Consider the following 72,089-nt stretch of genomic DNA (forward strand, 5'->3'; position numbering starts at 1 on the left):
TTTTTTAAAAATTTTATTCATTTATTTTAATTGCAGTAACATTGGATTATAATTCAAGCAAATTCAATTACATAGTCAAAATAATGTAAATGTTGAATACTCCTCTAGCCACAATTATAAGAAAAAAAGATAAATATTTGGGAACTGTGAAATCTGGAATGGGGAAAGGAAAAAAGGGCTAAATTCTTACTTTCTATAATGGGAAACCTATAAACAATGCCTAAAACTTAAAAAGGAAAAAATACCCATGGAAGCATGTTTTTTAGAGGCCTGGAACTAAATCTCAAAATAATCCATTAAAGCAGTTGGGAATAATTGTTACTAGGAAAGCATCAATGCAGGATAAGGAATGGGGCTGGGGACTGCCCTTTGTCTTAAAGATCATAAAACTAATAGACTCCTTAAACCACTCAATGTGTTAATTCAATTAAAGAGAAAATTAAAAATAATATGATAAGCAAATTTACAAGGGCTAGACATTGACATAGGAAAAAAAGCTAGAGTTGGGACAAAACAGGTACATGAAGACAAAACAGGTCATTGACTTTTATTTTGATCTTTGAATGATGACATTCTTCAGTGGAAAAGCAAATATCAAGGATCATGAACCTCATGGTTCATCTCTCAGAGAAAATAATTGTGAATTTCAATCGTTTATTCTTTTGAGAACATACAGCTATTTTATTCAGAAGTAAAACCAAAGTAAGTGTAGCAGAAGAAAGAAATACATGAAATGGAATGAAAGGACAAGAAAATGCCTGCCAGCTTTGAAGGAGGAAAGTTAGATTCTACTTATGCTTAGCGCTTTTTATACTTAACACAAATATTTAAGATTCCTGAGATTATTTTGAGGAAAAATTGAGCTATATTATGGATAATTGCATTTTTATAACTGCCAGTTTAGATGAATTAAATTATTACAGAAAATATTCTAACATTTGTGTGTATATTTCTGAGGAAATAATTCTATGGGAAGGCACCATCTCAAACTACTGTTAACCTGAAAGAAGCCATCATCATCTCTTACCAGATGTATTTCAAAAATCTCCTAACAAGTGTCCCCATTGTGGCGCTGGCTCAGTTTCAGTTTAATCTCAACAGTGTAGCCAGTTAGAAGGCAAATCACCAAATAAAGACTTCGCTGATATAAACCTCCAGGCCTCCACCAATGACCCTTTACAGGATTGCATATATGACCCCATTGGACTCCCTTGCCCCTCTCCTACTCTAATTTTCCCCATAGCACGCTCATCACAATGTATATGAACATGAAACAAGAGAATGATTAGGATCTAATATTTGTCATATAAAACTAACTTAGTAAATGATGCCAGTGGTATTGTGATTTTCTGTTGTTTGGGCTTTTAGAATAAATTACTTCCTGGTTAGGCATGTATAGTTTTACCATAGGATTGCCCCTCAACATAAACCAGTCACTGAAGTATCATTCTAGTTGACTTTGTGTGTCTATTTCAATACACTGGAAACTAGATATGTATGTTTATATAAATTATTATTAAAATTAAAGAATGAGACAGAATGTGAAAGAATTGCTATGACACTTTATTTCCATTTTCAAAAAATCAAGTGGTTACATGGCATAGAGTAATATTAAGAATCATTCTGAGGGACTGGCCCTGTGGCTGAGTGGTTAAGTTCACGTGCTCTACTTTGGCAGCGCAGGGTTCACTGGTTCGGATCTTGGGTGTGGACCTACACATGGCTCATCGAGCCATACTGTGGTGGCATCCCACATAGAAGAACTAGAATGACTTGCAACTAGGATATACAACTATGTACTGTGGCTTTGGGGAGAAAAAAGATCATTCTGAAAATGATCACAGGCAGCTGTCATACATGTAAAAATAACTAATGATGGCTCTCCCAAAATGATTCATATGAGATTTCACTAATATCCCATGAGACTTCTGTGATTTAGTTTTTTCTTCTCTAAAATATGAGCATTGAAAGTCATTTTCATTTTTATTTTTTTATTTTTTTATAAAGATTGGCACCTGGGCTAACAACTGTTGCCAATCTTTTTTTTTTTTTTCTGCTTTATCTCCCCAAACCCCCGCTGTACATAGTTGTATGTCTTAGTCGCAGGTTCTTCCAGTTGTGGGATGTGAGACACCACCACAATGTGGCCTGATGAGCGGCGGTGCCATGTCCGCGCCCAGGATCCGAACCCAGGGCCGCTGCAGCGGACGACGCGAACTTAACCACTTGGCCACGGAGCCAGCCCTTTCATTTTTCTTTCTAATTAAGTCTGCTTCAAACTCTAATATTTTATACCACAATAAATCAATTGCACTTCATTTGATGAAATTACTAAAATTTCTTCAAATGTCATTCCCCTCTTTGCCTACTTTCCAGACATACTAGACTTATTTTCTTTCATTACATGTTCCTCCCTCTCTCTTTTCCCACTGTGTCTGTGGCGGACACACATTTTCCCTTCTTCTCTTCTCCCAGGACCCCTTCCAGGCCAGGCCCATTCCAGGACCCCCTTCCCAATTGCCGACTTAACTTCCAGAAAAAGTTACATTCTTTTACCTCTTCTTCACTAGCCTATAAACTTCATAAGTTCAAGGAAAATGGCTCTCATGCCCTTCATTTAATTCTCTAATCTTGCACATAGTAGGGCTCAAAAGTTTTTGAATATTAAATAGCAGGAGTGAAAATTTTTCAAAGAAAGTATATTTTACTTGTGTAGCACAATAATATATAAAAGATTTTGCTCTGCTTTCCCCCCTGCAAGGAGACGGGGTTGAGTGGAAGACAAAAAGACCGAGTCCTTACAGCACACATTACATAGATGTCAAAACTAAAAACAGAGTTTATGACCTGCCTTGTGTCAGTCCTTTAATAAATAAAGGGAGACAGTGTAGATGTCTGGACACCCAGCTGGGAGCACTCACCGTTCAAACATACTTCTTTCCTTCTCGGCACTGGCAGGAGCCTCCCTGTCGACCACCGCCAACTCTGGTTCCCTTCCCAACTTCCTCATGTACAACATACCCACCAGATGGAAAAGGAAAGAGAATTGGGTGATAAGTTCCTCTGGGCCCCTGTCGATACTGAGAAATAGTATTTGGTCCTAAATTAGAACTAGATTACTAGGAATTAACCATTCACACCTTCATCATGGAATTGCAGCAGACTCTTGTTTCTATAGACACCAACCAACATGCTCTTGTGCTGAAATTTGCATGTCAAAGTGCTCAATCGAAACATTTTGGTTTTCTTTCCCCAAATTCTGTTAATTATCCTCAGAGGGGCTCTGTCCTCCAAACTCTTTAGACTATATTCTCTACTTAATTTCTTTGAACAGTCTCTTTGGAGACTGTAGTCTCTGCTCTGCATCAGCTAAAAGAAAGAAACTTTTAGTGCCTTCAGATCTCTTCCTTTATTTCAACAGACTTGAGTTAAAAATGGAACTTAGAGATTTTAAAATATTTTATAAATATTTATGTAAGCAAAGAAACATCTGATTTTATTTTTTATAAGAAAATGCTAGATCACTGCAGAGCAGCTGAATTGAGAAATTTCTTTTGCTTGAATTATCCATACAATTGACTCAACTCTTTGGTTTTCCCTTCAATTACCAAGTGGAGATGCAGACGCGTGCAATGTTTAATAATAAAAACATAACAAAAATTAATGTTATATTAAGTTTCACTGAGACTGCAATCATTTTGAAGTTAGAATGCAATTATTAACCTGAACATTTTATGGCAAGCAGAAGCAATAGCTCTTCCTTCCAAACCCTAGTGTACATTTTGTTTCCGTCAACTCTTTTGAAAGGTTAGATATTACTTTCAGGATTCATCCTTCTGTGCACAGAAATACACTTTTGATAAAAATTCTCTTTTAAGGCTATCTGGTTCTCTCTTCACTGATGGATATTTGATCACAAAGTCAGCCTTTAGGAATATCATTACCAGCTTCCTACTTTCCAACATATATTTTTAATTTGGGGGTTTGTGAAACTTGGACAAATATAATAATAATTATTATAATTTGTTTTCACAATTGACTATGAAAAGAGTTCCAAATCCATATGTAAAAATTTGAATAACATATTTTACACGTGTTAATATGTGGATTTCAGATCTGCATTTCCTTAAACTCTGTGAATATTTCAAAATAAGTTTTCAGGTTGAATTATCGAGGGGATTTAAGTATTTTTAAATGAAGAAAACATTTGGAAATGTAGTACATGTATTGTTCTTATATAAAGTCTATAAAGTCGCAAGGATGAAGCATATAGGCCATTTTCAGGTCAATAGAATGACTATTTTAGAAATTATTAGAATTTGGTTGATTACCCTTTTGGCCTTCGCTAAATCTTAAAATCTGCTACACAAGAGCCTGATGTTTATGTGGAAATAAATTGCTTAAAATATATGACATTTTAAATACTCACACTCTTTCTCTCCATGTATTGTTCCATTTTTAATTTAGCATATTGTTTTCTTTTTAGGTACTTTTACATGGAGATGTGTACAGCATATGATATATGTTCAAATTATTATGGTTTTAAAAGCAAAAAGAAAGTAAGGGGAAGATGAAAAATATCAGAGTAGTGTTTATCCCTGAGAGGAGACAGGGTAATGGGACAGTGGAGGAGCACAGAAATAGATTCAACAAAACTGGTTATAATTCATTCTTAAGGTTATTGGTAGGTTCATGTGTGTTGATTTTATTATTTTGCTTCATAACTTACATATATATTACATGCATTTTTGCATATCTAACATTATAAATACAAATATAAAATGAAGATAATCCTATAAATATTCACTTCTCCATTTAAGAAAAGATATAAATATGCAATTCTTTGCAATGCTAACTTAGTAATACTTTGAATTACAATGGTAATTAGTAATAATCAGTGAAATCAAACAAATCCAATGGTTAAATGTGTACAAACTTGCTAAATATGGTCTATGTTTGGCTGAATGGATTGATAGTGGCCCTATAGAATAAGTCAAAAAGAAAATCTAGAAAAACCTATAGGATATTATTAGAGCTATATAAATGATTATATTACAATTATAATATTATATGATTAGCACAATAAATGCTACTCTTGAAGTGTTCAAGTGGAAAGAATTTAGCATAATCGAGCACTAGTTAGGATAACATGTCATTGAAACATCTTGTTTATACTACTGCTAATTAGCACCAACATCCATTTTAAAAAGCTAGGATCTTTGCCCCGAGAATAACAGGGAAGAATGGATCTAGGAATAGGCTCAAAATTTTGAAAGGATTTTAAAAGCAATTTACCCCAGCTCACCACCAAGTATCTGACTCTCCCCACCCCCGAAACTGCACGTCTGTTGTGATGGGCAGCCGACCTCCCTGGCAAGGCCGTTCTATTGTGGATGGACCTATTCAAAGTTCTTTGATTTAAATTCTATGACTATCTTTCTGATTGAACCCTCTAAATTATTCTCCATTTTTGCAACCTTCATAAGATATACACTGCACTTCCTTCAGACTGAATAAAAATGAAATCGAGGCCCTACATATCTAATTATGAACTATTATTTTTTTAAAAAGTGGCTCCAAGTTTTGCTTTAAATCTGCTTCAGCTGTATAAAACTTCTCCATCTTTTCCTTCCACACTGGGCTTCTTGCCCTCTCACCAGACTGCTGCCTTGAGAACAAACATTACTCTGAAGAGCCGTATTTGCTGGCACACTGACCTACCACTCCTGAAGATGGGGATGTTTTCTCCCCTAATTCTGTATTGCCTCGAAGTTATCGTTCTTAACATTTCTGCAAGTTTGAGGAGAGAAGAGTATATAAGACATACTTTATAAGATATAAAGTGAGATTAGCAGGCTCATTTGACTGTAAAATCTGCAGCCTTAATGACTGGGCTACATTTCTCCTTGGTCATAGTTAGGAGAAATGGACAAGGATGAAGCTATGGTCCCATCTCAGAGACTTCGTCGAAAATGATCCAGAATCCATATTTAGCTATATAAAAAAAGACACACTCCTAGAATTTCTAAAATCCGTTTGTTTAATAATTTCCCTAGGTCATTTCATTACTAGGAAGTATAAGGGCCTTTCTGAAAAGAGCAAAAACCCCTTCAATAAGAACCTAAAGCATCAGCCTTATTGAAGGAGAGGGGATAAATTATGAGCCAATAGAGAGGAAATATAGGTTGTGGAATTCATCCTAGCACTGATGATATTATTTCTATCCCTGGTAGCAAAATATATGAAAATGAACAAATTCTATTTTTTAATAGCAGTATTGCTGATATTCTCTTTATCCAATTATATACATTTTTACACAAAGTGACTTAGAATCATGGGGGTTGTAAATGTTATGGTTGAAAATGCTCTTAGGCATCCTCTAAGCTACAACCTTTATGTGAAAAACAAGAAAATTGGGATCCAGAGAAATGTGTGTTTGCCAAAGCCACACAGCATCGTAGACTCTGGGCTCCCAGGCATTTGTTCTTTGCACTAGTAACTCACTTTTAATCCTTTATGTTTACAGTGCCCACAAGCTCACAAAGAACTTTCTCATTTTTGTGCTTAACTGTTTATGTATAGTACTTATTATAAGAATATTTGATGATTATACCTGTGCACAATGTTTATTTTATTTGTAGAAATTAGGAAAGATTGTCCCTACAATGTGTAACACATTTTGTCAAGACAAAACAATATTCCTGCTCATATTACTTTGTAATCAAGTGACAAGTGGTAATGTGACTTCAGAAATAAGCAAATCAATCTTTATATGATCATATCCATTTCATAAGCTGGAAAATTGTTTGGAAGTTTAGAACTCCCCTTTGAATAGTGATGATGCCTGGGCCAGTGAAGATTAACTTGCAGCACTGAAGATCGTCAGTGGTTTCCAGTCTTTGGAGGCTGTGCTATGGACTGCCTATCCATATCTGTAGATGAGTACAGCTATCTTTACTATATCTTTGCTATACCCTGAAGACCTTAATGGAAATGTAATGATTTGAAGAGTATTAAAGTATTTTTGTTATTTTAAATTAAAACCATCTAGCCCACTTTCTTATCCTATTTCCACCCCAACTCTTTTTCTTTCTGTAAGAATTATATGGACTGAAGTGGGAATAGACAAATACGACATACATACCTAGGATATTGTACAATGTTTTTTCAATCTCAAACTTTTCCTTTTCTAAAATATAAACTCTATCAAAAGGACACTTTTAAAGATAGTGAGCACATTTAGAAAAGGATATATTGTTCAATTTTTGCAGAGAGCTTCTATATTGAGTGAGGCATTATCTGTAAGTGCTGTAGTTAGCTCAGTAAATAGATTCTATCCTATCAATCTCTGTGCTGCCAGGAAGAATGCCACAGTACTGGAAGCACTCTTCAGCTGGTAAGCCTCTGCTTAGTGTGGGATCAAGTAGGGACAGGATTTACAAGTGGCTTATTTAATCTCTCTTTTCCTGCATAGATTAACTTTGAAACGCCCTAGGTATTATAGAGTGATGGTTACATATTTTATTTTCCTGTAGATATTTCAAGAGCCTACATTTTACATCTTGCACAATCATCATGAGAATACAACGATAGGATTTTGCTTTTATTAGACATCAGATAGGTTTTGCTGTCATTAACAACCCTTAAACCAATAGTGTGCCAAGTTGAATAATATCCTCTCTCTCTTTTTTTGGGGGGGGGATGAATTGGCCCTGAGCTAACATCTGTTGCCAATCTTGCTCTTTTTGCTTGAGGAAGATTGGCCCTGAACTAACATCCGTGCCTATCTTCCTCTATTTTGTATGTGGGTTGCTGCCACAGCATGGCTTGACAAATGGTGTAGGGATCCAAACCTGTGAACTAGGGACGCCAAAGCAGAACATGCTGAACTTAAACACTGTGCCACTGGGCCGGCTCCTATGTAGAATGATGATATCTTTCACATTACCAGTCCCACACTGTTGTAGCATCAGATGAATCAGAACTAGAGGCTGATATTTTTCCATTCAGAGAAAAGCTTTGAAGCAAAGCTACCCCATAGCTACCCCGTAATATAGTATTTTGTTTTTTGTAAAATTAGTTGAAACACGTTAGGATGTTTTCTCTAAAATTCCCATTTTATCTCTTTGCTTGTACTTGGGAAAATATTGCTTACTAGTACTTTGAAAATTAAACAAAAGGAGCATATTGAAATAGAAAAAAGATAAAACTCATCCTTTTTTCTATACCCTATGTTTCAGTCACGCTGTCAAATACTGTCTCTTTACAGATAAGACCCAAATAAATACCTCCAGCTCTGACTTTTCTTTCAAGCATCTCCTGGGCTATCTACCTAGATATTACAAAATCTTCTCCACGCCACTGTCCCAAACCTACTTCACTCCACCAGACTAGATGTTTTCATTTAAATCTCTGATTCTATCAACAGTGCTAACACTTTCTATGTCATCCAAGATTAAATTTTGGAGTTTCCTTTTAGTTTTCCTCTCCTCTTACGCAAACTCTTCCCACTCTGACATCTAAATAATTTCCAATATCTGTTCAAGTTACTTTTATATCTCATGTCCATTTCCTCTTTTGCATTCCCACCATTGCCACAATCTCCGAACCCTTCCAGATGATTATCTGTAGCATTTTCTTACCAGCTAAACCTTTCAATAACACAGCGTTGAGAGGAAATATTAGGAAACATTCATTGCCAAACGAGTGATGTCATAGTTTTTTTTTAGCTAATATTTTTGGGTCCTCAGTTTCCCATAATGGTCATATAGGCATGCGACACTTGAGTTATGAAGGACTGCTTGCAATGCTGTAACACACCTGTCCTTTATGTCGTAACTTTGCTTTTGATCTCCTCCTTATGCAGAGTACCCTCAGCTCAAATTTGGCTCCCTATGCAAAATCTACCTGTCAAAATTCTAGCCAAACATAAAGGCAAAGTTCAAATCCTTCTCCCTAACATGAGGCCTTCAATGTCTCACAGATGAAAGTGAATTCTATTTCCTTTGACTTGTAAGCAGCTATTTTTTCTCCATTTTCCTGGAAAACTTATTTGAATCTGCTTTGTTATACATCTTGGTACAGATACTACCATCCCACAAGACTGAAAATCCCCTGAGGGAAAAGACTCTGTCTCATTTGATGTTTAATATTCTCCACAGACTCAATCTCTCTCTCTCACCTATCTATATCTATATCCTCTATCTATCTATCCATTTATCTATTTTCTTCCTATATTTCCCAACATTATTGAGGTATAATTGAAGTACAGTAAAGTATATGTATTTAATTATATATAATTTGATAGTTTTAACATATGTATGCAGCTATGAAACCATCACCACAATCAAGACAATGAGTATGTCCAGACCCCTCAATAATTCTCTGTGCCCCTTTGCATTCCATTCCTCCCTCCAGCCTCATCTTCAGGCAGCCATTAGTGTGCTTTCAGTCACTATATATTAAATTCTATTTTCTAGAATGTTATATAATACAAATCATACAGTATGCATCTTTTTTAATCTAATCTCTTTAGCTCAGCATAATAAATTTGAGACTCATTCATATTACTGTATGTATCTATAGTTCATTTCTTTCTATTATTGAGTAATATTCCTCTATATGAACATAGCATAATTTGTTTATTTTTTCCCATAAGATAGACTTTTGGGTTACTTCCAGTTTTTGGCTACTACGAATAAAGTTACTAAGAACATTTATGTACAAGTCTTTCTGTAGACAAACATTTTAATTTTCCTTGGGTAATGCTTAGGAATTGAAGGGTAACATGACTTGATTTGTGTATGCTCTACTTTTTAAGAAAAGTCCAGACTGCTCTCCAAGGTGATGTACCATTTTAAATTCCCTCCAGCAGTGAGTGGAAGCTTCAGTTGCACAGTAGCCTCAACAACACTTGATTTGACGTCTTTTTATTTTTAGTCCATCCAATTAGTATATAGTGTTGTCTCAATGTGAGGTTTTAATATGCATTTCCATGATAACTAATTTTTTGTATGATTGAGTCATAAAGCTATTCATACATTCTTAACACAAGTCTTTTGTCTGATATATATGCTGTGAATATTATTCCTAGTGGCTTGCCTTTTATTTTCTTGTGATATCTTTCAAAGAGCAAAATGTTTTAATATAAATTAAATCCAATTTATGAATTTTTCTTTCATGTTTTGTGATTTTAAGGTCTACACAAGAAATGTTTCGCACCTAAGAGCATGATGATTTTCTAGTTTCATTTAGAATTTCTGTATATTTAGGTCTATGATTCATTTGAAGCTAATTTTTCTTTATAGTGTTAAGTAAGTGATGATGCTCTACCCCCCACCCCCAATTTGGCTATCCAGTTGATCCAGCATCATCTGTTGAAAGACTTTCCTTACCCTACTGAGTTGTCTTGGCATCTTTGCTGAAAATCAATTTACCACATATGAGTGGGTCTATTTCTAGACTTGCTATATGTGTCATTGATTTATGTATTTATCTTCTTCACAATGCCAAACTGTCTTGATTCCTACAGATTTATAGTGAGTCTTGAAATCAGATTAGGTAACTTAACCAACCAGGTTCATTTTTAAATACATATATTTTTATTATATATATTTATCCAATATATTATATACATTTATTACATATATAATTGCTTTGGTCATTCTAAGTCCTTTGCATTTCCATATAAATTTTAGAATCAGCATACAACTTCTGCAAAAAAGGCTGCTAAAATTTTTATAGAACTTATGTTGCCGATATAGCTCCATTTCAGAATAATTGCCTTTTTAACAATACAAAGTCTTTTAGTCTTTGAATAGCATGCATCTCTTCATTTATTTAGGTTTTATTTGCTACCTCTTAGCAATGATTTTTAGTTTGTGTGTAGAAGTATTAGTTGTCTTTTGATAGAAATAGTCCTAGTTATTTTGGGTGTTTTGGTACCACCATAAACTGATTTTTTCTAAATTTTATTTTCCAATTCTTTTTGCCTATATATAAGAATATAATTTTTTTCTAGTAAAATTTTGAATAGAAGTGATAAAATCAGCATCCTTGCTTTCTTCTCTTACTCAGGGCAAAGAGTTTAATTCAATGAAAAGACATTAGTCTTTTGACATTAAGTATAACGTTGGATGAAGGGTTTTCACAAATATCCTTCATCAGTTTAAGAAAACTCTCTACTATTCCTAGTTTGCTAAGAAGTTTTTTTCATGGATCAGTGTTGATTTTTTCCAAAAGCTTTTCCTGCCTCTCCTGAATTAAGTGTATCTCTTTTTTCTTTTTTTTTTTTTTGTTAGTATGTTGAATTTCATTGAATGCTTTTTTTTTTTTTTATTGTTAAGTCAATTCTACTTTCTTGGGATAAAGCCGACTTGAACACATTGCAGTATCCCTTTTGTGTAGCTGGATTTGATTTTCTAATACTTTGTTAAGAACTATTCATGAGAGATACCGCTTTGAAATTTCCCTTTTTATAGTATCTTTGCTAGGTTTTGGTATTAAGTTTGTACAGACCTCATAAGATGAGTGAGGAGTGATCCCTCCAGCAATTTTCTAAAAAATATATTGTGTAGCGTTGATGTTATTTATTCCTCGAATGTTTGATAGAATTTATCAGTGAAACTATACAGACCTGAAATTTTCTTTCTGAGAATTTTTTTTGATAATAAATTCACTTATAAAATACGTATGGGGGGTCGGCCCCGTGGTGTAGTAGTTAAGTTCAGCCTGCTCCAATTCAGCAATGCTGGTTCATGGGTCCAGATCTCAGGCGCAGACCTACACCGCTTGTCAGCCACATTGTGGTGGTCACCTACATATACAGTAGAGGAAGATTGGCACAGATGTTGGCTTAGGGCTAATCTTCCTCAAGAAAAAAAAGAGGAAGATTGGCAACAGGTATTATCTCATGGCTAATCTTTCTCAGCAAAAAAACAAACAAATAAAACATATAGGACTATTCAAGCTTTCTGTTTCTCATTGTTTCTCCTTTGATAGGTTATAGTTTTCAAATTTTCCATTCTTTCTAATGGCTTGAATGTGTTGACATTTAAATGTTCAAAATATTCTCTTATTATCCATTTAACAACTGTATAATCTGTCATAATAATTCCCTTTCCATTCCTAATATTGGTGATTTATGTTATAAATCTAGGTAAGGGTTTGTAAATTCTGCTGATCTTTTTAAAGAATTAGCTAATCTTAGTTGCTAATCTTCTCCATTGACTGTTTTCTAATTCCTTTATTTTTACTCTTTTTGGTATAATTTCCTTACCCATACTAACTTTGGCTTTGTGTTGTTCTTCTTTATCTGGTTCTTAAAGTTAAACCTATGTCATTGGTTTTTCTCTTTGCTGTTTCTACTATAAGCATTTAGCAGTATAAGTTTTCTGCTAAACATTGCTTTAGCTACATTCCACAAATTTTGACATGTTGTATTTTCATTATTATTCAATTTTCCTTCTGATTTTATATATGACCTCTGAATTATCTAGAAGTGTGTTCTTTAAACCCCAGATATTTTGTTTTCCTCAAAATATTTTTTAATATTTAATTTCTTATTTTTGTTTTAATTTTTGCTGATTCCTAATTTAATTTTGTTGTGGGAACAGAATCCTTTGAAACTTAATGAGACTTATTTTATTTTCCAGCACATGGTCTGTCTTAGTGGATGCATGTATGCACTTGAAAAGAGTACATATTGTGAAGCTGTTGGATACAGATCAAGGTGATTCATAGTGCTGTTGAAATCTTTTATAATCTTACTGACGTTTTTGCTAGTTGTTCTATCAATCACTGAGGGAGAATTGTTCAAATCTGCTGCTATGATTGTGGAATTGTCTACTTCTGCCTTTAATTCTATTTTTGTTCAACATATGTTGAGGCTCTATTATTAGGCACATACTAATTTAAGATTGCAAGTCTTTCTGATGAATTTGTTCCTTTTATCATAAACAACAATTTCTCTTTATCTCTGAGGAGAACTTTGGTCTCAAATAATAAAATAGGTTCTCTAGCCTTCTTGTGCTTCCTCTTGGCACTGTATATCTATTTCTGTCCATTTATTTTTCAGCTCTTATAGGCATCTTATAGTATGCTCTAAGTTTTTAAAAACTTCCATCATGGTTTGCCTTTTCTTGGGGTGTTTGGACCATTACCATTTAATATCCTTGGATTTAGGTTTACTAATTTGTTATTTATGCCCTGTTTATCCCCTCCATTTTTGTTTCTATACTCCCAATTTTCTGCCTCCTTTTGTTCTATGTAAATATATTTTGGTATTTCTTTTTAATCTATGGGCTTTTATGCCATATCTCATCAGACCATTTTTTTATTTGTTCTTTTGATTGCCAAATGCACACCCAAAATTTTACAATCTACTAGATGCAAAATGCAGAAACTTGAAAACATATAGGTGAACACTTTACTCACTTTTATATTATAGTTGCTATGTGTTAAATCTGTATATATTGATAACCACAAAAGGCCTTTTTGCTTTAATAGTCAACGTATTTTTTAAACTTAGAAGAAAAAATGTCTTGTATTTACCCTGACTTGTACATTTCTGTTACTCTTCCTTCATTTCTAAAGGATCAAGTTTCTTCTCGTATCATTTCCTTCCAGACTGAAAAATTTCTTTTAGTATTTCTCGTAAGAACAGATCTGCTGGGGACAAGTGCTTCAAATAGGATAATTCCTATTGACATACCTTCATGTGCATTATCTCTTTCCTTTGTTATTTACATTCTGCTGTTAAGCCCATCCTGACTTTTTATTTAAGACATTGCATTTTTCAGTTTTAAACTTTTCACTTGGTTCTTTTTTATAGTTTCAAATTCTCTCTTGAAATTTCCTATATCTTTCACATTTCAAGTGCATTTTTATCTACTCTATGAAACACTTTTATAACTGATTTAAGGTCTCTGTCTGATAGTTCCAATATTACAGTCATCTCTGTGTTAACATCTCTTAATCACATTTTCCCATGAGAATTTTCTGCATTCTCCTAGTTCTTTGTACGTTGAATCACTTTGAATTGTATCCGGATGTTGTGAATATCATGCTGTGTAGTCTCTGGGCTCTGTTATACTCTTCTGGATAATGCTGACATTTCTGTATTAACAGAAAATCGACCTGGCTATCTTGAAACCACAAATTCTAAGTTGCCTTCTATGTACGGTGGTTCACACCTCATTTAGTTCTCTAAGCTTTCGCTTGCTGATTTGGATCTGTGCTGGGTGTGAATAGTTGGGGGTTAGGCTGAGAGTTTTGTGGGTGCGTATGCAGAATTAGGGGATCCTTCTTCCCTGGCTTTTTCCTCTATAGGAATCCATCTACATTCTGCACCCACGGGAGAACTTTTTTCTCCTTTGTCTGACAATAAAACATGGGTTTCTCCTGAAATTATATCCCTCATGAGTCCATGCTGTTCTGCAACGTCACACACACACATACACACACTCCATCCCCCACCACACTTGGGGCAAAGTCCTAAAAGGAAAAAGAAAACTGGAGAGCTCACCTCCGTGTAGGTTGTTTCTCTAATTTTTACACCTTTCCATAATCTGCTTGCTTTTGTTTTCTTTTAGTGTCTCCAGGTAGTTGTGTTAACATTTTGTCCAGCCTTTTTAGTTCTAATCAACAGAAGAGATAGGTTTGTGCCACTACATAGCATGTAGAGGAACCAAATCTCAGGAATTCATATTTAATATATGTTAATTGAATGATATTTCAGCAGATTAGATATAGTGAATGTGTTAACCAATAAAATGAAGTGTTGTGAAGCACTTCTTTCGAGTAACTTAAAGGTATCTTTTTATATTAATGCCCATTAGCTGTACGTCATTATTTCCTGTCATATTTCCTTGCCTAGATTATGTTAACATATTCCCAGGGATTCTATCTTCTAGTTGTGTTTGGTCAATGGTTCCCCATTGGCCCTAAATGAAGATCAGAGTAGATGAATGAGTTAGGTCAAGTTATTTATTCTCCTGATTTTGTCTTTGTAAATATTTTTCTTGTAAATTAAGTATGTACACGGGGTATATATTTATATGTAAACTATGAGTAGGTTGATGACAGGTATGCATTACGGAGAGGGGTAGATAGCGGGCCGTGAGTAAGACAAAGAAAAACTCATTGCAGAGGAATCAATGTGGATATATGGGAGTTATTGACACATTCAAAAAACTATAAAGATTTCTGTTTGGTTGTGGCTTAAAGTTCAAGTCACAGACAGATAATTAGATACTCATAGGAAGAGCCCTTCCTATTATGATCAGGCAAATGGACTTATCTGGTACACCATAGAAGGTGTTAAGCAGTGCAGTTACATGATGAGATTGCTGTTACAGAAAGCTCACTTGGCAGAAACTTAGAGAATGTATTGAAAGAGAGCGAGAACCATTGGGAACTAGGGGAATAGCTGTGGTGCGAGATGCTGAGCATTTAAATCAAATCAGCAGCAATAGAGTTATTTATTTCATGCTCTCTCATAATATTAATGAAATTTATACATAGTATATAACTAAGAAAATGCATCTAAAAGTTACTTGGAAATTTTAAAGTCTTTTGTTTTTGGCTATACTCTAACATTTCATAAATCACAATACCTTACAGAAAAGGAAAAGTATTTTTTACCTCTCTTCATATGTAATATTGAAGAGTATCATGTTCAGATAGGTCATCAATATATTTTTTAATGAGGAGGAGAAGTCATGATGAAAGGCAATTGCTGAATTATAGTGTCTTCTGAGAATTTTATTTCTTTGACTGATTTCATAATACTAAATATAGCTGTCCAAGTAAATGAGATGGAAACTATACTAGAAATGGGGAAATCAGTTAATTTTGTTTGCTGTAAAGGATCACTAGGTATGTCATGGTTTGGGTACCATTTTATAATTAATTGCTGATCACATGCGATTCTGAGCAAATGCTAGATTACCTCATTAAATGGGCAGTGCAGATTGCAAAACAATATTGATGCAAGCACAGGGAAACAGAGATGGTAGAGCAGATGCTTAGTGTTGTACAAATATTTGTACATATTTAGGGAAGAGAGCTTTCGGTAGGAAGGAGTATTCAACCTGTGGAATATTATTGATAGATTAGTTAATATGAGCACTAAAAATGTGCCATGAGCAATGTATTTTTGACCCCCAAAGTTGTAATTTGTAAATTATCTTTATGTTAAACCAGTGTTAAAGTGGTAGTAAAATATAACTAGCTTTACCCTGGCTATTATCCTGTTGAGGTATCCTGCAAAGTGGATGTGGAAACACATACTAGTAGTGCCATGCAGTTTAAATGTGTGTCCATGTGAAAGAAGCATCCAGCTATCCCACCTAACTCCATATATGACTAATATGAGAACTCTCCAGAAGGTCTCCCTTCCTTACCTAGCTACTCACTCAGGAAAAGAGAAACTGTTCTCAGGTAACAGGGAAGAGAACATGTTAGATGCTTTTAATTTTAGTTATAAAATAGTTTTCCTTTATAATAATTAAAAAAAGCTATAAAAGATAAAGCCAGTGTTGTCAAAATACACTAAAGTTAAGGACTTTCTTCCAAGTAGTTCTCTGGTTAAAAAATAATCTAGCTACAAAAAAATCAGTAGAACTTTGTCTTTTTCAGCTTAATAATTTAGTTCCAACTAATAGTTGGAAGACCCTGAAGGAATGTGCCATGAAGATACTTATAATTTTGCCAATGCGTAAATTTGAATTGAGATCCTTGCAGGGTGCTTTGCTGGAGCATATTGTTTTGCTGGAGACTGAGCCATGGAGGTCTTTGTGATCCTCTGTGCAGTGTAGCTTTGCTGATTTCTGCATATATATAATACCACTCAGGAAATCGTAGCAAATGTTTACCTTTGCAAAAAATGACCATTAAATGAAATATCAAAACTTAGTAAAAGTTGAAAATGGAATTAACTTGCAGGGTGATTGTGCGGAGGAAAGAAATAGCTCTAGACTGAAATGTGGTTAGAAGCTTATTCAAAGAATTCTATGTTGATAAATTTGAGAGTTTGAGATGGGCTTTCAAAACATAACCAGAGTGGGTTGCATTCTCTGATGAAATTTAACTGAATGCATGGAGAATAGTAATGAAAATTCTTAATATTGGAGATCAATTTCTCTGGGCATATTTATCCAATTCTTTTTTATTTTGTTTCTTTTATGTCATACATACCTCTTTCCTAGGAGCCCACATGCTAATAGATTGCATTTATTTGAGAGTGGAAATAGATAATTAATAGAATTTAATGATACATTATTGCAATGCAGAGTATACACACAGAAGATCAAATTGGCAAGAAGGTAATCTTTAAGGGCTGTTTCTTATAAAGACTGCTTATTAAAGAGTGAATATCTTAGCTGTAATTGTCATTTGGATCTCTACAATACAAATCCCTTGCACGTGAGTGGATATGCACTTTTTAAAATTAACATTTGATTTTAGAATATATTTAGATCTATAGAAAAGTTGCAAAGATAGTGTAGAGCACTCCCACATATCCCACACTCAGTTTCCCCTATTGCTAACATTTAAATTACTATAGTACATTTGCCACAATTATGGAACCAATCGTGGTACATTACCACTAATTAAACACCACTGTTTATTTGTATTTCACTAGTTTTCCCCTAATGTACTTTTTCTATCCCAGGACTCCATCCAGAATATGACGTTACATTTAGTCATCATTTATCTTTAACCTCCACTGGTCTGTGACAGTTTCTCAGACTTTCCCTGTTCTTGATGGCCTTGACAGTCTTGAGAAGTACTGGTCAGGTGTTTTGTAGTATCTTTCATTATGGGTTTGTATAAAGTTTGTCTCATGTTATAAGACTGGAGATACAGGTATTGGGGAGAAAGACTACAGAGGCAAAGTGCCATTCTCGATACATCATATTAAGGGAGTGTGCTATCAACGTGACATATCACTAATGATGCTGACCTTGATCACCTGGCTCCAGTTAATGTTTGTCAGGTTTCTCCGCTGTAAAGTCTCTCCCCCATTTCCGTCTGTACTCTTTGGAAGCAAGTCCTTAAGCATAACCCTCTCCCAAAGGGTAGTGAGTTATATTCCACCTCCTTAAGGGGGAGCATCTACATAAATTATTTGGAATTCTTCCGTATGAGAGATTTGCGTCTTCTACCCCGTAGATTAACATAGTCAATTATTTATTTATATCATTATTGACTCGTGGGTATTTATTTTATCCTCACCAGTAGTACACTGACATACCAGTACTACTGGTGAGTATAAAATACTAACATTGCTTAATCCAACACTATATTATTTATTTGGTTGCTCAGGTTGTTGCAACATTGGCCACTGGCTGCTCTAAGAGTTTAGCTTCTCCGTCCTGTTGACATGTCTCCATCCAGGTACCTTTTTAAAGAATTTATGAAGTGTCCTATAACTGAAGACTTTGTGAATGAAAGTAAAATGATTAACTGAAAGTGACTAAACTCACGACTTACGCTTACTGTCAAAAGTGAGCATAAATTTATGTCCAGGTGAGTACCTGGGTATATATTACAAAACCACAAGCTGTTTGTGGCAAAGCAAAATTACTCTCTTAGTCCTGATTTTATCTTTTCTTCTTTTATCATAAGCTTATTCATTGTTTGGATCCTTTTCAGCAATGCTTCATAGTATTGAGGTTTTTGTATGAATCGGTGGCTATTCTTAGTCTCTCTCTTGCAATTGCACAAAGCAGGAACTTGAACTTTAATTCTAGCTACTCCTGTTCCCATTCCCATACTTTGTGTACCTGCTGGGGACCTAATATAATCGTCAATCAAATATAGATGGTTTGTTTCTGCCAGGTAGAAACTTCTCTTTGGTGTCTTGGTCTTTTGGTCTCTTTGGTTACACACATGGTTTTAGGCTTTCTCCAGACTCTGCTACCCTGGAGGGAAAGTGTTTTACAGGCCTTAGTATTTTGGCCAAAAAGAACTATTTACAGTTTGAGTCAGATGTGCAAGTTCCTCCTCAGTTAGCAGCGGTTAAGGATTCTCTGATGTATTTTATTGAAGAATACTGAAGATCCTTCACAGACTGTGGCAGCAGAGGTTTTGGTTTATTGTATTTGTTTCCATCGAGACAACAGCAGTGAGAAAAATGAAAGCAGAATCACATAGCCACAGGGACGCACATAGGCAAGAAGCTCATTTCTTAGGCGCCTTCACAGGCCCGGCTGCACCTTCCCGTCTGGAGGAGCTCTGCAGCTTCTACCCTGATTGGATTGGAGGGCGCTACTGTACTGCTCCACCTGGTCCTTTGTTCTTTGAACCTTAAAATGAACGTTCAAAGTTTACTAAAGTGAATATTTTCCCCCAGCGTGCATTTTATCTTGGGTAAAAAAAACCAAAAACTGAAAACTCAAAAACCAAAATCTCCATTTATATATGAAAATCTGATTGTGAAGTTATAGCGTTTATTATTATTTTTTAACACACAATATTTAAACTACTGCGCATGTTTCACAATTTTGTTTTAGAAGTTGATGGTTGGCGAGGAAGCAGGTAAAACAACTGATCTGTGATCCATTTTTATCCCAATTACTAAGCAATGGTTCCTGGGGAAATAAAAAAAGCAGGTGACCCAGACTAATCCCCTAAGGACAGCTCAAAGTTAATAAACTCAGAATCTATGAATTTTTGAGACCCGACTTCCTGGAAAATGTCACGTAAGTTTGGGTATAAAAGGGAGAAAGTTTAGAAACTAAATGCCCCTCCATTGTATGAAGAAAACCCATAAAATCTTATTTGCTGATATTTATTATTTGGCGTCAGAGAATATCTGTCGAATGATGGAAGAATGGACCTGGCTACCCTTGTTATTACAGACCTCTTCTTGCTTGAACTGAGCCTCCTGAGTGTCTTATTCTATCATTGGAAGATATTTCAAACTTACTTTAAAAATTCAGGCCTTTGTTCTCAGAGGGTAAGATTTTTGTTTCTGTTCATAAAAGGACTTTTTCTTCAACCTAACTATCTTACTCTCAGTGATTTCTCTTCAAGCTACATTGTATAAAAGGTGTCATGTTTTCAGTGGACTTACCCAGTCTTTTGATCCTCCTCATGCTATTTACTTTTCCTTTGTTAACATACTTTTCCTTTTTTTGTCTATTCCACAAAGTATTTATTTTTTTCAACTAGTAAAATAGATACAATTTATTTACATTTCATAGAATTTTAAAGCCAGGTTTTAAGAAACATATTGTTAAGACTAGAAAATATTTCTCAGCCAAATGTGGATTTAGGTATATTTAATAAAATTATAAAATGATTGAAAAAATATGAAATTTGTTTACTGCCATCTTGGAATTTTTCATTAATACTGTTAACACATTATTTAACATGAGCAGCTGTTTGTCCTGTCACTTTGCCCAGCTATTGTATGAATCCCTGAGTAGCCAGACATTGAATTAGGGCCTTAGTAAGCTAGGGAATTAGGAACCAGGACATAGAGCGGGAGGCCACAAATAACATTTTCTAATCTTTTTCACATCTCTGCTTGAGATCAGTGTTTTATAACTATAATGAGACCAATAACAAGAGGAAAAGGTGCTGGAACGGTGAATGTGGCACAAACTTGCCACACTCGTTTCTAGAGCCAACAAGTCTTTAAGAAAGAGAGCTACTTGATTATCTCTAAGCAAAGAAAGAATGCTCAATTAGCAGTGCAGAGTGTGGATTTTGCATGAGTGATCTATAAGCCAGGAAATCAGGGTAGAGGCATTTTGTCATAGATCACCAAGGGAAGACAAATACCTTAACTAGAAAAATGGTGCCAAGAATCAATAGGAGGGAATGTATTGAGACAAATTTAAGAAATAAAACCAAGCAGGCTTTAGATAGTGGTATCAGAAAAGTGGAGAATTCAAAAATTATTCTGAGAGTTTTAGATTTTATGTACTTATTTTTTTCATTAAAATTTTTATTGAGATTATAGATGCACATTTGGTTATAAGAAATAATAGAGAGATCTTGTGGGCCCTTTTACCGAGTTTCCACCAATGGTAACACCTTGTAAAACCATAGTACAATGTCACAACCGGCATATTGACATCAATACAATATACTAATCTTGAAGTCTTTTATGTGTGTGTGTGGTTATTTTTTTAATTTTTAAATTTTTTTTTATTTTTTTCTAGTTTTATTGAGATATAATTGACATACAGCACTGTACATGTTTAAGGTGTACAGCATAATGATTTGACTTACATATATTGTGAAATGACTACCACAAGGAGTTTATTTAACAGCCATCATCTCACGTAGATCGCAAAAGAAAAAGAAAGAAAATTTTTGTTCCTTGTGATGAGAATTCTCAGGATCTACTCTCTTAAAAACTTTGAAGTATACCATACAGCAGTGTTAACTATAGTCATCATTAAATCCTTAGTACTTATTTTTCTTATAACTAGAAGTTTGTACCGTTTGACTACCTTCATCCAATCCCCTCCCCCCCAAACGTAAATTTGGTCTCTTTTTCTGTGAGTATGGTTGGGTTTTTTGTTTGTTTTCTTGTTTTTTGAGATTCCACATATAAGTGAGATCACACAGTATTTATTTTTCTCTGTCTGACATTTCACTTAGCATAATGCTCCCAAGGTCCATCCGTGTTGTCATAAATGGCAGATTTTCCTTCTTTTTTATGGCTGAATAATATTCCACTGTGTGTGTATATATATATATATACCACAACTTCTTTATTCACTCATCCATCGATGGACACTTAGGTTGTTTCCACGTCTTGGCTATTGTAAATAACGCTACTGTGAACGTGGGGATGCAGATATCTCTTTGACATAGTGTTTTCATTTCCTTTGGATATGTTTCCAGAAGTGGAATTGCTGGGTAATATGGTAGTTCTATTTTTAATTTTTGAGGAAACTCCGTGTGTGGTTATTTTTAAATGCATGTGACTTCTCCAAAGAGATTGCCCTTAACAAAAAACCACCCTCCTTTCCTGTTCAATGGGTAGAAAGTTACAGTTATGCAAGATGAATAAGTTCTAAAGATCTGTTGTACAACATTGTGCCAAAGCTAACAATATGTACTGTATTGTGAGCTTAAAATTTGTTAAGAGGATAGAGCTCAGGTTAAGTATTCTTACTACAATAGAAAAAAAAATCCAAATATGTGTTCTCTCTCAAAGTGATCACTCGGGGAGACTTGGCTTATGACACCACTACTGAGAATTCCTCTTTGCACATTACCTTCAACGTCTATTTATGGATATTCGTTGTCATAGTCAGCAATACCTTACCCACGGTAAGTGATCAATTTATTAATTTGCTGATTTGTCAATTTATCGATTGACTTATTGAAGATTCATTCGTAGATTGGTGGAGTTGTATGTAATTAATAAAGTACATTCATTACTCAGAACATCCTGTAGCTTAGTAAAAATCACTTATGATAAACTGTGGGAAGGGAAGCCAGAAAGCAGCGAGTGAGTTTGCACTAATCTGACAAACTATAATGTACCTACACTACTTTTCATGTATTCGTTCTTTATCTTTTCTGCTCTCCTCCATCCCAGTCTTGGTTCCTACTCTCCCATGATGTCCTTGTGCTTTTGATAATAGTAAACCCTTGTTCTTACTCTGTCTCTTACAGAGAAGCACATTCTTTTTGGTTTTAAATGATGTAGGAGCTCTTTGTTTTACTAGCAACTCATTACAGCTTATTATGAAAGGCGATATTACTTGACAGTTCTGAAAAATATAATACTTGTTAGCTCTAAAAATATAGTCCTTTCAGTTTAGGTGTTTTATTCATTCAATAATAATGGGAACTTTTTTTAAAAATGAAGAGTACATCATTTAAAATGCAAAATGTTAGTAATTGTAATGGAAATTCAATATAAATTAATGTTGTGACCTTGAAACTTTTTTCCTGATATAGACATTTTGCTGACTTCTATTTTTATTATATTTCAATTTTAAGCCATCCATTGAGTCTATAACAAAATATGTTAAAATCACTTATTTCAGATTACACGTATTATACACTCAATTTTAAAACTGACAAATAATGGTTTAAACTAGTACAGAGGGGATTTCAGCTTAGTAAAATTAAAGCTCAAATGCTAGCATAGACAGTGAATAATAAGCTAGCCAGAAATTCCATTTGCAAATGTCTGGACTCCTACTAGGCATTTCCTGCACATTCAGAGCTCATCATAGAAATCTTCAATTAGCACCAGAGGACATTGTAAAAGGAAAAAAAGACTGTTAGTGTGCACTTGGATGCAGATGCTGCTACCAAAGAAAGGCGCGATTGCATGCCAGCCTACACAGACAGCAACCTTGTTTCATGTGAAAGATTTACATAGTAAGAAAAGACTTAGGGTATTTGCAACACGCTTTTCAGTATTCATTAAACGGAAAAAAAATCCACTTATTCTTCCAGCCATTATTTTTTGTGAATCTTCCATTCTGCACGATTGCATCGTGTTAAGTTCTAAAAGTCAGAGGTTGCTTATTTCATTCAGATCTAGTGAAATATTGAATCTTAATAACATCCTAAAAACAATTTATGGTGATAAAATTTCAAGCATTTATTTTGGCAAGAGTGAATTTTTTTCACTGCACAGACAAATGGGACAATAATTAATTATTATATAGGACCATTCATTATCCTTTAGTATCACTTTCTCTTAATTTATATAAAAGGTTATGACATTTAATTAATGCCAACGAGAAAAGTAAAACTATATGTTTACATATTTGTAATGTTTGCTGCCACTATTACGTTTTTCATTATATGCTATTTGAAATATGTTTGTTGTCTTCCACCTGAGTTTGTAGCAATTTGAATTTTATTAAAACATATTTTATCTTTTTAAAGATCAGCATCTGAACCACTCTAATATATCAGTTACTCTAAGAAAATAACTCGTTATATATACAGGCTTGTCATATTGTGTTTTATTTATTAGCATCCTTTTGCAAATAAAATATTCCTATTGACATCAAACTAAATGTAAATTAATGAAATAGTAAAATGACAAATGGATTTAACGTTCTTATACTGCCATATCTCTGACAGCTTTTATAAAAATGTTTTTAAAAGAAAATCTTAGACCATGTGCTTTCAACCTGGCATCTAATTCTTCTGAAATAATGATTAGAAAGATAAGTTGGGTTACTTCAGGCTTGTCCACAACACATGCTGGAACTTATTCAAGATAGCAGTCTGTAGCCTAGTCTGCTTAAATTACAAAGTTTAGTTTTATTTATTTACATAGGATATTGGATTTCTAAAATAGATTCATGGTATTCCAACTCATGTGAGACCATTGGCTGAACAGAAATTTTAATTCATAATTATTTTATTTTCCTGTGAAGGACATACATCAAAGATCTTGAAATATTCTTGTATAGTAGCCCAGACACTCAAAGGAACTTATGAAGAGTAATCTAGCATAAGAAGCCGATTTAGATTAGAGCAAAGAGTTTATTAATTTGAAGGAAGAACACATGGAAGTAGCATAAGTAACTCTCCTTTATTGCAGGAACATTATTCCATCAGAGTTCATAGCTCACCGTGGTAGTGCGCACACAGCATTGCCACTTCTTCTCAGCTCTCATCCCTAGGCTCTTGGCAAGTTCATTGAGACCAGATGACCAGGATGGGAGACAACTTTATATCACACATCCTAGAAGTGGGCTGAGCTACACTACAATCTCATTTAGGAAGTAAGTTTGGAGGACAGTCAGGCATGTAACTTCTCCCAGCGGGTAGAAATTTGATTGGTATATAATGGTGTCCACTTTTCCTGTGAAAACATATGACCAGAGACTTGATACCTACTGTTTCCTATGAAGTGTCCAGTTTGATCAATTATTTTGACTGTAAAGAACACAGCAATCATGACAAGAATGAAGTTTTGGGTCACTTGAAGTGGTTGAGTGCGGTGGAACATAAAATGAGGTGATGCAGAAAAGGAGATAGTGACATAAGCACAATTATAGTCTCATCAACAGTTCCAGAAGTAACATTGGAATAGTTACATATCTCTTCTTCCTTGCTCTGATTATCTATCTATCTATCTATCTATCTATCTATCTATCTATCTATCTACCTATCCATCCATCTATCTATCTATCTATCGTTTCCCAATTTCCTTTTTCCCAGATGATTTTCTACTGATATTTTATATAAAATCTATTTTTGAATGGCATAATTGGTTCCATTGGTAGAAGAAAAATGTAGTTGGGTTTGATCTTGTAGAGAAATAATTATCACTGAGATTTGAATATAGTGACCACTAGGAGTGTGAGTTTCCCATTTTGGGGAGAAAATAAATATGTTTTCCGTGATACTAGAGTAGTTGCATCATGTTAGATAGACTCGTGTTACTTTTATTGATTAGAACTTTATGTATGCAGGAGTGGCACTGGCAGATTTGATGCATTGGCATAGAACAAAGTTTATACTCTTCTTTAAGTGGTCCTACTGCTTTTAGCCCACCAGAAAATGATAAGCTAAAACTACATTTTTTAGACCTCCCTAGCATATAGTGTCCTGGATAGGATGTAGGTTCAAACAATTAGAAGTACTTGTGTAATATTTATGAGGCAAAATTGAGGTGAACACCATGTATTTGCTGTTTCTGCCTTTTGTCTGTTTTTGTCTGGAGCAAGTTTGTAATATTGTTGGCATCTTATTCATGGCAGTTTTCCTGACTTCAGTCACTTCCCAGAAAGTAGTGGCTTTTTGATGGCAAATATTTTCTTATTTTTGCTGGTTTCCTATCAATGTAGAGAGGAGAGGTTTTGAAGGTGGCAGTTATGGGAAGGACTTCCCAATATGACAGGTCACTCTCTAATCATCATAGAGTCATTTGCTCCCTTTCAGCTAGGAAATGTTAAGATGAAAAAAGTCCTCAAGTATACAGATGTCCCCAAAAAACATAATTCATAAGGGGGAGCTAATTGAAATATAGTGTTTTTCTTCCCATTGCTCATATAACACTGGCAAAATATAGTTGTACATATATTAATATATGGACATTATAAAATGTAAAAGCAGTTCATATAACATCCTTTGCTCACAATTTAATAAAACTTCAGTAATAAGATGAGAAAAAAAATAAACCCTTCCACTTGGAAATACAAAATTTTTAAAAATGTTAAGGGACAATCAAAGAATCCTTAGAATATGGACTATCAAGTACTGCATATATTAAAATCTACAGGATACAACTAAAGTAGTACTCAAAGGAAAATTCATAGCCCTAAATAATTATAAAGAGAAAGGATATTAACAAGCAAATTCTACTAGTAAAGTTAGAAGATATACATAAAATATTCATAAGGAAATAAGGAGAATCTTTGGTGGAATTCATATGTGCAAGAGATTTTTGCTTAAAACAAGACAAGGCAGTAGATAGAGCATTATCTAACTAATTTTAAAAAAGAAGGATAAATGTATACCCCTCAAAAAACTCCTAGCCCCAGCACCTGAGAGTGAGTTAACCGCAGACATAGAGCTAATCCAACTGACTCTCTGAATTTTAGCTAAGTTTATTTCATTTATATTTATTGAATTACAAGTATTTTGGGGTTTAGTTCGGGGTAAAAAATTTTTACCTTATTTTTTTTTTTTTTTTTTTTTTTAAGATTTTATTTTTTCCTTTTTTCTCCCCAAAGCCCCCTGGTACATAGTTGTGTATTCTTCGTTGTGGGTTCTTCTAGTTGTGGCATGTGGGACGCTGCCTCAGCATGGTCTGATGAGCAGTGCCATGTCCGCGCCCAGGATTCGAACTAACGAAACACTGGGCCGCCTGCAGCGGAGCGCGCGAACTTAACCACTCGGCCACGGGGCCAGCCCCTACCTTATGTTTTTTATGTCTTTTCTGTATTTTCTTTGTTATGTTTATTTTAGAGGCTCTTTTGTTGATGTTTGCCACTTTATAGTCTGAGCTTACTTTCTGTATGTGTGAAGTCCTATATGCACACGTATGTGTCTGTCCTGTAATGAAATAAAAATCTTAGTTACAATAAATTTAGTTGAACAATGACAATGTAACTCATATTACATTATTTAGACTATCTATGGAATTCTCGTTAGGCACAAGGACAATTTAATATATTTCTACTCACTTTAAGCTTAATTCCCCCTCTTCCCTCTACCATGTAACTTAAACGCAATTGTTCTTATTTGTTATTAGTTCTTCTAGTGTTCACTCTGTGTGTTAGCTCAGATCATCTGAGAAACAGGTGCTAAAATGGCATGAGAAGTGCATGAGATTTGTGGAGGAAAATATTTGTGAAGAAAAAAAGGGAGAAAGAGAAAGCAGGGTGATGGAGCCTCCAGCTCACAATGTATGGCTGACTCCTAGGAAGGAAAGGGGCACGGAAGATTGAACAGGAAGTGTCTGAGACTGCAGAGCAGTTCTAACAATGTTTCAACCAGGCTAATGGGGAAACTTTGAGACAGTCATCCCTTAACAAAGCCTCACATTTTGCAGGAGAGAGACTGCATTTTTACCCTGCTTGCTCTGTTATTTGCTGGAAACATCCTACAGGAAGCATGAATTTAGAGAGAATGCAGGATACAGAAGGATATCAACTGGGGCCATCTGTTGCTCCCCAGAGCAGGAGACCAGAGTGGCATATTTTCTTGGCCACCACACACTCAAATATAATTAATACCTCTCTCTTAATAACTTTGTCTTAATATCCCAACTTTAGATTATATTTCTTGACCACTTGATGATAAAAGAAATGTACACTGTCTCCTACTTATTTTTAACACTTTGGTTATATTATTTCAGAATTTTCATTGTTCATTTCTCATTGAATGTTACCAGATTGTAAACACTTGGCCCTATGGTTAAATAAATTGAATGCTCATGCTCCCACATGTATGGTAGTTTCATCTTTCAGCTCTTGTTACCTGAAGTTCATCCTCTCTCTTCCAAATGATCTTAGAGGACACTTCCTCACTCTGAGTAAAAAGGTTATTGTTATATATAATAAAACTAAAATTTGTTTGGATATAAAGTTATTTTGAGGGCTGGCCTGGTGGTGCAGCAGTTAAGTTCGTATGTTCTGCTTCTCAGCGGTCTGGGGTTTGCCAGTTCAGATCCTGGGGGCGGACATGGCACCGCTTGGCACACCATGCTGAGGTAGGCGTCCCACGTATAAAGTAGAGGAAGATGGGCATGGATGTTAGCTCAGGGCCAGTCTTCCTCCGCAAAAAGAAGAGGATTGGCAGTAGTTAGCTCAGGGTTAATCTTCCTCAAAAAAAAAAAAAATTAAATCAAATTTAAAAATTCTTTTGCCATAAATTATTTCTCAGGCGACTCTGTAGCCATTTGTTGTCTTTCAGTATAGAATGTCACTGTGGAGAAGCCTAAGGCCATGCTTTTTTTATTCTTTCTATTAGCAAGTGGTTGGTCAGAAGGTCTAAAAGTTGATCTTTGAAGTCCATTTATCTTGCTAGGCTTTATGTTGGTTGGTTATCTAAATCATTTTTCCCCCCATTCAACTATCTCCCATTTATATTTTAGTTTCAAGGTTAATAGTATTTTCGAGAATGTGTTCTTTCTCTCTTTGAACATTTCTTCTATTTTCTTCATTTAGGTCTTTGCTTCGGTGACACTGAGTCTCTATACGTCTTTTCTCTTCAATATCTATCATGGTCTTACAAATTATTTTTAACTTTGTTTATTTCTATTTTAATTTGTTTTTCTTTTCTCATATTTGTCCTTTACGATCTCTCCTGTGTTTTCAATAGCATATCTTCTCCTTTATGCACTTTTCAATATGGTTTTAATTTCTGCGAAGATTCTCTTTTTCTCTCATTTCCTGAGGTAGGCCAGCTTCACCTGTTTTTTCACTGATCTTTTCTGATTACTAATCTGAGCTCATCTTTAAAAAATAATGAGTGGATCATTGCATTTTGTCTAAATTCTGAAGAATACATTTGCTCAGAGTTTTCATCTGTTCCGTGACAACATTTTCCTAGTCAATATTCTTTGTCTGCCACGTGTTTTTCCTTTTACTCTTATGCTCTTTTAAAAAATGTAGATCCCCTGTTAGCTCCTTTTAAATATACTCATCTTTGAATGAGATAAGTTGCTTTGGAGACTACTGCTTATAAGAAGTTCATATGAAAGAAGTACAAAAGTGGTGTTGGACACTCCCAGGAAGTCTTGGGAGTTCCCAGAGAATTGCATAGAAAACCACGGTGTATGGAAGTGTCCTTCAGACTGTTCTTCCTCCCAGACGACCGAAGTTGGCCTCTGCACTGCTGCTTCTGGTTCATCCTTTCTTCTCCATGCCACCTTGCTGACAGAAGGTGTTCTAAAATGATGCCATATCTGTTTCCCCATTTGACTCTGCTACCCGTCCTTCTCCTATTACCGAAACACCCCACAGTGAGGCCTACCAACAATACCTTCACCCTATTCTATTTCCAACTAAGAATTCTCAATTGAGGAGCTGCTCATTGCCTGCCTGTCTGCACACAGTAGCCATGGGTGTCCTTTCTTGGCGTCTTGTCACACTCCTGTTAAAGCTTCACACATTTGGCAACTTTTTCTCATACATTCTATTTTGTGGTTGCAAATGTCTCATATTTTTGTGTTCTGTGTCTTGTTTTACTTATTAAGTTTAGATGAGTTCTGAGTGGAGAAGAATGGAGAAATGTATGTACTTTGCCACCTTAAACCCATCATCTCTTTGTTGACATTCTAAGTGTCTTCACTCTCGATGACCTAGATTAAGGCTTCTCAGAGTAGTCTCCAATATTAGAGCTGAGTTTGCATACTTGCATGTGAAAGCTGTTTTTTCTTGTGTTTTATGATAACATTCAGAGCACTTTGTGTTCAATTCCAAAACCTATGCATGTGTTTATAAACACTGTATCAAATTACTTACCAGATGTTGAAATTGTTGCTTTCAAACAAAAATCGTTGTTCGTTTATGGCATCACTTTTTTTTCTTTGCAAAATTGCTACTTATCCTGAGATATCTTAGTTTGAAGGAACTATATTGAAACATCCTTATCTCATATATTGGTTTTTCCAAACAACAATTAGTACTAGGTTGCTTCTGAAGTTTTACTGTAAATAGCTAATCTTGTGTGAAGACATCAAGAGTGGAGAAGTTGAACGATTAGTATCACCAACATTACTGTGGGGATGGTAGCAACAAAGTAGTCAGAAATCATACCTCTTTAGTACAGATGCAAACTGTTATGCATTTTGTGAAGAAGAAAACTGATTCTTAGCTGATTCTTAGGAAAAACAAAAAACAAAAAATTTGTATATGTTTCCACAGCTAAAAATCGTAGAACAAGATTTGTAATCTGAGTGTCCTGATTTTCTGGGCTCATTTTGGTGTGCTGAACTTCTTTCAACTTCCACTGCCCCCACCATAGACTACAGGAGCTTTTCTGTCGGCCACATCACTGTTAATCCATCTGGAAGATCTCTGAAACCATTATCTTTCTTAAAATGAAATCCAGCTAGGTCATAGCTACCTGATAGGTTTAATCTGGGGGTTTAGAATTTTTTCCTATTTTTTATCTGTTTCAACAATAAAGGAAATTTGACTTTTTTTAATGGACAATATTCTCATTAAAAATATTTAGTTATTGTCATTTATTATTTGCAGGATGAATAAAACTTTGACAACTTTTTCCAATTTTTCCCTTTGATTGCTGGTTCCTAGGTTTTTTTTTAAAACATCTTGAATCAGTTGTGGTTTTCCATACTTCATTGATTTTCAATGTATTATCTTATGAAGGATTATGATACTCGTATATTTTTTACTTTCAGAGGAAGTCAGCTCTGAGGAGCATAAAGAGAAATGACAAGGGAAAGGAAGTATGTAGTTGACTTATTTTGCTACAGCTTTCCTAACTAAACAAGAGTTTATGTATTATCCAATAAATATATATTAAATATCCAATTTTAAGGCACCAATCTAGAGACTACAACAAATAAATGTACATACTTTAAATCTCTGTCATCAAGACATAATTAAAAAGATGACATGAAATAAGAATTGTCAAGGCTAACTAGCAATATTATGTACACTCTGATATGGTTCAGACTTATTATATTATAGTCACTAGACTAGGTGACCAAGTTTGTGAAAATTATTTAGAATTATTCCCAGTAGACTACTGTTTATAACAAAAACTTTTCTTTTCACATTTTAACTATCTTTACCTATTTCTCTGAATCCAGGATATAATATCTTTATATTGCCAGATTAGTTTTGGCACTCCAAAACCAACCCTGTATCACAAGGCCATACAGAAGAGCACCAGATTATAAGTAGAAGCTCTTACATGAGATCTGGAAGAAAGAATAAAAATAGTAGCCACTCTTTTGGCAAAACTGAACAAACCAGGTGTCCTTTGGCAAACATGATAATTCGCAAAGACCTTTCAGCTTTTTTCTGGAAACTGTCGACCCGGGTACAGGAGGCAGAAGAGGTTGTAGCTCATAGTTTCCTGCATTGCTAGTAGCTTCTATAACTTCCTGAGTCTCTGAAAGACAGCAGTGAACCTGAGAGCTAGCAGCAACTATCGCTGATCTTCAAGCTTAAACCTGTCCCACGGATTTATAAACATCTAGTTGCCTGTATTAAATCCTTTACTTATTGAAATATTTTTAATGGTTTCTCTTTTATTGAGTGAACTCTGATGGATAGACTACCCAGAGTCCTTTTATGCTTATCTATTTATTTGCTGCCCAGTGGAGGATTTGGATTAAGTACTATGATGCAGCATCTGGGCATAATAATGACATGACAATTGATATTTCCATTTGTTTAAATTAAGAATTTCAAATAGCTGATATTTTACTGAGAAGAGTTTTTAAAATCTCTCATTTTCTATAGACTTGGAGTAAGATTTTATTTAAATCCTCAAGCAGCTTGTTAACTAATTAATGACAATATGCAGAACAATGTGAAATCAAATGACCTGAATCCAATTAACTCAATTGCTTTTTCTTTTAGTATATTATGAATAATTGCTCACTAAACCCCACCATGCTCAGTGTTTCTTACCCCTACTTTTACAATGAACACAAAAGGTAAGCCAGTATGAGATACCTCAAAGTCACTTTTTCTCCCAGCTGAGTTATAAGCAAGTATATTTCTCTATTTCAGAGAAACACCCACCATGAAAATTATTACCCATTTTCAATCTGTTCATTTTTATAGTCTTAAATTCTCCTGCATCTTTTCTTGGATCTTACACAAAGACCTGACACTAAACAGGAAACAGATCTCTCCATATTCTATTTCTGCCAGCACAGTTCAGTTGCTCCCTGAACGCAAACGAACACCCCACTTTCTCATTTCTGTAAACTCTGCTAGTGCTTTTAGCCACCAAAGTGAATCGTTATTGAATAGCTGTTATTGATCCATATATAAACTCTGTTTTTGCAACAAATCCATTTATTGTTACCCATGGTACCTGTCAGAAAAATAATTGATCTGAACAGACACACTTTTTTCTTTTGCTGTGAAACAGGAAATAATCTATGTTTATTGTTTTGTGTAATTTTCCTACTTTATTTCTGTCATCATTTAAGTCTGTGAAATGTATTGGAGCCATAATAGTGACAAAGACTCTCACTTTGACCAAAATTTAGTCAGGATCCTCTGAGCCATTTTCTTGACTAGGTCTTGACCTTGTCCCCATTTTTGCTGGGCCTACATGGCTCAGTTTTAGCAAGAATCTTGCTAAGCCAGTTTAGAGGAAAATCCCCATCTTTGGTATCTGATCAAGTTCCTTATTCCTCACCCTCAACATCTAATCACCCTGGCCTGCCTTCATCAAGAATCCTGTTAATTCAGTTTAGCAAAAATCGTCTTACTCTTGATGCCTCCTCTTAATAGTTTTCCATCCACTAAACCCCTCACTCAGCTCGTTGGCTATAAATCCTCAGTTGTCTTTACCGTATTTGGAGTTGAATCCAATCTCTCTCCCCCATTGTGATAGTCTTGACATCTATCACAATCATCTTGAATAAAGTCTTTCTTACTGTTTTAGTGAGTATCAGAATAGTTTTTTCATTAACAATAACTCTGTTGTAGAAAATGTCAAGTAACTAATTTGTCAATCAGCATGTGAACTATCTGTCCCTTTTTAATGTCATCAGAAAATTGGATGGAGAGTCCATCCATGTCCTTGTTCAATATGTTAATAACAATACGGTAAAAGATATTATTAAGAATAGACTTCAAACTATCTTTCCTATTGACATTGATTTATTATTCAGTATTCATTGAGTAGGGTAAATCAACTAGTGATTAATATTACTAACTGTACTATTATTTCGCTCATATTTCTTCATTTTGCTCATAAAGGTACATGAGAGACTATGTCACATCTCAGCCCATTAAAAATATGAGTAAGGTTAGTATGACATGACTTGCTTATTATGGGTAAATATTGATAAATTGAGTAGATTAAAAAATTGAAGAAGTTAAAAAAGTATATTTTATGATGACAAAGGATATGTTTCAGGAAATGTATTATAATAATCTATCATATTAGTAGAATAAAGCTTAAAAATATTGGAAACAATTCAAATATCCATACATAAAAAATGTTTGAACATCCACATGATGGCATAGTATGTAGCCACATGAAATAATGAAGATCACTATGAAATGACGTTGTGTGATTTTAAGAGTATATATTTTTAAGTGATAAAAGAAAATTGCAAAAGAGTATCTTTTTAGTATGCTACCTTCAAAAGAAGAGAAAGAAATATGATAAAATGTACATGCATCTCTTCATATGTACAAAAAGGCAGAAAAAAATGAGGTTGGTTACATATAGAGGGATGAATGGATGAGAAATGGTTTGAAAGAATTAGGAAAAGCGAATGGGGCAGTAGGAATGAACGGTGGTGGAAATTCTTTCAGCAAAACTTTTTTAAAATATAGTTTAAATTCTTAGAACCAAGATCATGTTTCACATACCTTCTCACCTCCCACAAAATAATTGAATTAACCTAGATGTGGAGAGAAATAAAAATAGAATATAAACAGCAAAATTTGAACCTAACTGTATTACAAATGAATAATATAACCATACTGAAAGAGGAGACAAAAGAATTAACTGAAATAACTTTGGTAAACAGTGTGTGGATTTCATATGATAAGTCTAAAGACAAAAAAACCTCTGTATTGTAATATAGTTAGTGAATTTGTTTTTCATGAGAGTATGAAAGAAGACTTCTGGAACTACTCAATACAAATAAGTAGATATATTGTGAATGATGAAAGCCAGGTTTCTCACTGCAGGAAAAAAGCTACAAATAAGGAGAAGAAGAATGCTTTGGATTGGACTATGAGGTATCAGTACAAACTCATGGCTAAACACACACACACAGATTGATAGACAAAGAAACATATATATATATATTTGTGGGTGTCCACTTTAAATAAATAATAAAATAATTAACAAATTATAAAACCAGACTGAGTTTATTTGGGAATGGCAGAGAAATTGCAATTCAGGAAATGCAAACTGTGGTGAGCCACAGGCAACTTTGAAGAGACAAAGGAAGCTCAGCCCTTGTTAGCTTTTAGGAGGGAGGTGGGGAGGTCTGTTTTGAGCAAGAGTTCTCTGGAGGAGAGTGAGAGTTCAAGGTTGTGATGGTTTTTCATTGGTGTCAAGCGGTGGGGAGCTTGTCGTTACTGAGGGATGTGGAAATTTTCTTTCTTTTCATCTAGACTATGCAGGTTGAGATGAGTGCTATTGTGTGTGAGACCTCCCCTGACTTCATTTTAAATGAGCTTTCCTTTATTTATTTTCGTATTTTCCCCTTTGAACAAGATCTTTTCTTGAAAGCATTGTTGATCAAGAGTCAAATTTTCTGCATGTAGTGGTTTTGTCCCTTAGTGCCGGGAAGGACCTTTTCTGGTTGTCATGTCCCACATTGGATGGAAAGTGTACAAACTGAAAACAATTCAGGACCCATCTGAGTAACAAGGAAGGATAGGAGGGAGAACTCTCAGGCATCTTTCATCTAAAGTCTCTATCTTATCCAGGAGATCATCTTGAAGCGCGGAGCCAGTGTCACCCTATTGGGTATGTCATTTCTACAGAGGTTGGACAAGCAGCATAGAGCTGAAAAATATCATACAAAGCAGAGTTAAAAGTAACACACTTCCAGTTTGTATGATGGTTCTAAATCAGGACCCCAATCCTGAAGGCAACAAGATAAACAAATCACAAAACCACAGATAATCAGAGGAAACTTGTAACCTGTGCGCTTGTTCTCTAATTTTGCGTAATTAAATTTTTACCTCTCCAGAGGTATTTATTCATGTGCAGTGGGTGGTATTTACTATCTCACAAATACTTCTTACTCACCAAGTAGATAATCAAGGGCCATGCAATTGTCTAAAACTACTTTAGCCAATGTGTCAAGTGACCAGTGGAACTTCTATCGTGACTTCTAACATCCTCGGTTAATTTTGCCTGATTTTATCTTTATATACATGAAATCATCCATCATGTACTACTTTATATATGGCTTTTCTTGCTCAACATTGTTTATTAGATCCATCCATGTTGCCTCTAACAATAATTTATTTTTCTCACTGCTATATAATATTCCATAGCATGAATATATCACTATTATTTATACCTTCTCCTATTAATGAACATTTGCATTGTTTCAAAATTTTGGCTATTCTGAAAAGTATTGCTATAAATATTCTTGCAATATAGTGTTCTTTCAGTGCATGCAGATGTGCATTCCTTTCCGTTATGTGCTTAACAATGGAATTGCTTTATATAGCTATGCTTTAGTAAATAGTACCAAACAGTAACATTTGAGGAGTTGTGTCAATGTACGCAGTGTAGGAAGTTCCACATCCTTGTCAACGCATGGTATTGTCTGCTTTTCACTGCAGCCATTCTGTGTATATAGGGTATCATGTCATGCTGTTACACTGTGTTTTCCTTTTGATAGTTGAGATGAATAACTTTTCATGGGCTTTTTGATCAGTCGGATAGCATTTTTTAAAGTAACTGTTTAAGATTTTTGTTTATTTTTCCACTGAATTGTGTGCCACTTTCTTATTGGTCTCTTTATGCATCCTGGATGTAAGTCCTCTTCCGGGAATGTATATCACACAAATCTCCCAGTCTGTGGCTGGCTTCCTCATTCACTTCCTGTGTCTTTTGATGAGCAGAAGTTCTTTACTTAAATTTATTTCCCATTTAGTCCTCATGTATTATCATTTTATATATTACTACCTTCAATTTATTAATATTCTGTTCTAGATTTTTGCATATATGTTATGAGAGTTTAAGTGCATTTTTTGTTCTTTTTTAAATTTAATTTAATTTTAATTTTAATTTTTTTTTTGAGGAAGATTAGCCCTGAGCTAACCACTGCCAATCCTCCTCTTTTTGCTGAGGAAGACTGGCCATGAGCTAACATCCATGCCCATCTTCCTCTTCTTTATACGTGGGACGCCTACCACAGCATGACTTTTGCCAAGTGGTGCCATGTCCACACAGGGGATCCGAACCGGCGAACCCCAGGGCGCGGAGAAGCAGAACGTGCGCACTTAACCGCTGCACCACTGGGCCGGCCCCATTTTTCGTTCTTACAAATGTCCTTGTCAGGTTTTTGAATCAAGGTTATACTGGCCTAAACAATGTTAAAGATTATTTCCTTTTTGTATTCGCTCTGAAAAGTTTAGTGTAAGTTTTGTGTTGTTTCTTTATAAAATATTTGGAATAATGTACCCTTGATGCTCTCTGGGCCTGCAGTTTTCTGTGTGGGAATGTCCTTAGCAAGGACTCAATTCCATTACAACAAATTGGATTACTCAGATTTCTATTTTCTTGGATCAGTTTTTCTAAGTTGTATTTTCTAAGAAATTGATTGACAGTCAAATTCTTTGGTGTAAAATTTGTTAATCCATAGAATTAGCAGCGACATTTATCACTTTTGGTATGATATATCAATTTTATCAGTCTTTTCAAAAAATTGACTTTGGGTTCTCTTGATTTTTCTCTACTCTACTATACTGCACTGTACCATACTGTACTCTTTCCTATTTCAATGCAAAGAGACGAAAGAGTGCCTCTCTTGCTTCATCCAATGTTTATTATTGTGTTTATTATTTCCTGCTTTTAGATTTGGTTTTCTCTTATTTTAACAGCATCTTGAAATGGAAGCCTACACAAGTGATTTTTAACATTTCTTTTTTTTCAAGGTAGAGTAAAGCTATAAATCTCTCTAAGCATCACTTTAGCTGAATCCAATTGCTTTGATTGATGTATTATGTCTTCGGTTGATTTACTTCAAAATATTTTCTATTTTACATTGTGTTCTCCTCTTTGTTATACTGGTTATTTAGACATACAGGTTTAATTTCCAAACTCTTGAAGATATTCCAGCTTTCTTTTGTTATTGATTTCTAGATTAATTATTCTGTGATCAGAGAATATTATCTGATTGATTTAAATCCTTCCTTTATGACCCTTTCTAAATTAACAGTGGCAAATATCCCCATCCATTTAAAGATACTGTGCATTCTGTCAGATCATTTTGTGGAGATGTTGTATATATGGAGGGTGCGTTCTAGAGTAAGGCAAGAGAAGTGTGTAGGGCACAAAATTCAAGCAGGCCCTTTCAGGATCCTACAAATGGAGGAACAGCTCTAATGAGGTGTGCCTGTTAAAACTTCGTGCCCTAGGTTTCTCTTCTGTTCACCCTAGCCCGGGTCCTGTAGATATATGTACATGTTAGCTAAAGTGCACTAATTGGTTTTGCACGTTATATATCCTTACTGGGTTTTTTTTTTCTATTTTTCTCAATATTTCCTATTTGAGTTAAAATCTTTTTTGTTTTTTATAAGTTTACAATGTTTTGTGGTATGCATACAGGTAAAGAATTGGTCTAGTAATCCTTTTTATTTTAAAAAAACACTTTGTATTATATTATAGCATTTGTATATATTATATTTTTATATTTTTGCAATTTCAGTCTTTCTATATCTTTATATTCAAGATGTGTCTTCTGTAAGCAGCATGTAAATCCTTTTAATCCAGTCTGTCAGTTTTAATCTTTTAATTTGTGTATTTAATTGTTATATCTTTAATGTCATTATGGATGCAATGGATTTATTCTAACACCTTACTATTTTCTTTCTATTTACATACCAGCATCAGATTCTTTCTTTCTTATCCCCATTTTTTCATCTATTAGCTTGTTGGTCATACGTTCATTTACTATTTGTTAGTGGTTACCTGGGAGATTACAACATGCAGCTTCTTACAGCTTCTGCCTTGCTCTCTCCTAGATCACTTGGTCTGGGGCAAGTCAGCCACTCTGCATGAGGACACCCAAGTATCCCTATAGAGAGGTCCACAGGGGGAAACGGAGGTCTTCTATGGATAGCTAGCACCAATTTGCCAGCCATTTGATCCTTCAGACCCAGTCAAGCCTTCAGATGACTGTAATCTTGGTCTCATCTTGATTACAATCTTATGAAAATCTCTAAATGAGAATCACCCAGCTTAGCTATTACCAAATTCCTGACCCACAGAAACCATGTCAGATAAAAATGTTTATTATTGTTTTAAGCACTGTGCTCTGGGGTAATCAATTATGCAGCAATAAAAAAACTAAGACGCCTAGAGCCAGCCTGGTGGCACAGTGGTTAAGCTTTCAGGTTCCAGTGGTGCAGGGTTTGCTGGTTTGGATCCCGGGTGTGGACCTATGTCCACCACTTGTCAAGCCATGCTGTGGCAGGCGTCTCCTACATAAAAAGTACAGGAAGATGGGCACAGATGTTAGCTCAGGGCCAGTCTTCCTCAGAAAAAAGAGGAGGATTGGTGGCGGATGTTAGCTCAGGGCTAATCTTCCTCAAAAAAAAAAACTAAGACGCCCAAAAACATCAGGACCAAGGAGCCCTACATTATCCCTTCATTTTCCTTTTGAATTTTAGTTGTCATACATTTCAGTTTTGCATATATTAAAACCTCAAGAGAATGTTTTACAGTCATATTTATTTGTATTTACCTATATACTTCCCATCTCTACTGCTCTTCTTTCCTTCTTGCATTTGCATGATTCTTTCTAGGATAATTTTTCTTCCATCTGACAAGCATCCAACAGTTTATCTTTTAGTCCAGACTGCCAGGGACAACTTTTATCCATTTTCTTTGCCTGTAAACATTGTTATCTTCATTTCCCCTTTATTATTGTGAAGATATCTTAGAGTATGGAATTCTAGATTTCAGATAATTTCTGTCAGCTTTAAAGATGTCATTCCATTGTTTCTTGGCTTTTTTTTTTCTGCTAAAAAGCCAACTGTTAGGGGTGTTTTATTTTTTGATGATGTGTTTTTAATGTTACGTTTATGATTTTTTTTCAAATTAGGGATTATCAGCAGTTTTATTGTGATATATCAACATTGTGTTTATCCCACATGAGTTTTGCATAGCTTGTTGAATCTGAGATTGAAGTCTTCCCTTAGTTTTGGAAAATCCATGAATGTTATCTTCTCAAATATTTCTTTTGCTCCATTCTCTCTCTCCCTTCTTTCTAGAACTCCCATTACATATATATTCGAAATTTTATACTGTCTTACATGTTTTACATTACTGTTTCTTGTTTCAGTTTGGATATTCTATTATTTTCATCTACCCATTCATCAATTCTCTCTTGTTCATAATTTATTTCGTCAAAATCTCTCTCTCATAAAGTTATGGAAAGTCTGTATTATCCAACTTGCCTCTATTGCTTGAACTTTCTAATTTTTGTTATTTAAAGATGTTGTCTATTCTCTCCAGGATTTGTATCCCTTTTGTGTCTGTCTCTCGTCTGTTTTAACTGTTGGTGTTTGGTCCAGTGGCCCTTTTTCTTATCACGCCTTTATATACAGCTATCATTGAATGGCAGCCATGTGTATGCAGTATCGTTGAGGCTGTAAATGATACCTTCTTCTATAGAAGTTTGATATCTTCTCTGCGAGGCAGGCAGAGTAGGAGCAGATCCCCTGAATCCAATTATAGACCTAGCTGAATTGAGGCCAGGTTGCAATTTTAGTAAACATCAGTCTGTCTGTGGTTAGCCTTTGTTTCTAGGGCCTTATTTCTCGGGGCTTGGAGCTTCTTAAATTGAAAATTTAGCATGTTCACCTGGTCTTTCTCCCAGTAGGTCCTAAATGCTAATCCTTGTCCCCTAAGCACAGGGAGGATTCCTGAAACATCTACTTAACTTCTCTAAGGTTCTCTCCTTAGATTCTTAGCCACCTACTTCTGCAACTTAATATTAATCAAATGCCTTCTGGGGAAACAGGTGTGTAAATAGCTAATTTTGCGTCTCCAGTTTTTTAACAAACTCACACTCTGCTTCTCTGTTTATAGATTTATACATAAATCCCCAAATTGGAAAAAAAATCTATAAAATATCCATCAGGAGGTGGTAAATCCAAAGCTTAAAATAAAAAGCAGTAAAAAGAACTTCTGGGGGCCAACTCAGCGGCTGAGTGATTAAGTTCGCATGTTCCACTTCGGCACCCTGGGGTTCGCCAGTTTGATTCCTGGGCCCAGACCTATGCATTGCTCATCAGGCCATGCTGTGGCGGCATCCCACATAGAAAAGCTAGAAGGACTTACAACTAGGACATACAACTATGTACTGGGGCTTTGGGGAGGGGAAAAAAAAAGAAATATTGGCAAGAGATGTTAGCTGAGGGCCACTCTTGCTAAAAAAAAAGAACTTCTGTAACATGTAAAAACATGAATGAGTCTCAAAACATTATGCTGAATGAAAGATGCCAGACAAAAAGCATATATTCTATATGATTTCACTTGTATGATGTCTTGGAATAATCTGCTTTAGAAAGCAGATCAGAGGTTATCTGGGGCTGAGAGAGAGAACTGATTGCATAGGAACAGGAGTTAGCTTTGCGAGGTGATGAGAAATTTTATATCTTGATTGCAGTAGTGAATACACAAGTATAAACAATTGATAAAATTTATGTAACCATATACCGAAATAAGCCTATTTTTTCCTTAAATTTAAAAAAATTGTAGTACAATGACATAATATAGAATTTTACCATTTTAAGCATTTTAAACACACAATTTAGTGGTGTTGAGCACATTCACATTTTGCAATTATTACCACCAACCATCTCCAGAACTCTTTTCATCTTGCAAAACTGAAATTCTGTACATGTTAAACAATAATTCTCCCTTCCTTCCTCACCCCAGCCCCTGAGCACCATTCTGCTTTCCATCTCTGTGAATTTGACTCACTCTATGTACTCATATAATTGGAATCATCCAGTATTGTCTTTTTGTAATTGGGGATGTATTTTATTTCATGCAAATTAAATCTCCATAAAGTTGACACCTTGAAAAAAACAACAGAAGCAAAATAATTATTGTTTGTGTATTCCTTAAATCAATGTATTCTCTACAGCTGTCTCTATACTATATTCTTAGTATTTTTTGAAGATTCTTTTTCCAGCATGTTCTTATTGTATTCAATGTTTTATACTGCTTGAGGTATTTTTCAAAGTTTCATGTTCTAGTTAGTAAATTGGCCTATCCAATTAATTATTTTCTGTAGACTAAGATATTTTCCATTGAGAAAATATTCTTCCCATATGTGCTGAAATACCTGGGAGTCTCAGACTACATCTGCTAAATGACAGATATAATTGATTCTATCATTTTAAATAGAAAACACGTCATTCAGTTTCAACAATTTTATAAGTCCTATCTCTCTTTTCTTTCATTCAGAATTTACATCTTCAACAAATATTTTTACTAAACAAACCTCTCAAATAAGTCGTCTATTATTTGTTTGAATATTTTGCAAATTTTGATGATAAAATTGGTAAGCCTTCTAATTCTCATTTAATTCCAATAGATAATATAAATTTATTCAATCAAACATGGGAACTCTATTCGACTTCAAGGCACGGACCTAGCACTGCTCATCAAGCCGTGTCATGGTGGTATCTCAAATAAGAGAGAGGAAGATTGGCACAGATGTTTGCTCAGAGCCAATCTTCCATACAAAAAAAAGGGGAAAAAAATAGGAGCTCCATTGAAGTTTTGCCGCTATTTGAAATTTTCCAAAAAAGCAATTATAGATATTAAAACATGCTAAAAACCTCTGTATTTTAAAATGTATAAATGGAGCACATACAGATGATAGATCAGTAGAACAGAATAGAAAATCCCAAATAGATCCAAGTATTTATGAAATGTAGTCTATAACAAAGATGACATAGCAAATCAGTATGCAAAAAAGAATAGACTTTTAAACAAATCTTACTGGGAACATCGGATAGTGTATTAAATAGCTTTTATCTGCATAACAAACTGATGCTAAAAGCTTACACTAATTTAAAATTTATTATTGCTCACCAATCCAAGGTTCAGGTGGAAGCTTCTACTGACCCACTATCCTCTGCCAGGAAAGCTCAGGTGTCTGAAGTTATTTGTGGGCCATCTGGGATTCTTGGTAGAAGATGCCTCAGTCTCACATCTGGTAGAGTGTGGAAAACTCATGTGACTATGACTCAAAATCTAGACACAATAAGAAAAGAGGGCTAAACTCAACTGCATTGTAGGAACACAAAAATAAAATGTTTGCATGTCCAAATTACCCAATGCAACATCAAAAGATAGAAGAAAAACAGGGGAAAATATTGGCTCTTATTTCATAGACAAAGGGCTATTATTTGAATATATAAAGAGCTACTAAAAATTGAGATAAGAAAAATCAACTGAATAGGAAAATGGGCAAAAGATAGGAATAAATTGTTCAAAGAAAAGCAAATACACACAGCATTAAACTTATGAATTCTGCTCAACTTCACTCTGAAAGAAAATGCAAATTAAAACTGTATCGTGCTGCTATTATCCATCTATTAGTTTGGCAAAAATCCAAAATTTTAAAAACATGTTTCATTGACAAAGCTGTAGGGAAAAGGAACGCATATATAGCTACGCCTTCCTTTTATTTAGCTTTCTCCCTACTGACTTTAATTTGATTTTTAAAGTTCTTTTTCTCTTGTAAATAATTGAACAACAAGTAGGCTTATGCACAGCAGTAATTTTTGCAGTGCATCTTTGAGAAAGCTTTCCCCAACATTGGAGAAAGATTGCTGGAGGCAAAGGATAAATACACAATATTAATATTGTCAATTCCTTTCCATAGGGCATATACCATTTTACATTCCTGCCAGCAATATATTTACATTGTAAACACTTCACATATTCAAAAACTTAAATTAAAGAGGGAGGAGCGCATTGCAAAATTAAAAACAAATGGGAACAAATGAACCTAACTGTATATCAAATTGGTACCATATCACACAGAAAAATGGAATTATTCCAAAAGATTTTGAATACAGAAGTCCTAAATGGAATGTCCTATAAGGAAAAAGAGCTGTAAAATACCTTAAATTTCACTCAGTTATTTAATCTTTAAAAACAATATTGGTGTCATGATTTTGGCATTGTGCTATTCATAAGGCTTGATAAGCCTAGAAAAAAGCAAATAAGTGAAGTTGTTGATGTTGGTAGCAATAAATATTTTCAACTCAAGAGAAAAGAGATATAAATATAAGAGACATTAATGAAAAAAAACCTCGAACTGTTCATTTGGATTGGGATTATCCCTAAATGTCAAGGATCATAAAATTGTTAATTTCTCAGTTGAAAGGAAGCTGAATGTTCAACTTATATTTCATAGTGAAGTCTCTTCTAAAAAATTCTCAGCTATTGATTTCTTGGCTCTTTTTTGAATTAAACCGGCGCCAAGGAAATAATTCTATTGTAGCTTTAATATTAGCTCTGTGACTAATTCCTTACTCCATCTCTGCTAGATATTACTTAGAGAATTAACTAATCTCTCTAATTCTCTGATCTATAAAAGGCAATAATGAAAATCTACCTGACAGGATCGATTCCTGAAATGATTTGCTAGGCTGTGGGAACAACGATGTCTTCTGCCAAGTCCTTCATGGCATCATCCCAGCCACAAATCCTTATGTAAGAGTCATTTTCATAAGTAATATAGAGATTTGGAGGTATTCTGGCACATTACCTACCTTGAAAATCTTGACAGTTTATGAAGTAAACGACTGAGTTTTAACTTTTGCAGAGTGAGAATACTGCCTGTCACCAAATTGGTTCTTGATACCAAACAAAACATGTGAAAATGGTTTGTAAGCTGCAAAACACCATAAAAAGATGGCTATTATTACTACCACTAAAATAAGACCTTTCAATTTTGTATAGTTGTAGTTGCTGTAATTTTTCTATAGTTTGACCTGCAATCTGCCTCGTTATAACTTTCTTCTCATTCATCTTCTTCTTCTTCTTCTTTTTGTTTTTTTGATGTGTAAGATTGGCCTTGAGGTAACATCTGTTGCCAATCTTTTTTGTATGTGGGATGCCACCCCAGCATGCCTTGATGAGCGATGTGTAGGTCCACGTCCTGGATCTGAACCTGTGAACCCCAGGCTGCTGAAGCAAATGCGTGAACTTAAAACACTAGGCCACCGGGCCCACCCCAGTTCTCATTATTCTTTGTTCTGCCTTCTGGGCTCTACTGAATGATTAACCCCTCTCATTGAAGGGACTAAAAATAAAGTTTTATCTATTAGAGTAATGGAAAATGTAAGCATTCAGTTCTTGATGCTATGAATTATTTTATTAAGTAGATGAGTGTGTACCACCTTACACACGTGCGTACCAAGGCAGCCTTACTTCCTATTCCTTTCTTTGATTTGCCCTGTGTTTTGGCATAAATTATCTACTAAGAAGTGCCTATGAATCCAGTTACTCATGGTTACCCCAAGATTTCTCATCTCTGTAACTCTGTTAGGTGGTTTCTTCTGCTCGGAACATCTCCCTCCAGTGCTGATCACTGGGATTATGTCCTACCTTTTAGGGCTTGACTATGTTATACTTTCACTTATGCCATACTTCTCTGCACATTTGTAATTAGCTACTTAGGTAATATCCACAATCGAGTATTGCGTTCTCCTCTAGAGATATTCACGATGGTGTAAACAGTTTCTGTTTTCTTCATCCAGTATTTCTTGATTCTATTACAGTGACTGGCAAAGAGAGAGATTATTGCAAAAGAAATCTAAACTTTTGAACGATACACCTTCGTGAAACTTTCACTAGTCTTAAAAATGGAGGTACTCTCCCGCTTCACCATATCTCATCATATAACTTTCAAGTTATGTAGTTATCTAGTTCTGGTTTGTTTTACAGTTGCATAGGTGACAGTTTTACCACGTATTTATTATTCACTAGATAAATACCTTTGAGTGCAAATACGTAGGTGAAACTGAGAAGAATCCATCAGTACAGCCTTTCAATTTACAACAAAATGCAACACAATATATCAAACATATATAAAGTTCAAAAGACATTTCATTAATAAATGAAAAAGGAATGGGTATATACTGCTCCTTATATACGATTAAAATAACACCAGCATGTATGGTGAAATATTTTTTATGAGTTCATTATAATATCTTGCAACCTCCTATTCTTTCTCTTCACTCAGCTCGATCTTGTTCCAGTGTCTTATTTGTACCAAATGAATTAAAAATTTGAGGTGCTGCCTAAATAATTTAGCTAAATGTAACAAAAAAATCTCATATATATACATATATATATGCACATATGTAATTTGTTGGTTACATTGTTATCAAGATATACATGTATTTGTGTGTGTATATTACAACCCGTATGTGCATTATATTAGGTCATGGGAACACATATAGCTTACAGGAAAGGGCTTCAAATAAAGAGCTATTATAATTATTCAAAATAAATATGCTTATTTCATCCTGAAGAGGATTTAATGTTAATTGCGTGTATATTTATGATAGAAAATGAAAACATTACCCCTTGGATTAGGTGGAAGAAGGAGGCTGCTTGCTTTCTTTTCAGAATCTCAGAGATAACTTTACAGAGAAGATTAATGGAGCGGCTACATAGAAAAATAATTAGCCACAAATCCAAAGTAATTCATCCAATATAAAGTGTAATACAAAACAAGTATTTTCATTCAGTAAACAATTATTCTATATCTTCTGAGTTTCAGGCCCCCAAGTGAAAAGTGCACTAGCAAAAAAGGCAAAAGAAACAGTAAAACATGATACCAGCTCTTAAAGAATTTGTGTCTTCAAATTACTCTAACACAGTGGTGTCGTGTGGAAGGTTCTATGAAGCCTGGAGTGAGAAGTTTAGCACTGGCTGGGAAGTTAAGGACACCTTCACAGATAAGGGGTCATTAGAACTGAGCATGAAAGAATGAAGAGTAGTTTCCAAGATAGGGAAGAGGCAGGTTGACCTCATTCAAAACCTGAACTGTATGATCTAAGGCAAAGTCATAGATGATAAAAATGTTTTTGGGGAAACTATGAAAAGTTGAAGTCACTGGAGTACTCAAACAAGGGATGGTGAGGACACAACTAGAATAATACAAAAGTGAGGACTGTTAAAGAAGAAAAGCAGAAAAATACATTTTCTCCTGAGATAAAGGAGATCGGAGATTAAAGTTGAGTTGTATATCCATGATATGCTAAAACAAGATAACGTTACTACTTAAAGATGAGGTTCTATCATAGCTTTGGAACAAATTTGAGAACACAAAATTTTTTTAAATCACTCAAATATTGTATAATATTTGAATAGAGGAGTAATTCTCTTATATATGTATCTAATTACTTGATTAAGTTACTATCCTCAAGGCATTTACATTGATTACTAGTTCCCAGAGGCTGTGGTCAGATGTGTGATCAGCAACTTCTGGAACAACAGAATAACTGAGTCATTAAATAGCTTTCTTGGTCATAAGTCTGTTCTCTTCTGATGTTTAGCTTTTCTTTCTTTCTCTTTTAATATTAAAGAAAGATAAGGCTAAGAGTAGAAGCTGTTTGAAGAAAAATATTCACAGAGTGAGGCGTTATCATCTTCTGCTTGAACTTTAGCGGGAATCAGCAGATTCCTGTGACCAGGAATTGGACGTCAATATCTTCAGTTTCTCAAACAATAAACCACACTGGCAGAGACACTTCTGATGAGTTCAGAGAGAGATGAGCATAAGGGGGATATGGCTGGTAAATGAAGAACCTACTAGTTGTTTGAGACTTGGCTTCAGATCGTTATCTAATTCCACCTCTTATCACTCACAAAAAATCCATTTGCCTAGACTAAGAACAACCTTACCTCTTGATTCCTTTCTCAAGGTCCATCTTAAGTTTCGATTTTCTTTTAAGAGAGTTTATGCTTGGAGTAGACGGATGAGCACTGGAGGAGGGTGCTACAAAAAGGCAGAGGCTAGGGGCCTCTTCCTGCACCAGAAAAGGAAGAGGGCCTTAGAGAACAAAGAAAACTGGCCAGAGATTATTATTGCATATCAAATGTCCACATTCTCCTATATTATTTCTAGCCCTCTTGCCTCTATGTTATGTCTCAGGATTCATTATCTCAATGAAGTATGAGCAGAAGTGATGTATTACTTCCATTCTAAGGCAGTTAAGAATTGATGTGACGTTTGCTCATCCTCACTCCTTCTTCCATTTGAGTAGTGGAAACAAAGACTCCACAAGGGCAAGCAGATTTCAAAATGGGAACCAGCATGGGTTCACATACGCTCTTTGAGGAGATTAGCATAGGAAAGTCCCAACCTGTATCACTCTGTGATATGAGTGAGAAATACATCTTTGTTTTATTTAATGACTGAGGTATAGTCTATATTGAATAATAAATCCAAAATAAAATAATCCAGAAATTATGAAAAAAGTTCAGCTTTTTTTTTTTTTTCCTGGGGAAGATTCACCCTGAGCTAACATCTGTGCCAAATTTCCTCTATTTTGTATGAGGATCACTGCCATGGCATGGCTGCCACCAAGTGGTGGAGGTCTGTGCCCAGGAACTGGGCCCAGGCAGCCAGGGCAGAGTGCACTGAACTTAACCACTAGGCCACAGAGCTGGCCCCAGTTCAGGCTTATTTTTAACCTCTCAATTCATACAGTAAGAATTCCACCCACAAATTTGAGCAAGCACTCATTCATTCATTCATTCATTCATTTTGCAGTGGTTGAACTGAGCCAGAGCTTATTGAGCTCCCTCTGCAAGTCAGTGGGCACAACTGACATTGTAATCAAGGAGCCTTATGTAGAATTCCAGGAATGATTTTGAGAAACAAAATCTGTTTAGGAAATCAGTTGTGAATTTTACTATAATGAGACACATGCCTTTTTATTGAGGTATAATTGACATACAATGTTATATTAGTTTCAGGTGTACAACATAATGGTTTGATATTTGTATATACTGTGAAATGATCACCACAACAAGTCTAGTTAATATTGATCACCATACACAGTTAAAAATTTTTTCTTATGATGAGAACTTTTAAGATCTACTCATGTGTCTTGGTACTATATTGAAACACTACTAAATCAGTGTATATAGAAAATAAAGATTTGAAATAATAAGGATTTGATAGACACTGTAGCTTGTAGAAACCATGTGAAAATTTTAGTACAGTGCCAAGTGCTTAATAGATGTCAAACATAAACTGAATCTCTCTCCTTCTTCCTATCTGTGTGCTACTGATGGTTAGATGGTTAGATCATCATAGAAGGCAAAGTTGGAGTTAAATAGACCTGATTTTGAATGCTGGCCCTATTACTGTAGGACCTTGAGTAAGGTGACTTGATTTACCTATCTCAACCTGCTTGCTTTTCTTTAATGGAATAATAATACCTTAACCTAATTTTTAGGATTGGCATAGGAATTAAATGAAGTAATGTACATAAAATGCTTAGCACAGTGCCTCATATTTAAAATGCAAAATAAATCATATTATTGATATTGTAATATTATCTCTCTTTCTGAAAAAGAGTTATGTATACCTTTTTATGTGAGCCATGGCAGTTGGAAGAGGTAGCAATTTAGTTTCGTGCTGAGTTGCTACATATTATATAGTTAACATAAAAAAGTATTTATATAATTACTATCCTAGGAGAAAGTGAATTATTTTGTAAGACTTTTCTAAAGATTAAATTATACAAATGATATTAAGCACTGAACAAAATTACTGGGCAAATAAAAATCACTTTAAAAAGATATGTCCCTACCATTTAATTTAATTTAACTTTCTCTAATCTGATTTAATTCACAGCACTATTATTGGATGTCTACTCTGCTTGTGACTGGAGATATTAAAATAAATGATACACAAATACCTTGAAGTGCAACTGTTATATTAGTTCCAAAGAGCCATCTTCTCACCATTTCCGTACCACACCAGGGACTTTTATACATCTGTGCCTTTGTTTCAAAGGAATACTCTTCATTTTTTCACTTTGTTAGAATTGGACTGGATCCCAATGTTACAAGTCCAAGACTAAATATCATGATTAGAGTGTAAACACTTTGAGTGCAACTCACCTTATTTATTTACTTTTATTCACAATATATGGCATGCTCGATCTTATTCAGCAAATGACTGTTTAATAAATGAATTAATAAATGAATGTTTAAATGAATAAAGGATGACGACCTAGTAACTCTTGCTGAAATGGTTGTAACAGACAACTGACTGATAGAACTGCCTTGTTCATATGTGCTCCAGTCAACCCATAGAGAGAGACAACTGAATTGCCTTAAATTGCAGCCCCAAATGACATTATCCTGATGAAAATCTTTCATTGTTCTCCAGTGCCTACCAAGCTATAGATAAACTCTTTAGCCTAATATTCTTCACAACTGTTCATAGTATGAGCCCATTAACTTTTTCAGATAATTACGCAGCTTCTCTACATTTATACTTTGCTTTATTAGTATTGTAATAATCAGTATTTCTCTCGAGTGCTCACAGTTTCAGCCACCAAAAATATGTCTATAAAATATTACTTGGAAGGTAAATCGGGGATGTGTTATGGCCACACTGATTTTCTTCACATCCAGAATAAAGTCTAGAGAACAAACTAGCCCTCAGACATGATGCGTTTGCCATTAAAAAGACTGGAAAAGGGAAGTTTCTAGAAGACCGAAAGAGACACATGTAACAAACAATGTGATTTGATGAAGACAAGAAGTCAATTTATTCTTCTTCAATACACAATAGATTTTCAGGGAAGAACACAGTCACAGAACAATGAATGCCTTTCCTCCCCCTCAACTGTTACCAAATGGATCCTTCAGAATTTCTTTGTTGCTATTGTTCCCAGCCTGTGCTGTGAGCATAATGAGACAGTTGCAGACCTGGGAGGACTCTAAAAATAATCTCACCCAATATTCTTTCTCCAAGAGGGAAGGATATACATCACTTTTGGATGGTGCAGGCTAGTGACTAAAACTTCACAATCATCATTATTATTGTTTTGGTGGTGTTTGTTATTTAGCTGTCACCTTTATTCTTCAAATAGTGTTTTATACTTAAGGAAATTTTGAAGAAGATATGTCGAGAGCCTTGATCTCTTGCTTCCCCTTAAACAAATTGACTCTTGTAGTGATCGCTGGAGCTTGATGCCTCCCTAAATTTTATTGAAAAATTTCAGTTTAGGCAACTCTTTATTTCAAGCTCACCAATCAAAAAGAATTCTTTGGAATCTATTTATTGTGTAAGCCAATGAACAAATTTCTTGAATTAACTCTATACTGGATATGAGGAAAATTGATTTGCTACAATTTAGAATCTTTTTACCCAGTAAAAACAGACGCAATGTATTTAAAAATACAGTTTTACTAGTCAAATCAATTAAATTAGCCTGAAATACGTTTTTTTTTAGGAGGAGAACCGATCTCAAATGTTAGGGGAGACTTTCAAGCAGGAGCTCTCAAGTGGTGTCAAGGTGCTTTCTACTCAGCATCCCGCTTTAAGGACCAGGAGTCTACAGAGAGTTAATGTTGTAGATTGTCTTGGCCTGCGTTCTCTTCTTCCTTGTTCAACTGAAAGGTGCCTTTATTTCTTATTATTCCGTATCCACTGGGACATCTTGCATTTTCTGCATATCTTGCCCTAGGACTAAGAGCTCTTATTATTGAAATTTTGTTACATAGAACTGGAATGTTTTACTCTCTTCATATTAGCCACATGTTGATGATGAGTATTAGGAAGGAAGATAAAACAAAGATCCATATCCTTTTAGCAGATTTTCAGGTCCTGTTCATCACAATATGTTAAAATATCATGAGGAAAAAAGGTTTCTAGATGAGAATACGAGGAAGAACTTTTCCAAAATGGAAGCAAAAAGTAGATTGGTAGATTTTCATTGTGATGGAGAAATGCTTAAATAAGAGTCAATTGTGAAAAACTTTACACTGTGGACAGGTGTGTAAGCATCTATCTATTTGGAAATGTTTGTTCACTTTCTGAGTTGAGTTTGCGGTAGTAAATAACCTACTGCCATGATGCAAGCCATCATCCTTAGGAGAAAGTTCTGGTATAAGCAATATGCTTTCTAGTACTTAGGACACTACTTAGTTACCAAATAAAATTCTTGAAAGCTACAAAGAAAATTTGCGATCAGTGGTTTTCAAACCTTTTGGTCACAGGAGACCAAAAAATTAAAAATTATTGAGGGCTCCAAAAGCTTTTGTTTGTATGAATTATATCTATCAAAATTTACTGATTAAAAAGTAAAACTGAGAAAACTTTTAAAAACACAAAAATTCGTAAACACACATTCCGATAGCCATTAGAGCAATGATGTCATCAGATTTCATGCAGCCTCTGGCAAACGCAATTGAGCAATCATAAGAGAACGAGAGTAAACATCAAATTGTGTACAGTAAGTATCCACAGCTTTTGGTATGCCAATCAAACCTCAATAAAACAATTTTCAAAAAAGAGAATGAGAGTAAAAATGACAAAAAAAGTCTTACTATTATTATAAAAATAGTTTTGAATTCACAAACCCCTGGTGAGGTCAAGGAGATCCCTGGGGAGTCCTGGATCATGCTTTGGAAACAGTTGTTACAAAAGAGTATATAAAAAAAGCTTTTCATCCAGAGTAGAGATATATTTTGGCAGTGAAATTAAATGACAGCAAAATATGGATTGAAATGGATTATGATGTAGGTTTGTCTATATAAGGAAACTGGTGATGGTTCTGTGGGCACAAACCAGATGTCGAGGAATCACCCCAGTGGTGGCGTTTGCCAATATGAAGCTTACATTGCTATGTTCCAGCTTTCACACAGAGAAAACATTCTTTGCACTAAGGAGTAGTCAAATTCTCTAAAATAATTTCTTTTTTCTTATTCAGGTATAATTGACATATGACATTATGTTAGTGTCAGATGCACAATATAACGATTCTAAATTTGTATGTATTGCAAAATGATCATCACACTTATTGTCTAGTTAACTTCCATCACTACACACAGTTACAAAATTGTTTTTTCTTATGATGAGAACTTTTAAGATCTACTGTCTTAGCAACTTTCAAATATGCAATACAGTATTATTAACTATAGTCACCATGCTGCATGCTACATCCCCAGGACTTATTTACTTTATAACTGGAAAATTGTACCTTTTGCCCCCCTTTACCCATTTCGCTCACCCCAGCCCCCTACCTCTGGCAACTACTGATCTGTTCTCTGTATCTATGAGTTCGTCTTTTTTTTAATTTCACATATAAGTGGTATAAAAACCTCAATTTCCCAGCAGTGTTTTAAACAATCTGCATCAATGTATGCACGTACCACCTCATGCTGGGTTTCCAAAAAGAATTACTTTGTGTTGCATTCCCAAATGCCCCAATACAACAATATCCAGAACTCCCTACAGTCTTCAATGTCTCTTTTTTAAAAAGCAAAATAAAGCAGGAAAACAAGGGAACAAAAAACCTTGTTCAAGTCATTTACATAAGATCCATGTGCTGCTATTAAAGTATATTATACCAGGAATTAAGCTTCTGATTCCCTCACTCCTTCATAGAAGTAATATTATCAGCTTCTAATGAAAATAGGAAGGATAGTTACAAGTCCCTCTCTTGGGAGACAAACAGGTATATTATGAAAAATGAAAATTCAAGTGTATTTTATTAAGGAAGGTATTTCATGGGTAAATAATTTGATTAATCAAATTCCTATTTTAGAACCAACCTTTAGCTTTTGGAAATTTGGTTCCATTTAGTGGTATGAAAATAATAATGTGTATATGTATGAAGTTTATTAAACTCACTAGCATACTTAAAAAAACATTTACTTCTAATTAAAAGTGTTCATCAACGCACAATATTCTGGTTAGAAAATATGTTTTTAACTCAATTTTTCCTCATAAAATTTTTATACCATTCATACGAGTATTTTAATATATTCAAATTAACAACTTGACAGTTCAATGTTTGGAAAATATTAACATATTTATTATATAGTTAATAATCAATATTAGGAAAAAAAACGTTGCCCCAGCTCTATAAGGGAAATAATTAACCATTAGATTGGATAAAATGTCAAATAAAAAGTACTTCTCTCTGTCTCTGCCTCTCTTTTCCTCCCTCCCTTTCTTCTTTTCTAAAATAGTTAATGAGCTCAGCAAATATGAGAACCAGGAAGTACTTACCAATAACCCTCTAAACTACGCAGATGTGTTAGTAATGTTACTTGCTTATATTAAAAAAAAATTTCTCCTGTTTTGATCTTCTATATTCCCATTTCTACCCAGTTTAATCCTGAAATTTCTTCCTAACACAAAATTTCTGCAGAGAGTTCCTTATAATCTGTATTCTTTTCTCCATTTAACTGATTCAATATTGTGCTTAGTGACATACAACTTTCAGAAAGGTTGGTGTTTGCTAATAGGTGTCAAAGGCCAAAATGTATAGGTGACTCAGAAATGGAGCATGGAACTTTCTGGAAATCTATATTAAAAAATCAGCTTGTGATCTACTAGTGTCACTTCTAAGTATCTACCCTGAAATCACACCTCCAAAATAAAATTTAAAAATACATATGCGCAAGGCTATTCATCCTAGCACTGCACGCAATTGCAAACTATTAGAAAAGACTTAAACGTCCATTCATGGGAGAGTGATTGACTCACCTATGGTACATCTAGACCGTGAAGTGATATGCAGCTGTATAAGAGAATGAGGAAGCTGTCTGCCATCTGCCAGGGAGTAAACTCCAGGATATATTGTTAGCTGAAAAAAAATGGCAAAAAATACTCTACTATGCTATCCTTTACACAAGAAAGGGATAAAAGAAAATAGACATGTATCTTCCCATTTGCACAAAAGAAATGAGAAAGATAAATCAGACACTAATGAGTTTATTTACAGGAGTGGAAGGGAATGAAGTGGAATAAACGGAGACATGAGAATGGAGTTACAGAAATGAATGGTAACTACACTTCTCTAAATCTATCTTTTTGCATAGTTCTGACACTTAAACCCATGGTCAATGTTTCACATATTCAAACAGTAAAGAAATAATTGAAATCAACAGAAAAGGGGGAAATCTAAAATAGAATACAAACAGTAATAAATGAATTTAACTGAAGTACAAATAAATAATATAACCACACTGTAGATTGATTGATTGATTGATTTCACCAGAATCTGGTGAGGAAAAGAACTACCCTAAGTAAATTTGGAGAACAATATTTTAACTGTGTGCTAGCATGCTAAAGACAAGAAGAACTGCACGTGGATATCGTAGTCTAATTAGTAAATGTGTCTCCCACATTTAGTTTGGTTAGTGATCCTGAAATACTTTATGTGTTTGCTAAGATTGAACAAACATGTAAATATATTGAGGATAAGACCCAGATTTATCATAGTTGGAGAAAGAATTTACAGATAAGGAAAGAAAGAAGGCTAGAATGAATTCTGTGCTGTTGGATTGGAATTGGAGGTACCAGTATGAATTTATGGTTTTAGTTATATATACAGATTAATAGACACAGAAATATAGAGGTATGGGTAAGTTGACGTTAGTGAGCACAGCTCCATTTCCTACCTCAGGCTGCTGACAAGACCTAGAAGCAATGACACACTAGTAGCAATGAGTACTCTTAGCCTCAGATCTTGATTTGGAGAAATTATTGATACTAGGGCTGGGGCAGAGAAAATATGAGATAAGTCTGGAATATTCTGATTCAGAAAGTAAGGAAGCATTGATGATGAGGCATTGAGGATGAGTAATGATGACGAGTTATTGAAAGGACACAGAAGCCACTAGAAAAAAACTCTAAATGGCCAAATGCTAAAATAATTTTAGGAACAAAATAAATAATGATAGTATTGAATTATAACAAATAGTGTAAAGTAAATATCCATGAGTCCATAATGGATATAAGTAAACAATTGAATGAATAAGGGAGAGAGAGGGGGAATTATTCCTTACAGTAGAATTCCAATTAATAAATGTAAAAGGAATGATGGGAATATCAAATTTAACCATTAGACCAACAGCTCAAGTATATTTTTACAGACAAGAAGAACCAACCGATGCTAAAATTAGTGGATGAAAGTATGATGAGAAATAGCATATATGAAGCGTGTCAAATATTTCTACACAAGACACTTACTAGTGAGAAAGGGAAAATTAGTGACAAAGTGGAGAAAACTCCAGACACTATCTTAACCAAGTCATCAAAGTCAACAATACTGGAAATAAAACATTTTGACAACATGTTTCTTTGATATGCACTGAAATTGGCACAGCGTCACTTCTGTGGTCTTCTTTCCCCAAATGCATAAGCTCAGTCTAATCATGAGAAAACAGAGAACAACTCAAATGGCGAAATTTGAATAAGGATTAGAGGTTAGTTAGTATTATTTCAATGTCAGTTTTATGATTTTGATATTGTTGTATGGTTATTTAGGATTTAAGATAAGGGGGAGCTGGGTCAAGTGTATATATGGGAAAACTGAACTACTTTTCACTTTTTGTTAGGTCTAAAAACATTTCAAAATAAGAGTTAAAAAATTAAAATAATTGAATTCAATAGCAATGTAGGCTAAGAAGAATCTAAAAGAAAGTTTACTGCAATGATATTTAAAATAATAAAATGTTGGAAATAACATTGGTATCAAAAATAGTGAATTGTGGGGCTGGCCCCGTGGCCGAGCGGTTAAGTTCGCGCGCTCCGCTGCAGGCGGCCCAGTGTTTCGTTGGTTCGAATCCTGGGCGCGGACATGCCACTGCTCATCAAACCACGCTGAGGCAGCGTCCCACATGCCACAACTAGAAGGACCCACATCGAAGAATATACAACTATGTACCGGGGGGCTTTGAGGAGAAAAAGGAAAAAATAAAAAAAAAATCTTAAAAAAAAAAAAATAGTGAATTGTATGACTACAAAATGGCATATTATTTTTAACAAGAATGCTTTTTGACAAAGAGAAATGCACATGCTTTATTAAGTGAAAATTACTTACAGGGAGTTGTACATGGTCATCCAAAGTAACATATAAATATACACATTTGTGTATAGGAAAACCAAGTAAGGTTTTCAATAAAATGTTTATCTGGCCTTCTCTGTGTGTTAGGCTTGTGGTTAATGATTTCTTTTTTTTTCCTTTTCTTTTTGTTGGTATGATTTTCCAAGTTAAGCATGTATTACCTTTTTTTTTGGTGAGGAAGATTTGCCCTGTGCTAACATCTATTGCCAATCTTCCTCTTTTTGCTTGAATGTTGTCCCTCACCTAACATCTGTGCCAAACTTCCTCTAACTTGCATGTGGGATGCTGCCACAGCATGGCTTGATGAACAGTGTGGTCCACAACCAGGATCCGAACCCACGAATCCTGGGACACTGAAGTGGAGCAGGTGAACTTAACCACTACGCCACCAGGCTGGCCCCAAGCATGTATTACTTTTATAACAAGTTTATAACTTAAACTAATTCCCTAAGCTTTCCTGAAGAAGAATAAAACTGTAATTTAAAAAAGTTAATATAAGCAAAAACTAACTCTGATCATATTTCAACTAAGGCAGATTAAACATTATAATCCATATGAGAAAAGCACATAGTTCCATCTTTAAAAGGACATCCTTCTTCACAATAGTTTATTCTAGCCTCTAAAGTTTTCTGAGGAACAACTAAACCCCATCGCAAAGGGTAAAAAAGATGGTTATGCTCAGGAGACAAAATTTGCTGGATATTTAGAAGCTTATCTTTGATATTGACTTCTTTTCACGTGAAGTCCCTTAGAGAGTGACAGTTGCGCTTTCAATGGATCCTTGGGTCTATGATAGAATCCCATAGTACGCTTCCTAGTGGTGTTTTAACCAGGAATTCAATTTTTTTTTTGTGGTATTATCTAAGGTAGCAGTCGATTCCTCTGTTTTTTCTTGGCACCTTCATATAACAATCCTATACAATTTATTTAAAAAAAAGTTTTTTCAAATTAAAACATACCTTGATCTAGAACTTACATTCACACGAACTATTATGCTACCACAGACACTTTTCGGTGGAATCTTTCCAAAAAACATATTTTAGGTGTTTCAAAAGTGCTATTTTACATTTTTTAAAATATATATACTATCTGTATGGGTATGTGAGTCTTTACAATGAGAATACTGATATGTGAATTCATTTTTAACCACATTTTAAAGGTTTTCTAACGCCATCTTAGAAATGCCTTAGTAATTTCATTACAGATTATCACTTTTATAAAAATTAAAACTAATCAAATGTTTAATATGTTATAGTTTTATCTCATTTTTATGTTTTGATGTCAGTAACTAAGAAAGTAGGAACTTTTCTTTTGTCACTATCATTCAAAGGAAAGAAAAAAAGGATTTGTTCTGGTAGATGTAGATTTGACAGCCGAAATAGTGGGTTTGGCCAAATGTCTCTAACTCCTTATAGTTTTCTGAGTAATCTCTCTCCAGCCTCCAAAAGAATGGAGGAGGGTTTTTCAGGACACAAGTTCATGTAGGATGTTAAATTGCGGCTGCGCTGAGAGGAACGTGAGAATAGGCCTGCGTGAACTATTTCTTGACACCCTCTCCAGTTGTGAGGGGCACCAGTAGAAAAACGTCATATTTTAAAATATTTTCTTCACAACTGAGTTGATTTTACTCACACATTTTGGTCAATTACAATCTAAACTAAAATTTTTACTTTTTCTAACTGAGAAATATTGAGAAATAGTAAAGTAACAAACATAATTTGATGCTTGAGAGAAGTTATGAAAGATTGAATAACTGAAAGGGAAAAAACATTTTAGACTGGACTGGTAACCTTTTAAAGATATTGCAATATGAAAAATTAATTCTGCATTTCCTTCAGGGTTAACTGATCTAAAATTAAGCTTCAGCATACTACGTTGTTGCTAAGCAACTAGAAAGTTTGCCGTCGTTCATAATTGTAGGTTTTTGTAACTAATTTATTGTTCACGGAATTCCCTGTTGGTCCATAGAAACCAAAGACACTTGTTGGGAAGAGGGGAGGGGACACAAAATAAAACAGTGAAGCTTAAAATTGAATAATTACTCTAAGCATAAGCTTGCCAGAAGGTTACATTTGCCATACATGAGTGACCACTGAAGAAATTCAATTTACGTGGGGAATGAAAGTCATTTTAGGAAATTAATATTTAATTTATTAATACATATTTTAAATTAATAGTACCTATTGGAATGAAATGGTGATGGTATCTTTATATAATTCATTTCCAGGAACCTTTTTCTTCTGACCCCTGTAAGTCTTCACTTTTTTCCAAGGCAAGTGTCACTGTCTTGCTTCCAATTATTCAACACACAATTGTTGAGCCCTGTTAATAGAACGCGTCTTTCCACTCACGGTCTTTTCATTATGTGAATGGAGTTCCATTAGCGTAACGGCAGGCTTGCTGCATCTCCTTCACCTTGCAAGTTTACAGTGCTCTGCCTCAGTCCTGTTTCCTGTGACTGCACTGGAGTGTCTGTCCAATTTAGGAGTTTGGCATTAGTAGGTCCATCTGCTCGCATATATAAGCATGCAACAATTTGAACTTTCTTGGTAATAAAGGTAATATTTTGGCCTTAGCCTTTATCTCAGTTTTGCTTTTCAATCTCTTCAAAGCAAGGTAGTGGAGAGGAATGTTATTTTATAGATTCCACATGGAGAAGGTGATAAATATCAACTATGTAACAGCTATTATGCTAAATATTGAGAAGATAAGTATTGAGAATAAATATTGAGAATATTGGTAACTGAGTAACACTCAAGGTGCTGACAGAAATACAAACAGACGATTACAAAACTATCTATTGAACGCCAGATGGTGAGAGAGCAGCCATGATGTGCAATGGAAAAATAAATCAGAAGAGTCTAACTCATATCCACAAAGTGTGTGCCTGTGGTTAATCTCGCAGGATACAAGTCAACAACACAGGGGAAGTTAGGATTTTGGAAGAGTATTGTCAAAAAGAAAAAAAATAGCACTTCGATAAGAAGCAACATAGTGCATTCCAGGAAACTGCAAGTAATTAATTTTTTTTGAAACCTAAATAGTGAGGCAGGTAGAGAGAGGTGATGCGAATAGTAGGAAAGAACAGAGGGGCGGCCACACAGACGTGGTACAATACTCTACTTGTTTTTGTTATTTTGCTATCATTTGTCTTTTTAAAAATGCTTCATGAAATTCTTCATTTTCTTGTCATTGTAAGCACAATCTTTAATCTGTACTAATGAGAGTCTTGTAGACTTTTGCTAACTTATGTTGACACAACTCTCATACAAATAGTAAGTAAAGCCTGGAATATCTGGGTTTTCCTTCAAAAATTTCCAAAATTGTTTTTGACAATCAAGATACTACCTAGAGAATAGAATCTAAAAGTACCCCAAATTCAAAGAACAGTAAAAATGAAATTTATAATCTCCTCGCCCAACCTCATCCTCTTCCACAGTCCCAGCTCTCAGGAAATGCCATGTGACTCAAGCTGCTTCCCAAGCAAGAAATCTGGGGGTTACCTTTGGTCAATCCTCCGCTGTCAAGTCTGAGTTTCATGAAGAAGATCCACTGATTCTACTTCCTAAAGAGATATGCATCTGGCCACTTCCCTCCTCTTCGCTTCTCCACCTGGTAGAAGGTAGCACGGCATTCCTCTCCTGAACTACAGCAGTTAGCACTAATTGGGTAGCATTTCTCTCTCTGCCCCCCTTGAAACCCATTTTTCCATTGCAGATATGAGGATCTTTTTAAAAGACGAATCTGATAATGTCACCTCCTCTATTTAAAATGCTTCAGTGGTTTCAGACTGAATCTAAGATAAACCTTTGTTAGACTGTGGTCTGGATATTACCTTACTCTCCAGGTTCATCTCCTTCCAGTCTCTGCGCTGCAGCCATTTCGGCCCATCCTCTGGGTCTTGCAAATATGCATCACAGGACTTTAGTTCCCTCTGTTTGGAATACTCATCTTCTCCCTTTCTGCTTAGCTATTTCCCATCTTTTAGGTCTCAGCACAAATATCACTTGATTTTGTTGATTTCCCTGACTTAAGTCAGAGCCCTTCTCATGGGTTTTCAAAGATGTCATGCACTTGGGCATAACCTTGTGTCACAGTGGCAATTTTGGATTCATTTATGCTAATATCTGATACAAATGTGTCTTCCTAAATGGACTGTAAGTTCCAGTGTAGCAGCTATCATGCTTGTTTTTGCTTATTATTGTTTATTATAATTCACCACTACTACGATTTTGATCATCATTTATTTTGTGTACTTCTTTTTATCTGGATGTAGACCACAATTTTTAATAGCTTTGTTAAGATTTAATTTACATAGCATAAAATTCTACACTATTTTAGGTGTATAATTCAACAGTTTTTAGTGTATTTGCAGGGTTGTGTGACTATCTCCCTAATCTAATTTTAGAACTCTTCCGTTACCTCAAAAAGAAAAATTCTGCCCTCTTTTACAGTCACTCTCTACTCCAACCACCAGCCCCAGGCAACCACTAATCCACTTTCTGTCTCTATGTATTTTCTTCTTCTGGACATTTCATGTAAGTGGAATCATACAATATGTGACCTTTTATTTTATCAAACTTTTTTCACTTAGCATAATATTTTTGAGGTTCATCTTTGTTGTCACATATATCGTACTTAAGTACTTTTTATTGCTGAGTACTCTTTCATTTTCTGTATATATCACATTTGTTCACCCATTCATTCTTTGATGGATATTTGGATTGTCGCACCTTTTGGTCACTGTAAACAGGGCTGCTATAACATGTGACATAATAAATAGGCCATATAACTTGAATCAAGGGATGATGAAATCTATACAATAGTTTCCTCATGTAAATATGAGAATATTGTAAGATATAATTTCCAAGGCCATTTACAACCCTAAAATAGAATGTTATAATATTCTTAAAAGAATAGAGAAAGTAATATTCCTAAAAGAAGGAAATTAGAGTTGTATGAATTTTGGATCTGACAGACCCCAACAAACAGACCAGGACTAGTTAACTCTCAAGGAAGAAAAGACCTACTAAACGTCTTTAGAATTCCTTTTTCTAAAATATTTAACACCAATCCAAAGAGTAAACATGGTATGACACTAAGAAAAACTGACATTCTGACATGGTACGATCCCTGATACTTACAGGAAAAATTGCCTATTATTTTGGTATTTAACAAACAAATAAGGTTAGAAAAAAAATACTCCTCTTGTTTTCTCACATGTTATTTACTTTCTGGATCTTTTTGAATCCTGAAAAGAAAAAATTGATTTTAAAAAATCAATAATAAAATACATAGCATTTTTTTCCAAATCTGTACTAATGAAGCCTTCACTGATATATTAAAGTGGACAGAATAATGAGATCAAGAGCATCTATTGTAGTGTAATATTTCACAGGTACTGCCCTGACTTGGTATTGAGGTCACGACTAAAAATTCTCAATTCCTCCTCACAGGCAGTTTGCTAAATCCCCACCCTAGTCACTTTCCTTATTAGTCTCCTGCCCTGTGGGGCCACTCAGCTTTCACCCAACCACCCCCCCACCCCCCCATCTGGCTCCCACACTCCTGGGCCAGATAACAGGCAACTCTATGTACTGGAGTGAAATTATTCAAATTCGCCAATCTACAAGGGAGCCCAAAAAACCTAGCTAATCCCAACCAGCTGCCATACATCAGCTGCTTTCTCCACCTCCAGGTTGTCCTTACCCTCTCCCAAGGGCAATCCTCTGTGTGGCCGTGTGTGGCAGCCTACTCTTGTTTTGAGCTGTAAGTAACAAAGAGTCCTGCTGCCTTTCACCCATTCAGTGTCAGTGTGCTGTGTCCTGCCATCAGTAGAATCTTTAAATTTTTTAAAACATTTTTTTGGTGAGGAAGATTTGCCCTGAGCTAACATCTGTTGCTAATCTTCCCCTTTTCTCTCTTTTTTTTTTTTTTTTGCTTGAGGAAGATTAGCCTTGAGCTAACATCTGTGCCAATCTTCCTCCATTTTGTACGTTGGATGCCTCCACAGCATGGCTGATGGAATGGAAAGGTCTACACCAAGGATCTGAACCTGTGAACCTGGGCTGCAGAAGCAAGCACATGGAACTTTAACCACTAGGCCGTGGGCCAGCCCAAGAATCTTTAAATCTTATAAAACATTTAGTAAGATGAGCAGGATAGCATAGTATGACTATTGATTCTTGGAGAGCTTTTTGGGGGTATTGCTGTTGGCTTGCTAATGGTTCCAGATCACTGTTCGTTGGTGAGCTTGGCTTTAGCTGGTGCTATGTGCTGGTGGCTGCCACATCTCTTCCTACCTGAATTTCCTTGGCATCTGAATAACCAGAATGAACAGTGATAACTGGATAAACTCCGGGGGCTCAATACCATCCAGATAGGGGCCCATCTTAGGGCAATTGGAGTGATAGGCCACTAAGCCATGCTTTCCAGGGTGCAGCTTCCCATGTGTTTGTGGTTATAGCCTGTGTTTGGCTGAGGCCTATCCCAGGGGACCACACTTCTTCAGTGCTAGTTTTTATCACTATTTGGGAGGCTCTGTCTGGCTTGTCCAAGTGTTTCAGGCAACCCCTGGTGGAGGAATCACACTGATTGGGCTCCCCCACAGTAGAGAAATGGTACACTGGTTTGGTTGTAGATGTTTTTCAGGTGGGGATAGCAGCCTCACTCATTTTCTTTGCTACTGCATACCTCATGAGCATACCTCATATACTCATGCATACCTTTGTTGCTAATGCCAGTGAACTTTGTGCTTCCCAGATTCCCAAGGATGTCATGGATCACACCCATGGAGTCCCGTGGATGGCCCTTTAAGTCTAAGGAGACAAAAGAATGAATAGTTTCTCTCTCAAACACCTGTAGAAGTGACCTAATTCCTCAAAGTGCCACTGCATATCAACACGCTCAGGATCTAATATTTCACGCTGAAGGACCGACTGCCTTGTCTCACAGAGAGGCAACAAGATCTCTACTGAGTGCTAATGACCCCTGAGAGGTGAAATGGGACGTGGCTGCCTATGAGGAGGGCCACCGGGGACCTGTAAGGTTTTCCCCTCACCTCCCAGAAAGTCGGTATGATGGGCAACTGATCAGAAACTGATCTGTGATGCCACGATTTTACTAGATTAAAAATACCTCTGTCTCTTTCATCCTAACAGTGTCTATTTCTCTTGGCCTCCAAAAGACTACACACCAGATAAAATCAAAACCCATCACCCTATCCCCTTGGATATTTACACAGACTTCCAACATAGCATACGTATGGTTAACTTAACTGGCCTCTCATGCCTTAACTATCTGTGACTGTTGGATTTACCATCAGCTTGCTTCCACATATCCCATACTACACATTTATCCAGCTGATATCTGTCCCAGAGATAGAAAACATTGGGAAATTAAAATCTCTTCCAAACTGCCACCTCCCCCATATCTGGGGCACATCCCTATGGCCAGTGGCAAGTGCATTCGTATTTCCTCATTACATGGCTCATAGCTACTAATGGAGGACTCTACACCCTCACCACATGCCACCAAAAAACAGTCTTCTTGCAGTAGTTCCCATTTACCTAAAGTGAGGTATCGTTTTCTAATCTAAAGATAACATCATGGGCTATGTGTTGTGGCCGTGTAAACAAGGGGGCTCATCTTCTATACCTTGCCCTTGTACTGCTCCCAAACCACAAACCATGTTGATGCATTTTGGCCTCTCTTGGCATTCCCACTTAGATAAATGTTAATCACTCTTCCTCTACCCTGCACACTGATATTGTGTTCATACATATGATATTGGGTCTCACGATACTTTGGGATTGCTGGGACTGCCACAGGGACCATCGCTCCAACTCAGCAATCAAAAATCATTGATGCTAATCTTCAAATGTCCGACACTAGTATCTCATCCTTCTAAAGTGTAACAAATATTAGACCTGCCTAATCAAGGCCAGAAAAACTGACAAAAATGTTTTTTGACAATAGGTTTGGCACTTGATTATTTATTAGCTCATCAAGGAGGTTTCTGTCATGTCATCATAACAAACATAACCCACACAGTTAGTACTTTCCATAATTCCAAATATTACTGGAGGTGCCTGCCGTGATTGACCTATTCTCCTGGTTAACACTAAACAAATGGGAGCCAGGCCTTCAGTGACTCCTCATGTTTCTATTTGGTTTCTTCCTTTTTGCTGTTATCATAAAATGTTTTTTCCGTCGTTTAGAGAAACTCACGCCCTAGTCTCTGGAAGTCTCCTCTACTGTTCAGGCCACTCAAATACCTGAGCTCAACACTTATACCAGGACATCAAGAGGTTGTCCTGGTAATAGTTCACAAATACTGTCTTGACCCAGTTTTGAAGTCATGGGTAGAGACTCTTAAATCCCCTTCAGAAGCAGTTTGCTAAGCCCTCGCCCCAATCACTTCCCTTATCAGGCTCCACTCTTCAGGGCCTCTATGCATATACCTCAGCCTCCTCCCTTATTGAGGTCCCATTCTCCAGGGCCAGGTACCAGACAGTAGAGACAGCCTCATTGCCCCAGAGCCTATGAAACTATTCAAATTAGCCATCCCACGAGAAGATCATGAAATTTAGCTAACCTCCTCTGCTTGCCTTATCTAAGCTGCCTTCTATAGCTCTAGCTTGCTGATATCCTGCCCTGGATGAATACCTCTGTGTGGCCTTGTGTGGAAGCTTTCTCTCATCTGGAGCTGTAAGTAGTGACAAAGAGTTCAGCCTTGTTCAGTGTCAGTGTATTTTGTCCTGCTGTCAAAAGAATCTTTGAGTCTCATAATACACCTATCTCATGAGACTTTTCTTTCCTCTCATGAGAATATTAAAGCAATGTTTTCTCTCACATGTGAATTCATACCAATTACAGATATTCTCTGTGTTTTAACAAGAATATCTTCGCACAATACCTGTGCATAAAACATAACAGGCCTTTAATACATATGAGTTTCCCCTTTACAATAAATCCTTCCTACTATGGCCAATTTATTAGAATTAGACATTTATTTCTAAAGAAGAAAAAGGAGAGAAGAGAGGAGAAAGGAAAAATGAACACTGGGCCACATTAATTTGATTTTAAAGTCACAGTTTTATGATGAGGATTTATTATTCTACATCCTGAGAAATTTAATTCCGTAACAGCCCAAGCCTGCAAATGTAAAAAGGTGTGTGGATGACTCAAACACAGAAAGTGAGAGTAAATGGATCCTTTATTGTCTTTGTAGGATTTATCTTAAGAATCTGTCCTTTTTGTGCTTTCCATGATATTCAAATCTTTCATCTGTAGGAGAATATATTGCTAGAAAAAATTAAGAATGTTGTTCTTTTCAAAATTTCTAGTGACGCTATTCTGAAGCAGTAAAGACAACCCACAACAGCTTTAATTTCCAACCTTTTCTACAAATATAACCAAGTTGGCCTAAAATGGAATTTATTCACTAAGCAATGTGTGTTAATTCTTACCACATTTTAAAATTACTTGGGATTTTTCTTTTAATAAATAATTGAGACCTGGGCTTAGCCTTCAAAGATCTGATTTAATTGAAATGAGACTTAGTTATTGGTATATTTAATAAATCAGCACTTAGACACCTTCACGCCATTTGTGATTCTAATGTGCATCCAGGGAGACCCACTCTACTGAAGGTGTGTTTAAAAAACTTGGCCTTAAAATTACATGGAGAATAGCCTTAATTTCAGATGCAACTTTTACTTTGTTTCCTAAGTATTTTCTGTTCTTGGACTGAGTCACTAATACTGAATTATGTTAACAATAAACAATTAATAGGGCTATGTACATTAAAAATGTACATTAAAAATAAAACCTTCAGTTCGTTACATCTATAGCTATCACATAGAATGCAACAGAGCCGTCACATACAATCAATATAATCTTTCTTGTGTTACAATTATGTTCAACTTTTTACATAGGAAAAAAAGCCATTGTCCTGTCTCATCTTATTCTTTATGGTCTCTTCATTCTTCTTTCTGTTAAAGCAATAAATATTTAAGCAAAAGTTGGATCTACCATATACTTTTTGACATGATATAAAGTTAAATGGCTCCAGTCTACAAAATGTAAGAAGACTGAGTCATTCTGTTTTTATTCAAAGTGTTGAATCATCGGTGCATATGGTGGGAGTGCAAACTGGTGCAGCCACTATGGAAAACAGTATGGAGTTTCCTCAGAAAATTAAGAATAGATATACCATATGATCCAGCTATCCCACTGCTGGGCATTTATCCAAAGAACTTGAAAACACAAATGCATAAAGATACATGCACTCCTGTGTTCATTGCAGCATGATTCACAATAGCCAAGACTTGGAAGCAACCTAGGTGCCCGTCAAGGGAGGAATGGATAAAGAAGATGTGGTATATATACACAATGGAATACTAGTCAGCCGAAATAAATGATGAAGTCCAGCCATTTGTGACAACGTGGAAGGTCCTTAGGGTATTATGCTTAATGAAATTAGTCAGAGGGAGAAAGTCAAATACCATATGATCTCACTCATAAGTAGAAGATAAAAACAACGACAAGCAAACACATAGCGACAGAGATTGGATTGGTGGTTACCAGAGGGGAAGGGGTGGGGGGAGGGCAAAAGGGGTGATTAGGCACATGTGTGTGGTGATGGATTATGATTAGTCTTTGGGTGGTGAACATGATGTAATCTACACAGAATTAGAAATATGTTGTGCTGTACATCTGAAAGTTATGTAATGTTATAATCCAATGTTACTGCTATAAAAAGAAAAATTAAAATTAAAAAAGTCATCAGTGCATAACTAGTAGACCGTGAACTATAGGCAAGTCTGTTGCATTCACTTATTATGGAATCTTAGACGGTAATTCTCATGATGAACTAAAGAAACTGCAGATTAATGAAGGAAATGTAGCTGCTTGTGTTTGAAATCCGCTGAGCCTGGTATTTGCCCACTCAGAACTGCAGCATATGGAGCAGGTATGAGGTTCATTTATGCAGATCTTAACCCAGTTATTATATTATTCTTCAAAGCATCCCAGTAAAAAGTCTGTCAGCAATGTCAAATGAATTTCTAAAAGTAATTTATAGACAAAGAACTTTACATCTTTTGGGCATTAGCTAGAGAACCTTGCTTCAGTATTTCAAAATTTGCAAGTAAATTTTAATAATATTAATATCAGAATCACATGGATGCTCAGTGTCCTTTCCCTCAAATATTATTTATTTCCAATAATGAGATAGTTTTCTGATGCTTAAACAATGGATATAGTCAGTAAAAAAGTTTACCATTTTCAGAAAAGCATATGAAATAAAAAACATGTTACTTATGTACATTTTGTACTTTATTAATGGTTCTTTTGGAAAACTTACAGTCGACATTATTTTAGTGTGTTCCTTAGGTTGAATACTTTGACTTTATTAATGAATGTTTCCTATAAAGCAAGCATCTAAAATTATTTGATGGAAGAAGAGGTTTATCTCATTCCTATTTGTTATTTTTAAAAGCAAAACATTTATGTATATGCAATAAAACAAGTAATTTCAGAATTATTAATAAATGAGCTAGAATGAACACATTCACTTGAGTTTTTCTTTGTTCTCTAGAATATGTCAAAGACGAGAGAAACAATTCAGGTACAGGTGTTTTCCTCAAAAGATCTTTTCACCTGAAGAAATCCTCAATGTACATGAAGAAAATGTTGTTAACTGGATTTTTTGAGTGATATAATATTATTATTACATAAGTAAGAAGATATAATTCTTCAACATTCCTTAAAATCATGTGATACTTTTCGAACAATATAAGATTTTTTTCTTAAATACTGGCTTCTTGAAAATATGGCACTTTTCTTTGATGTGCTCAGAGTCACAGACTTTGGTTGAAATTGGAGACACAGTTTGCACATGTGTTTAACAAGATTAGTTACGTTTTGAGTTCATCAAGTCGCTATTCCCAGGAGTATCAGATTTCTAATTTCTAAAATAGAGTTTACTCTGCTTTGTGAAGCTTATGAGCAATACTTTTAAATGGAACTGATATGATTTGCCAAGTATAAATGCTTACTGATAATAAGTGAAAGTCTTCTGAAGATGCCCTGACATGAAAACCTATATATATATGTATTTTTTTTTTTTTTGAGAAAGTTTAGCCCTGAGTTAACTACTGCCAGTCATCCTCCTTTTGCTGAGGAAGACTGGCTCTGAGCTAACATCTGTGCCCATCTTCGTCTACTTTATATGTGGGATGCCTGCCACAGCATGGAGTGCCAAGCGGTGCCATGTTCGCACCCGGGATCCGAACCAGCGAACCCCGGGCCGCGGAGAAGCAGAACATTCGAACTTAACCACTGCACCACCGGGCCGGCCCCTGAAAACCTGTAATTTTAAAATGGAATGTTGGAAAAAATTTTTAACATATTGATAGGGGACTATTTGCTGCTCAAAAGAATATATATATAGCCACTAAAATAGAGGACACTATTGATAACAGTAATAATTATTAGTATTTATTACATCACATGTATGATTGAAAATGAATTTTCATATATTTATTTCAATAAAAAATATGTTAGTTATTTGAGCTACAAGGAAATAATGAATTAGAGAAATTAAGCAAATTTTCTAAAATTAGAGAAAGAACATTTTTGGGCTGACAACCAAATATGGTTCTCTCCAAAGTTTGTATTCTATTCACTGATGTTCCTATAATAAGTGAACTCAGTGTCTTGTGTTGCTAAATATAAACTGATATTAAAATATTTGGTGAAAGTCTATAAAGCTTAAAATTTTACTCCCTACTTCAAGGAAAAGAATAAGCATTTATTTGTACTTGCACATGAGAGGAAGAGTATGTTTTTACCAAAGTAGATGTTTCTAGTATTAGTTTTAAGGAACATTAGAAATGTAAGTTTTGCATGAACTTGTCCAATTATATGAATTCTGGTAAAGTTCTATGTCAAATACGTCTTATTATAAATATGTTTCTGAGTATTGGCATTTTATATGGATGAGAATCTTAAGTGAATACTTTGTAAAAACAAAACAAAATTTTTTTAAAAAGATGCAACATGTAAAATATTTTACACTCTACCAGGACCTTTTATTTCTCCAAATTTCCATCATTTCCATGCTCACATCCACATCATGAAAGGTATTGCAAGGCCCTTGAAAGCAGACCATCTGTTTCTTTCACAATATAAACAAGAATTTGAAGTTAGAAAGTAACTATCTGAAATCCGCGAGTCATAAAAGATTACCCTTCTTGAAAAGAAGAATCTTTCTTCACATAAGTTTCTTACCCACTAATAAATAGGCTGACAAAAGTGATATGTGGGATTCTGTTTCTTGTGATGCCAAGAGATTTGACATCTGACACTAAAACATTTGGGGAGAGTCTGTATCATTAAACCATATTGGAGGAAGTTGGAAAATTTTACTCCTTACCCACTTTGTAAGGAGTAGTAACTCTGCTTAATCCTTACTTATATTAATGTGGTGAGAGGCGTGTGTGTGTGCACACCTGTGGGTATTGTTTTGGAGAAAAGACGCAGTGCATTGGTTCATCTCTCTATTCATATGTACACACAGCTCTCAGGAGCGTAAAATGTGAATGGAAAGTACCAGATCTGCCCCAAGCAAAGATGCCCCCAGTTTTCAGCACTTTTTTGGTGTCTCTAATTCTTTAGGACCCTTGTGTGAAGTTTCCATTTTTGTACCTCACATGCTTCTGCAACCACAGAAAGAAACATTATTTTCTATGAGCAATTCTCCAAATGCCATGAGGGCTCTTTTCTCTGACTAATCAGAGTTCACATGTCAATGGGGTCTTAAGAATCGATTGGACTGATTTCAATTCACCTGGGATGGGCCACGTTATCCCTTTAAGTTAGAGAAGGTTGAGTTGGAAGCACCACCAGTGTATGGTACTCCTCTGTGATCTGAGTGCCATTTTGTGCATCTCTTTCCAGTGTCATGAAAGACTGGGAAAGAAAGGTTAGCCCCAGTCCTATGACCTATTTTCTCCGTTTACCAGACACACCCGGAAATAAACAGCTGACCCAGTTAAATCCCCATTTAAACACATACTCCAGATGTCTTGGTAAATATAATGGTGGTATTTATTTGTAAAAGAGATAATGGAGGTAATGGATAAATCTTATCAGTAAAAAGTTTTAGCAGGATACACCTAGCAATAAGCTTCAAATTTATAGACTCATGGTCATAGCTCACTAGGAAATGTCAGATAAGCCATCAAATAAGTGGGGTATAAAAGGGAGATGTTCCATTTTTGATCTGACTCCCTTCCTAGAGAAACAGAACCAATAGGATGGATTAAAGTACCTATATATAAATTACATATAGAATTTGTTTAAATTAAATATGTTTGTTTTAATTTCTCTTTTCTCTCTGGAAATAAAAGAAAAAAATCTTTTTCTCTTAGGAAGAGAATGAAAAAAGAAAAAAAAAATCTATGTATGTATATATAAGCATGACCATATACTTATCATAAGGAATTGGCTCATGCACTTATGAAGGTTGGGAAGTCTCAAGATCTGCGGTTAGGGAAACTCAGAACTGATGGTGTAGTACCAGTCCAAAGGCCTGAAAACCAAGAAAGCCAGTGGTATAGTTTGCAGTCCAAGTCAGAAGAAAACCAACGTCCCAGCTCAAAGGCAGTCAGGCAGGAAAAATTCCCTTTTACTCCTGGAATGTCACCTTTTTTTTCTACTCAGGCCTTCAACTGATTGGATGAGGCCCACCCACTTAGGGAGGGCAATCTGCTTTACTCAGTCTGTGGATTCAGATGTTAATCTCATCTATAAACACCTTCACAGACACACCCAGAATAATGTTTGACCAAATGTCTGGGTATCCTGTGGCCTGGTTAAATTGACACATAAAATAAACCATCACAATACCCTTCAAGTATCCTTCACTCCCACATGCATTGCTTACAACCTCATAGGTTAAATCTGAAACAAAGCACATTCTCTTGTAAGGAGAAAGAAACGGAGAGCTTTGTTGATGATCTCAAGGTGTCTCTGTCTTTGCCTGGGCCTTGTGATTGCCAATATTCTTTGCATTATTAATAGAATTTAGGACTGGTTAAGATCTCTGATTCCTGTAAGTCTGATTTGTCAATCTGACGCTTTGTATTATCTCAAAGAATTATAAAGTATTTTAAGAAATTTATTAAACTACGCTGCATAAAACTATTCAATTTGCCCAGAATTTAATAAACTACATTTTTAAAGAAGCACAGCAGAGACTTCATAAAAACAAAAACAAAAGAACCTAAACTGTTATTCCGACTCCTCCCTGCTCTAATTGTGTGCGTAAGTCTTTACAGCCGTTCTGTCTCCCTGTTCTGATCCCCAGCACTTTTAAATTTCTTCATTATTTTGTGACTGTGGGCACTTGACACCAGAGCATGTCCCTCTACTTTAAAGTGTCTCTGTTGGCCTAGGGAGCATGACACTTCCTCTCCCACCTTAGATACTTTCTCACATCCCACCTTTTCCCTCACTGCGAACTACTCTGTCCCGGGCTTTTAGTATTTTTGTGTTTTCATTCTCTTACTGAGAAAAAGGTTTTTGTTTTTTGTTTGTTTTTCT

Source organism: Equus asinus, chromosome 3, assembly GCF_041296235.1.
Source record: "Equus asinus isolate D_3611 breed Donkey chromosome 3, EquAss-T2T_v2, whole genome shotgun sequence".
In the NCBI taxonomy this organism is placed as follows: Eukaryota; Metazoa; Chordata; class Mammalia; order Perissodactyla; family Equidae; genus Equus; species Equus asinus.